Here is a 72,089-nt window from a genome sequence, read left to right as displayed (position 1 = left end):
GTGCGTATCCATGTAAGAACAATGGTAGAGTCACACCAAGCATACATCGAGTCAATCTTAATGTGGGACGAAAGAAGATTTGAACAGTATTGCAGGAGCTTTCCAAGTAGGTGAGCACCGCACAGTTCGAGACGAGGCAGAGATACTCTTTTTAGTGGGGCGACTTTAGATTTGGCCATTATCAGATTAATTTTAACATCATTCGATAAGTTGATCACACGGAGGTAGACTACTGCAGCATATCCTTTCTCCGAAGCATCGCTGAAACCATGAAGTTCTGCAAGCTTATGAGTTGAGGTAAAGATGTAACGTGGGATCCTTAGGTTTTGGATCACGGGTAGTTCTTCTAAAAAGGAAATCCATTTTGTTCTTATCTCATCTTGAATTGGATCATCCCATTTTAGACCTGTGGTCCAAAGATATTGAATGAGTGTTTTAGCCCAAAATATTACAGGTGTGAGAAATCCTGGGAGATCATAGAGTTTAGCGATTGTTGAGAGAATCATTCTCTTGGTTAGCAAGTGGCCTACTTCAACATTCTTTACTTTGTATGAGAGCATGTCTGTCTCTGGGGTCCATCTTAAACCCAATACACTGTAGAAGGCCTCACTACCATCAGTCAACTCCACTGGTGATTCTTTGTGTTCGACTGGAATCTGATCCAAGAGTTGGGGTGCATTACTGATCCACTTACGGAGTTCAAAACCGCCTTTAGACAGCAATGTTTTCAGTTCATTTTGAGCTGACATAGCTTTATCAAGATCTTCAGCTCCAGCTATAATATCATCATAGAAGATAGACTTGGTCAAGATATCAGAAGCTTGTGGGTATGGTTGACCTTCGTCCAAAACTAGCTGGTGCAAGGTTTTGATTGCAATAAAAGGGGAACAATTAAGCCCATATGTAACTGTATTGAGTTTGTACGTTTGGAGTGGATCATCTGGACTAGCACGCCAGTATATCATTTGATAACTTTTGTCCTTATCAGAAACCAAGATCTGACGATACATTTGACGTATGTCACAGGTGAATACAATTTTATGACATCTAAAATACAATAAAACATCACTGATATCATTTTGAAGTTTGGGACCAGGCATGAGAATGTCGTTCAATGATATGCCATTAGTAGTTTTAGCGCTGCCGTCAAAAACAACACGTATTTTTGAATTCGGGGGATTCTCCTTGAAGACACCGTGGTGAGGCAAATAATAGTATTCAGAGGTGGGAGGTTCTTTACAAATAGTCATATGACCTGATTCAATGTAGTCATCCATAAATTCAGAATAGAGCCTTTGTAACTCGGGTTGATTAGAGAATTTCCTTTCCATCGAGCTAAGTCTCAATTGTGCTTTGGTACAAGATTCACCAAGAGGGGAATGATTTGGTTTCTTGGGCAGCTCGATTATGTAACGACCTGAGTCATCACGTCTATGGGTGTTTTCAAAATGTTGTAAACAGAGGGTATCTTCCTCAGTCTGAGCCTTGATCCGTATTGGGGGTTCTTCTAGCGTCCAGAATTTTTGAAGTGAATTATGAAGGTCCAAATCATGAGTTGTCAAGAGTGAGATGGGAAATGTGTTTGATGAGTTTCCTGCTACAGAGGCTACAGGAGCGAGGCCCATCACAACAAAACCAAAAATGGTTCCAAGAGCTTGAGGTAAATTTTGTCCTAATCTATGCTGTTCGCCTGTGAGGGTTAGGGCAAATAAGTCTGCACCGATAAGTAAATCTATCTCTCCAGGCTGATCGAAACAGGGATCGGCTAGGATAAAATGTTTCAAAGATTCCTTAACCTGGTGTGAAACTGGTATCTGAGGCAGGGGTGATGTGATACTACTCAAAACCATACAAGGATGGTTTTTAGCCAAAGGATTTCCATTGATCGCAGACATGTTGACATGTACGATACCTCTAGAATTAATAACTGCACCAGAGATTCCTTTTATTTCATCATGGAGTCGAGTACGTGGGGCGTTGATGAGTTGAATAGCTTTCTCTGATATAAGGGTAAGTTGGGCAGCGGAGTCGAGCACAGCACGGAGTACAGTATGTTGACCATGTTGTGAAGAGACATGAACTAAACATGTACCAAGAAGGATTGTGGTTTTAGTTGGATTGAGTTGACTAGACAATCCTACAAAAGCGTTAACGTTTGTAGAAGCAGTAGGATTAATAGTTGTTGTATTCTTTGAAGATGAATTAGGTGTGTAGGTCTTATTTTGAGGAGACAGCTTAGTTTGATAGCTTGACTGTGCCTGAAGTGAACTACGTGTGGGCTCATGCAATAGAGTATGGTGATGTTTGGAGCAAATCTGACACACTTTACTTGAGGGGCAGTTGAAAGTGTTATGAAGATAACCGAGGCAGTTTGTACAAATCCTATTCTTGCGAATAAACTCAGATCTTTCACTCACACTTCTAGCTAGGAAATTTTGACACTTGTATATGTTGTGATCTGCAGCTTGACAAAATCTACAAGAGTTGGTTGTGGCGACAAGAGCAGTTTTTGTATGGTTGGTGAAATGTGGCTTACTTTCACGTGTAAACTTATTAGGCCTAGTTATGTTTGTAGGACACTTTTGGCCAGTGGAATACTTTGAGGTAGATGGTGAACTGAGACAAATACTAGCACCTTCTAAACGTTTGGATTCCATTTCAAGAAAGGTCATTAAATCATTAACAAGAGGGATCTCGTTGTTTAAGGCGCGAGAGTCTTCAAAAGATTTTCTAATATCAGCTGGGATCTTCTTTAAAAGTGTTAAGACTAACAGGGTGTTTTCAGTTGTAATGTCATGATTTAAGTTTTTCAAGGCTTGAGTATTTTCCTTATATACAGTGAGAAATGATTGTAAGCTCTTAAGCGAACCACTAGTAATAGGCGACAAATCCAGAATTTTTGTAACAAGCTGAGTGACAATACGTCTCTTGTTTTCATAGCGATCCTTGAGAAGTCGAAGGGCTACCACATAGTTTTCAGGAGTAATATTAAGACTCTTAACCAAGTCTAAGGGCTCACCACTCAGGGCACTAAGCAAATACTGAAACTTATTCACTGGGGAGACAGAATTATTCGCATTGACAGAGGCTTCAAAAATATTATAGAAACTAACCCACTCTTCATAGTTACCACTAAATTTAGGCAACTCAAATTTAGGCAGGCGCAGAGAAGCTGGAGGTGGAGTAGGTGTTACAACAGGTTCAACTGGCAAAAGAACTTTAATGTCACTTATAAGGGCTACATACAAGTCAGAAAGTTCATCATGCATTGAAAATGATTCCTCCTCATCACAATCAGAAGCAGGGTCATCAGTCACAACTCTATTAAATAAAGTTTTAAAGTCAGTAAATAGATCTCTGACCTCCTCATTATAATTGTGTAAACGCTGTATATTAGCAGGAGTCAATTCTTGACCTTCAGTTCGAGGAAGTTGGTTTGACAAATATTTATTTATTTTCTGAAACCTGTTTTTAACAAGTTTTGCTTTTCTTTGTAGGGTAGTGAATCTCATCATGAACAAACAAATTAAATAACACACAACAAGAATAGATGGGTTTTCATAAAATAGCCCAAAATCTTAAATTAATAATGATCTCATAAATCTAGGCCTACTGAAGTGCATAAATCAATTTGCAATTCAACTTCAATAGTAAAGTGAAGTCAATTATCAATTTGTTATTATCACCAATAATCTCTGTTGACAATAATATTTACAATAATGAATAAAGAGAGTATAGCAATAACAATAATTACCAGTTTTCTCCAGTTCAGGACCCTTATCAATTAGTATTTGATTAAATAAATAATGTCTTCATTTTTCAACAACATAAACAAACTTGCAGGTTATGTTGATATGTTTCAATTCAATATCGGGTTATATTTAAACAAACAGCTGATGTAGATGAACAGAGTTTTGATGAGTTGAGTTTTCAGTTTAATAGCAGACAGGTGATTGGTTCGTCCTCAGTTCCACCGTTTCACTAATCTTGTAGGTTATTGGTTGCCATGTAGCGCAGAGCGATCTGTTGGCGAAGTTGAGAACTACCAACTACCAAGGTGTATCGCAAAGGACAGAACGTTGTTGCAAAATGGCGGACAATGGGATAGAATATTTCAGGGAAATAACTACTAACTTTGCAGTTTTATTTATACACCCAAATAATAAGGCTGAATTGATTGTGAGACCTTATTATTTAAAAGGATTTTATGGATGAGATGTGAATAAATATTCAATCCTGAAAAATGTTCTAAGCTTGATTTATTTCAAGACAAACTAGGTAGGCCTAACTTGACGTGATTTAGGTGGCAGTGACAAAATTGAACATGAAAATAATTGTCTGGTATGAAACAGGAATGGACATTAAAATTGTTCGTAATAATGTTTCACAAGACAAAATATTACCAGTTAGGGATGTGACACTGATCATAAACATTCATTTGAGAAATAAATTATTGTACTGTATCAATTATATTTTAATTGGCAAATGTAGTCCGGCTCGACAGGACCAGCGAATGGGGGGTAAACTTCGATATGGTGGACTGTATAAAAAATGAGGGATGTGAGATATATTATGTTAAGATCAGCTTTAGAGACACACTGTGAGCACAAAATAATAAACTTTTAAATAGGAAGAAATGTGATTTGGTACCTTCCTTTTTACTGAAGTGATGTCTAGTAGACCGTTGACGCACTTGATGTTTGCTGGCCAGCTTTCGCGTACGCGACCGGTAGTTGCACCAAGAACAGTTTGAATACAGTTTTTAACTATTCAGTTCACTTTTTTGTTAGGTGTGTCACAAATAAATACATAAGATAAACATACGATAATATAAGTTCAATTTATATGCCACAAATAGAGTAGGGGAATATTATAATACAAAACTAGGGAAAATGGCGAGAACATGATGCCGGGTTGAAGAGTACATGAGGAATGGGGGGAATTGCCAGACATCACGTGACAGGGCAAGGGTCAGAACAAAATATGAATGAAGTCTGGATTCACCTAGGTTGCGTAGATGCTTGAATACGGAACAACTAGAAATCTATTGCAAATCTATTTAATACTAAATTTGTAAAAATAATTAGTAGTAAAAATGTTATAAACAAAATGCAAATCTTTGCCATAGAAATAGTATTTAATTTCACCTAGTTTCTTGTCCAAGTCTTTAAATTGTAAAAATATAGGATTAAGTTTTAGGCACATTAACCGCTTATTTTTGAAAACAATATTGAAAATTAATTTATAAGGCAAGGTGTAGGCTAAGAATGTGATTTCTTAGACATGTGAGTATTTTAAAAGAAAATCATGCCCTTTTTCCATCATTATTTTAATTTCCAATTTGTAGTCATAAATAATCCCATCAAAATGGCCTTTAGTAGTCCATTAAAATCACTTAAAACACACCCTAAGAACGTAAGTGAGACTTTTTACAACCTTCTAAATAACGTTTATGAGAAGCTGTAACAAAAAAATTTACAAATCAGATTACATTGTCATATATCATATGTTTAAACAGGTTGACATCTGATAAACAGCCTAAATAATAATGATTTAATATCACATTTTTATAACATAATGGGGTTTGTATAAAATAGTTTATAGTGCGAACGAAGACTTCGGTAAAGTAAATTTATACTGACAGTATTTTTCGTTGTTACTCCTTTCTATAAGATTTTCTCACATTGCAAGTTACGATAAATAGTTGAATATGCCAAAACTTTTATAAAAAAACAATATTTCTATTTAATTAAAATGTATCAAAATATCTTTGATGATTAAACTTAACTTTTTAACTAAACAGACTAAAAAATATTATTAAAATAATACTATAGTTAACAGTGCAAATTCAGTATATTCATTTATCTTCGCTTAAACAGCTGATTAGTAGTTAACCATAGTATGAATTAACTATAGATTAGAGATAAATGGTGAAAATAAATATACATTAGGTTGAAAGGAGTATTGATTTTGCATTAAGGCTGAAGGAAGGATTCTTGAAACTAAAGTTGCAAGTGCATGTACAGTGATGGAGGGATTTTAGTCGATTTGTATTATAAGACTATACTAAAAACTATAAAATAGTGTTCCTAAACATTTTTTCAGTCATTTAAAAATATATTTAGTATATAAATATAGTTTCAATAGCATCAACTTATACAAAAATATTGTGACTTATGTTCAAATTTACGTAAGCCATTATTCCATTTGACTACGTCAACCAAATATATACGGAGTGCTTTAATAAGACATTTGTAATTTCCGTTCTGCTAAGGAGAGAAGACAGATTATTCTAACGTATCTCTATTATTGTAAATCTTAGACAAACATTGAATAGTTGCCTATCTCTGTTGATAAAAGTACCTAATCCCGCAAAACAGCTTAAATACAATTTTCTTATTGATCGTGTTATTGTTTTTATAAATTATTTGACTGGTGACGATGACATAATTACAGCTTACTACGATATCATCAATTGTTTACCTAATAATTACAACAGTTTTGTTTAGGTAACCGGCTCGATCTTGTAAAGAGTCAAAGTATTAAAATTTGAAAGTGGACCCAGCTTTTCTTGATCGTTAGGCTTTTAATAAATGATTATGACTAATGAATGACATTTTCTTAGTAAGTAATAAAAAGCTGTATTCTCAAATATATATTCCTCATTATCCACTTAAATATTGTTTTATATATGTTTTTATGTTTGAATCAAAGGAATATCTCTACAAGTATTGGAAAACACACGTTTGGGTAGATTCGTTATTGCATAAAATAAACGAAGATGTGAAATGTTAAATTTAATATATTAGTGAAATAAAGGTCTTCTAAAGCTATATAATTTAACACCTTTAAAAATTTATTAATAAGCGATGGTCAAAATTTGTGACATAAAAGTAATAAAGTGTGATCAAAATATATCACATACAATAGGCTGCTTGTGCACTTTTAATGGCTCACATAGCGATAGAATCCAAGGCATTGTTAGATAATGAAATTACAAGGTAGGTTATGCTTTAGAAGGCTGTCATTTATTTATGTAAACTTTGTTGGGATGAAAATTAATGGCATGCAACCTTTCTCGGTTTTCAAAACATTGACGCCCTCTTATAAGTATTATTTTAAAATGCTTGTTTAAATGAAAAATATAATTTTTTTTCTTTAAATTCATTAATTGCATTTACAGAATATTTTTGCTGAACTTGCTTAAAGAATGCTACAATATAATATTGGAAATGTCACAAACATGTTTTTGTCGTATTTAGAAAACTATTTCGTTCCTCAAATATATTCTTTGTGAAGCATTTCAATAGTGTTTCCATCAATTACAATTTTAGTTCCGTATATTTTTGTACCTCTGAGTATTTTAGATTTTACAAAGAAAATTGAAATTGATACATATTTGAAACTTTAAAAGAGAGTTTTTACAATGGATACTGCGACAGAGTCATAAATTTAATTTGTTATTGTGTGTTTAAAGGTTTTAGAATTGCACTGTTCTCCGGTATTAAGGTAGTAAAATATGCTAAAAGGGTCTTAGTTCCTATAAAGTATATACATTTTATATTTTTATAATTTTCAAGTGCTTGAAATTGCAAACGTCATGACGATTATCCTCATTGTAAATCGACCATCGTGATGTGTAAAACACTCATACAGTTTAGAAGAATAAAAAAAAAACATCTCGGTGGACATTTATTTACTGTAGCTGATACTATCGTTAGTAATTCCTTCTAGAGCTAGTCAATCTTTCATCAGCGATTGAGAAAAATAAGAACAGGACTTGTTGAATAACACCTTAATTTCAGTCGACGGACGATGGCATTGGATTTTATAGTAACGAGCACAGTGATTGCTTGATCAGCTGATCATCAGCTGCAAAATTATGTAACTTGGAAACAATTAGGTAAACTTATTACCTGTGTACCCATTGTAGTATTTTCTGGAACTCCAAGTTTGAGATTTATCTTATTCTTTTTGATAGATTAGCCGATTTTTTACATCAATATTTAAGAGTTTTAGTGATTTTTCTATATTTATTTAAGATGTTAAGGATACAAAAAATTTCTCGAAAATATACTTAGAACCCGTTTAGAAATTCCTTTTTTAGCCATCCTGCATCGATTGAAAAACAATTTCAAATGTATCAACATTTAGTAAACTAAACAAAAGTGAGATTTAAGAAACAAATCAACTTTTTTGTGCTTGTCTTGGTTTGTGAGAAGTGTTGACTCTTGTAATCTTGGACAACTGTGGTATCTTCCAGGTTAGCCTACTCTTTATAAGGTAAGCGAAGGAGTTGAACAATTTACCATAATTAGGTCTGGGTACTGTAGAATGGCCAGTAGTGGTTCTAAATACAATTCAATTACATTAAAAGGTTCCAACCTAGGTTTTTTTTACTTCAATCTAATATTTCTGATGTAAACTCAAATCACAATGTTTGCGTGATTTTGTAACACGTAGGCGAAGTTTCCGTCTAGGTTTAAGTGATTAGGTTGCCAAGACCACGTCTTACGTTAGTTATGATTACTGGGAGGATGCAGAACTTACTATAGGTATGTGAAGTTTTTGGAATATTTATATAAACATTTCCTTATTAGTTTTTTTTTGTTTTTACCCTAGATAAATTTATCCTTGTAATTTTGAAAATTAATTAAAGTCAATATGAAAACCTTTTTTATATTTTGTCAAACATAATACGTTTTTTTAAAACCTCATATCTTAAGAGTAAACAAAATCTATTTTACTTGAAAGTCAGAAAGTAATATAGGGCTGTATCAAAGAAAATTATAACTCCCACACTGTTTCAATGATGGAATGTTTTTTTCTTATGGTAGATTGACGGATCAACTCTTACGTTGTGTGTTCTCAAATATAATTGATGACCATATTTTTGACAATGGCAAGCATCAACCTAGTAGTTTTAATACTTCTCTATTTGGTTGAGTAACAACTAATAAATGTGTTATTTTATACTTATTACATTCTCATATATTTTAATGAAATAAATATAAATATTACTAACAATATCCTGACGTAAAAAGTGAAACAAGAAAATGTTTTTTTTTTTACATCTTCTCTTTTAATGTTTTTTGTTAGTTTGTTCATTTATGTGAAAAAAATTATCGCTTGAAAAGTAATTCGACTGATATCAATAGTTTTATGTAAGTTAATCATTAATAGTTTAAATAATAATAAAATCTTTTCTACCATAATAATAACAGTAACAAAATGTTTTATAACATTACAGCGATCGGAAAACTTTTAGGTTGAACTATCAAAAAAATGTAACCCAGAAATAAAGTACACAACGTATTTTACTTAGTATTTACTATGTATTTAAACCCGAAATTTAGCTTGTAAATATACGGAACATTTCATATAAAAAAACTCGCTGTAAAACTTATTTATGACTTACAACTCACAAGAGAATACATCTCACTGTCAGGTAATGAAGTTAGCAAGTGAAGCTATGCGTTGGAAGGCTGTCATTATTCATGTAACTTCGTTGTCATGACATGTAATGCCAAGTTATCTTACTCCGTTGAAAAAGTCTATCACATAAATTATTTTCAAGTTGCAAAATGCATTTAATAATCATTAGAACAACATTAAGATTGAAGATATATTACACGCCTAAATTATTTATAAAATTTATATTGTTATTTATTTGATCATGTAAAAAGATTAGTTATACACAACTACTTTCTATACATGTTGTACTATTGAAAATGCACTGATTTGTGATACAACTCCATAAGAATAAATTTTTATAAAGGTCAATCTCAAAGATAGTAATCTACAAAGAGTAATTTTGTCCAATAAAAATATTCATTTGTCATTTAAAGTATAATTATTTATTTTATAAAACCTATTAATATCTAATATTTAAACCACACCTAAAACACGTTTAGACTAAAACATTTTGCGTGTGTAGTTGACTTTTGTGAATGAAAATGATTCTGCTTGTCATACGAATTTATTACAATCCTCCTATCCTGTACAGCTTTTATTAAGTGAATGTATAGATTATTTTCTATTACATAAAAACCATACAAAGATACATAAAATAATTTCATCATCCCCCATTTGGTGTTTAAATAGTAAAAGTAACCAACACTGTAGCCTTATTTCCCTACAATTTAATGGTGTAAATGGTGCCATAACTTATTAACGTAACTAAAATGAAACTTATAACTAAAATACTTATTGTGTTACGTGCAAAAACAGAAGCTTAAGACTAAAAGCAAGATCTGTCCTTTAGTAGCACTAAAGTAATTTTGTCTTTGTTTTAAATTTATTGGATGTATTCAATTTAGGCAACAGATTTTTTCTTAGAGACTACAATTTGTTTAAAAGCAAAATTTGGAAAGTATAATGACGGCACAAAATACATTAAACATGCCATGAAATAACTAAAACATTTGTTAAAATAATACGAAGTTTAATTATATATATTAAATTCTGTTTAAAATAAACCCTGCTTAAATGAGACTAAATACCTTTAATAATGTTCAAATGCACATGATATTCTCTCAAATCGTTGAGATTTTTTAGTAAAATCCACTGATGTAATCTTGAACTCAATTCGAAGAGAAAACTTATGTATTCAAAATTTGTCTTTTTAATTGACACCTTACATTTTTTTAATGTGTTTTTGGCCTCCCCATAACGAAATAGTCCAGTGGATGGCGGTTTTTACAAGGAATTTAGCTTGGTAACTAAGCCGAATCTAAAAAAAAATGTAATAAAAGTAACAGCACCTTCAATCTGGGCTTTCACTAATCTTAGAAACTGTTCCTTCTTGACAACTTTCTTAATTTACATAGTAATGAACATATTACTTGCTAATGAAACTTTACTGTCGCAAAAAAAGCTTAAATCACAATTTAAATTCTTTTTCTATGCAAAGTTTATGCTGTATTTTCTTGAATGCATTACAATTTATAGATCCTATTTTATAAATTATTCTTATTTAGTTGCTATAAAATTCAATAATTAAATGGCTATACTTGCAAGAATTCTTTTAAAGTCAAATTCTCTGTACATTTTTGATGAAAATGAAGAGATTCTAAAGATTACAAAACATATAGTAAATGTTAATTTTCCTAAATAATGAAATGAAAGATAAACGGAAATAAAATAGAAACATTTTAGATTGTCCTTTCATTGATATTTTTAATACATTTTGTTTACTTATGAAATTTAATATATAAATCCAATTACAATGTACAATTACAAATGTACTGTCAACATTTTTTCATGTCTTGTTTTGAAATGTTGCACACGACTACTTGTTCCATTTTTAAGGTAATCAATCTCCGATGGTTTCATGATTAACTATTAACGTTATGTTGAAAATAACATATATACGAATACGTATTAAGATCGGTAGCAGACTGCTATAATTATTAATACACCAAATTACATTTTTCGTAATTACACAAAATATATCAAACAAATGCAGCAAAACCTTATGGTTTTGGTCACATATTTACAAAAACACGCAAGTATCCTTTTTGTTTAGTAAATACTAATCAAACATCTATGAGGTCATAACGTAGCGCATTTCTTGTTGTTACTAGTTTTAGTAGTTTATTCTTTGATGTTGGTAAGACTTTGTGTTTTCAAGTTACAAAGAAGTCGTTAGAGACGTTCTGTGTAAGGTCACTTCTTTGTACAGCTAAAATTAAATTACTTCTCTTGTAGAAGCTTTCTTAAGGGTGTCCAGAGTCACTCTTTCCAGATTTTCTTGTTGCTGAAAGTCCTTAGAAGAAAATAAAATGATATTCTTTAAAAACCAATTATATGTCAAGTCAATACGTTTGGGATGGTTACAAAATTTGAAATCAAATTCGATTGTCGTTAATTTTTAATATTTAAAATTGCTAAACTAGCTTGTAAAAAGCATTTACTTAATCTGTTTGATGTTTATAACTGTAATATTTTTCTTTGAAGAGGAGTTCTTTAATTTATCCATAAAATATGATTTGATATGTCTACAATTTCAATTAAAAATACATGTCTCACATTTAATTTTACTTTGTCATATTTATTAAGCTAATAATATTGTCATCATGAATGTTGATGAAAGAAGTATTGCATTCTTGTTATAAGTAAATGATAGCTAATGGCACAAGATACAGCTTGCTAAGTTTATTTGCAAGTGAAATGAAGCATTAGTACTTAGCAATATATACTCATGTTTATATGCATTGTACAAGTAAATGCATAATGCATTTCAAGGTACATGAAATAAGACTTTAGTGTAACATTTACAGGTTGAAAATGTTATATGTAATAATTATTGTAAATTAGCAAAACACATAATATTAACAAATGTTTTGAATGAATTCTTATCACTTTCTTATCAATAAAACTTTTATTAACTATAAAAATTAGTCTTACATATTTCCTATTTTACGGTTTATGAATGGGAACGTGTATAATCCCATACATAATTTAAAAGAAAATGTAAATAAGTAGTTTTTATAATCGTAAAATATAAGGTTCCAAATTCTCTCTGCACAACACTTTTTACGAATATCCAACATAATCCCGGTTAGAATTTTAAAATGCATGTATAGTATCACATAATATGCATTATTTTATAAGAGAACTGGGTTTAAGGTTTTGTCAAAGACTATATTTGCTGATTGTAAAAATTCAATATGTAGTTCTAGTTGTTTATGTATTGAGCATGAACATGATAATATGTATTTGGTTAATTTGAAATAAACAACGTTATGCATTGCATAAACGTACTAAACTAGGATTGCTTATATGCACTTAATCTAAGTTGTACTCATTTCAATAGGTTTTCTTTAAACTAGTTGACTGAAAGCAAAAAATACTTCTACTAACACTCGTAATAATATATTTACACTAATACTGTTTACTCATAAGAAGGTAAATACATATTCTAAGTTGACTACATATAAAAGATAGCAAGGAGTGATCGATTTCGATTGAACACTCCAATCATCATCTGACCCAATAGGCGTTTCGAATATTTAACCATCTCACCTATTATTTAGTTGGGCGATTCGACATTCGCCTATTGGGTCTGATGATGATTGGAGTGTCCAATCGAAATCGATCACCACTTACCATCTTTTATATTTTTAGCCCGTTTTTTGAGTAAACAGTAAAAGTGTAAATATATTATTACAAGTGTAATTGACGTATTTTTGTGCTTTCAGGTAATTTAATAACAAGTACGATGCTGATCGGGAATTTATTTAAACTAGTATAGAAAAACAAATATAACAACGAAATAAATGTGAACATATAATGTATTACCTTGGTTTACAGAATCAGAAAAAAAATTAGTAAATCATTAACTTTTATTTAATATACTTTTCTAAACTAAGAACCAAACTGTATTCAAAGATTACTATATTCATGAATAACTCTGTACAAAAGAGTTTTTGCACAGTTTCTTTTACAGCTATCACTAAGAAATAGTAGCTACAAATTCAAGCTTTGTAACTTTAAATCTAAAAGTTAAAGTTTTGACGAATATTTTTAAATTTCACCGTACAATAACGGAATAGTGTTACGATACAACTTGTAGATTTATTTAGAATTTCATGATAGAATTCAACTGTGTATAGAAATAATACTAAATTTAATGTCGAGATAAAAAAATGTGGAATATATCGATTGTTTATTCTTATAGATATGTGATTGAATCAGCAAACATTTTAGTATCGAAAAGATCTAAGCTTTCAATAAGGATATTAATTTGTGAAAATTATAATTAATACATGCAGTGTACTCATAGCTCCTCGCAAGTATTTCCCCAGCGGGATGTAACACTCACTACCGCTAACAACATGGTTTACAGCTAATTGTTACTTAAAAACTTAACGCCCACTACAAAAGTAATTTTTGAAAACCGTTTTGAAATGTCGTATTTGTAAGCTTATCCAGTTGTATTAACAACTATTGTATTATGGCAAATTTTAAACAAAACTTTATATACAGGGTGTGCCAGAATTCTCTATAAATTTGTGGTTTCTATCTATAATAGATCTTGAGTTGTTAAATGATTTATCAAACACAAACATACCGTCAGACGGAAAACTGACTGTGTAATATGTTTAAGGAACATAAATGTTATATAAAATATTCCAGAGAGTTCCGGAACACCCTGTATTCCTGTATCCGGAACCCCCCCCCCCCCCGAAACAGGGGGGGGGTGTAGGGAAATATGGGATGGAATATTGGGCGAAATGGGGGTAAGGGGGAAACAGGGGTGTATATTAATAGGAATTTTAGAATATATTATGTGAAATGAGTTGTTAATTGTACTCATATCAATTGATAAAATATTCTAAAAACATTTGACTAAGAGTTAAAGAATACAACAGACAATGCAATTGACAAATAGATACTTGGTTCTTGAACTAGTAAATTCTAAACGTGCGGCCCTGAGCTACAAATCAATATAAATAATTCACACTAAGTATCCAGAAAACCTACCTTCTCCCATTCATCACCCATGTTGATTTTAAATTTTAAACTGTTCGACTACTAAATGACACAAACTCTCACGTTCCAGGCAAAAAACAATCTGCTTCAAAAATGTGATTATATTTTTATTATATTGACAGATTAAATATTACTCAAGAAATTATGCTGTACGAATAGGAGAAAATCTATATAAACAATCTTAATAGCTTGAATTATGAACTGGCTACTATATTTTTATATCGCTATCGAAAGCATGATTCCACAGCCTAATTAGTCTCGTAATTATTTACACGTATCTGCAATTACTAGTTTTGAAATACTAGTAGGTACCACTGATATTTTCAAAGCGATAATAAATTTATAATAATTAAGTTATAGTTCGGGACACGTTTTGCAATTTAAAAGAACAAGCGTTCAAAGTTTATTTGCTCATGTCATCAAGATAAATTCATGTAAATGAACATGATATCTTAAAGAACATTGAATTATCTCTGTTTAATTATCTCATTAGGTTACATTGAAAGCAATAGAAGACGCTGCACCACTGATCGTAGTCGTAGTATCTTGAAGTGTTGCCAACCTATTTCGAAGCGTACACGGATTACGTGCATAATAAAAGCACGCTGTTTTGTGTTGTGGTTGGAATACTGGTGTGCGACAAAGTAGTGTGACAAAGAAAAAGGTGTGCGGCAAAGTAAGGAAATTAACAGATTTCTGTACTATATAATCAGTGCAAGGAAGGCCACTTAGTCGGGTGACTGTAGAAAAAATATATTTGATATATTAGTCGGGTAAATATAGGATATGACCTTAAAAAAATTGCAAGAAAACGTTTTATGGTTTTATTTTGTAGAGTTGGGTTTGCAGAATGACATACTAAAAGTTGCCAAAAATCGGTGCACGAGAAAACCACTAAAATCACAATTTAAAATGGCGGCTTTTTTCAACATTGGACAAATTAAAAAAACATATTTCACATGTATTTGTTATGCACATTTTTCGAGATATTGACTTGGGACCACCGCCTGTATTTATTGAGTGGTTAGTACTTCATTTTGATAGGGAACATGTTTTTGGCCGCCATCTTGGATCCGCCATATTGGACTTAGATAATTTTTTTTCAATGTAATGATAGTGTTGTGACACATCATTACCAACTACATTTTTACACTGATTTCAATGCCGAAATCCGTTTTTAAATATATTTATTCATTTAGAAGATATATACAAAAGAAAACTCTGCACCATACATTTCTTATGGACGTTTCGTAGTTTGATATTTTTTTTAAAATTATTTTTCTTATATCTCCAGTTCTTATTAACGCGTGTAGTTCGTTCTAGGCTTAAAATATTCAGTAATGTAAGGGCTTTCATTTGAGCTCTTGATCATTAAAATCAGACGAGTTAAAGACCAGCTACAAACCTCAGAACAATATTAAATTTAACTTTTTATAAATATATTTTTATTAAAAGATTTATAACTTGGGTTGTTAATACGTCACCGAGTTCTTTCTGGTCTCAAATTACTCAGTAAATGTTTGGCTTTAATTTTATTGATCATTAAACAAAATCTGACAATTTTAAAATGAGTTATAGACCATAATTTAACATTAAAATGTGTTTATATTGAAATTTGTCTTTAGTTAAAGACGCATATCCCCAATTCTAAATAGCTCCCAAAACTCTTTATAGTCCTAAATAATTCGCCAAATTATTGACTTTTATTTTAGCTATGGATTACTTTCCGGAAGTTATGAGGGTTTGGGATGTGAGCTATTAATGTCCTTAACTAAAGACAAATTTCAATATAAATACATTTTAATGTTAAATTAAGAACCATGACTCATTTTAAAATTGTCAGATTTTGTTTAGCGATTAATAAAATCAAAGCTAAACATTCACTGAGTAATTTGAGACCAGAAAGAACTCGGTGACGTATTAACAACCCGAGTTATAAATCTTTTAATAAAAATATATTTATAAAAAGTTAAATTTAATATTGTTCTGAGGTTTGTAGCTGGTCTTTAACTCGTCTGATTTTAATGATCAAGAGCTCAAATGAAAGCCCTTACATTACTGAATATTTTAAGCCTAGAACGAACTACACGCGTTAATAAGAACTGGAGATATAAGAAAAATAATTTAAAAAAAAATATCAAACTACGAAACGTCCATAAGAAATGTATGGTGCAGAGTTTTCTTTTGTATATATCTTCTAAATGAATAAATATATTTAAAAACGGATTTCGGCATTGAAATCAGTGTAAAAATGTAGTTGGTAATGATGTGTCACAACACTATCATTACATTGAAAAAAAATTATCTATGTCCAATATGGCGGATCCAAGATGGCGGCCAAAAACATGTTCCCTATCAAAATGAAGTACTAACCACTCAATAAATACAGGCGGTGGTCCCAAGTCAATATCTCGAAAAATGTGCATAACAAATGCATGTGAAATATGTTTTTTTAATTTGTCCAATGTTGAAAAAAGCCGCCATTTTAAATTGTGATTTTAGTGGTTTTCTCGTGCACCGATTTTTGGCAACTTTTAGTATGTCATTCTGCAAACCCAACTCTACAAAATAAAACCATAAAATGTTTTCTTGCAATTTTTTTAACGGTCCCTATGTAAGTTTGTTTAGTTTGCCTGGACTATATGTCCCAGGTTTAGTTTCACCAAATACCTTTTAGATATAACCTTTTGGAAATACATTACCTGCCCACCTTAACGGTAGAATAAACTGTCTGGAAAAATTATTGAAGTTTTAACCAAACGAGTTTTGTTCAAGGCAGCTGATCAATGATTTTAAAATGTAATATACAGAGTGTCCACCAAAGATTAGTACAATTTGATAGTTAAGCCATGTTGTTATTTTTTAACGTACAAAGCTCTATTTGTGTACATCATCATAATAATAAGTACCACTAATCAAAACGAAATTTCTTGTCCCAACACTATTTTGCATAACACTATTTGCTTCTATTAAAGTCAAGGGAACTTTAACCCCTTATGTTGAAATGTAATGAAATATGATCTATTACAGTAATTACTGATCAAACAAACCTTTTAATCAGGCATTGACTTGACTTAGTTAATGACCCAACTTAAAGGCGTCCACGGATCATTAAGTAAGATTCTAAAGAACCCTTTATATTTTTGGGATTGATGGTTTCTAATTTTAAAGTTTCTTGTATAATTGAGTTGTGTTGAAAACCTCATTTGATCCCTCTAATTACACAGGTTAGTACCAGAATTTGTTAGTGTTCCATATTGCAGTTTATTTTAGATAAAATATCTTGATTAGTGTGTATTATTAGTTTTAACTAATGCAATATACGAATAATACGAATAAAGGTCGATCGTAATTTTTATCGTGTCCTGTAAATAGATTGGATAAAACCGTTTGGAATATTAATCGAGAATAATATTTTTACTGTTTTCAAGCGATTTTAAGACTTGTGTTGTTATTTTATCCAACATAATAGTTTGAAAGAATTGTGAGCATTTTTCTATGTGGAAATAAAAAGGTATTCAACGCAAAAAATTATTTTACAAATTGAGGATGATAATGTTTCTTGTTATCAAGTATTAGATGCAAAAACATGCAATTAGGCCTTTGACATTTTGAGTATTTCAATTAGAGCAAAGTATTGCATTTAAAGCAATCTACAGCAGTTCTTTGCAACAGTAAAAGATTTTCAAACGCTAAATATAACGTTGCATTACTTTGAAGTATAATTGTATCTCAAACACTATTTATTCAAGTTGTTATTTTAAAGTTACGCTTTTAAAATGCATTTAATAAGTACTTAGTGTGATGATTCTTATAACTACTTACCTTTGGTATTAGGACTTCTTTAACGACGTTTATAAATCCACATTAAACAATTTTAGCTTTGGAGAAATGGGCTACAGAGAAAAATAAAATTATATTTATTTAGTTTGTTAAAAATTGTAAATAAGTTGTAACTCAAGATAAAACTTACATGGTCAACAAAGTTAAACCTTTATATTATTTTTTTATACAACAGAAAAAATACATGTGATTTTTTTATTTCAAGAAACTATTGAGATAATACATGAATAAATAAATTCAAACCAATGCATAACTTTGTTTGCAGTTGCATACTCTTTTAAATGACTCTTCAATAATGTTTCTACTTTTTATAGTTGCAAAGCGTTAGTGATTCTTGTGAAAACTTGCAAATTACGTAAAAAGGTGGCGGGGGGAGGATAGGTGATCCACAAGTGGTCAAAAACAGTTACATTGTTTCAGGTATAGTTAATATAGATAATACAAATTAAAACTTCTCAAAATAATACATAACTAAGAATTTAGATTTTTCAGTGGGACCTCCCCACAAGGAAAGACCTATTTAATTGTTAATGACATATAAATCAATGTAAATAAATGTTAGTAGTTTTAGAAAAAAAACTACTAAACTAAATATATTTAGTCTATGTTTGATTGTAAGTGCTTTAACTAAGTGCTTTAAATAAGGGCTTATACCTGCAAGGCCCTATATTTTCCTTTGCATATAATATAAGCGGTATTTTTATGTTTGTATTTTTTATAAGTATAAATTGATTATTTTGATTAGTTTGGTGAGCTTTTTTGGACATCGTACTTAAAATAACATTATACGTTTGTTATTTTGCAAATAGAAAATAAAATGAAATTCCTGTGCGTAAATAAGTACCAGATTTACAATGTATAATCTTGTTAGTGCAAGTGATTTAATCAATATTAATTCCTTCATTCTTTCATTTTTGAAATCAAAATACATATAAAATATGCAACAACTCCAACAATAATAAGTGTAACGCACGGTAAAAATTGGTTACATTAAAAGGCCGATTGTTATCAGTAAAACAAATTGTATCAGGGAGTTTGACACAACAGAGCGGGTCTTGCTTGCAACTGACGTCCAATAATAAATGGACATCATTCCATCATTAGTCAGCTGTCAGCAAATGTTTTGTGATAGACTGAATATTTTTAATTTTTCAGGCAAATGAATAATACAGATTGTGTTATAAAATATGATGTAACCATAAAAACATTCCATTTGGTCTATTATTTATTAAAATCATACCTTAGTACATACAATATGTATAGTTTACTATTATTAGATTTTTCCATCTAATGAAAGTTTGTAAAATATTTGTTAGTAATTATTTTTAGAGATACTCTTTTTTTACAGTTCCCATTTTGCTGGTTAAATTTATTTGTGGTGAGATTCTTTGTCAAGCAATTTAATGATATATATCATCATGTCTTTTATAAGGTAAAACCTTGTGATTTTATAAACTGATTTATTATCTAACTTATAAAGTGATTGTGATGTTGTTGTACATTACTTTGTTCCTTGATTGCTTATAGGTATTTGTTTTCAACGTTATTTTCAATAGCTATTTTCAAGGTTAAGTAAATTATTGATCTTCAAAATAACAATGAACAAGACGCAAACTTCTTATTTTTAATATAGTAACAAAACAGTCAATCTCCACAGGCAAGTAAACTTTGTACGTCAATATGTTTAAAATATATTACTAAAAATCACCATGAGTAAATATTTACCTCAAATAATAATCAAATAGTTTATTCACCAGATATTTACTACTGCCTTAAATTGTATTACTAACTTTTAATTCTTAAAATTACATAAAATTTAGTAGCAAACCGTTTTGGATGGAAACTGAATGTGTAAGAATCCTGAGAACTAGGTTAATCCACTATTTAGTTATGAACATAAGCAACACGCTATGCAAACAAAAACTAAAATAAACGTGCTCCGAAGTGGAAATAACAGCTTTTAAATCCTGTGAAAACTTGTTATTCTATGGGTAATGTTTAGTTAGCAGGTTGCTCGACGCTGCCTTGCGATAAAAACATAAATCTGAGGATTTCGGGATGAACTGTAATCGTTGAACAAAATAAATGATTTATTCTAAATTTGAATATAAATGATTGACTACCACGTGAATTTAACTTAGATGCCTTAAATGCCTTGCAGCATAAATTAACTTGGGAAAGTATTTATAATATGATTTAATTACATGATATAATCTTAAAACATGTATCAGGTCATTATTAGGCCTGCTTATTATGTTATGTATTAACATTATCAGGTGTGATTGGCCTGAAAGAGTATAAACTAGTCACAAACCCGTTATACCTTCTTGGATTAAAGTACTTTTATTATTTTTTTGTGAATTCAAGCGGCTTGTGACCATTGTTCTTCTTATAATTTTAATATAGTTAAAAAATTTATAATTTGTAACTAATATTTTTAAAACAACTAATAAATAATGTAGTAAAATCATAATCTATGTCAGCATGTAATATATTTTTAAGCGGATTACATCTCCCCCTTGAGAATTTGTATCATACTAGCTTTTTCTACCTCATTACTAGTTTCCAAGAGATGTTAATACAAAAATAATCGGCATCGAGTTACTTTACAGCAAAGACAACGAGAGGACCTTGTTGTTGTCAATGTTATATGTATTCGGGTCACCTCACTGACCTGTACAAGTGTACAGTGTTACAACAGTCGTGTACCAAACCTGTGTAGGACTGGTTTAGAGGGTTAGCATAAACAATTGATACAACACAACACAACACAAACTGACAACACACCCACACACACTGACACCATTCTAAAATAGACATTACATTTACATCAGGCAGTACCTTTTTAGTAAATTTATCTATGGATAAGCAGGTATTACTGTTGAAAGTGTTATACCAAGCCTCATACAAAAATAAATCATTTGAACGTGGTGAGCCTAAAAAATTAACAAGCAATAATTTTGTAGCTAAGCTCACACATAAAGACAATAACGTTATTATCACGGAAATTCTCAAAGGCACAGAAATAAAGTCTATATTTACCACACACAAACGGCCATTTGGAATATAAGAATGGATTTTATCAAAACTATATACACATGATAATACTGTTAGGAGCCTGAAACAACACCTGAAATGTTAGTTTCTAAAATAAGAGGAAAAATAGAGGTATAGTTAACAGAGTAAAGTATTTGATCTCACTTCCAATTTCGTTTGAACATCAAACTTAGACGTGTGGTCGTTGTGAGTTTCGCCGTTTAGTTATAATAACCTCTTTCTTGTTATTGACAGGTCTAACCTTAACAAACTGGTTTTGTAGTAAAACACGTGTCAGAGGAGACATAACATTAATTAATGTTTGTTTAATTATCAATCTGGGTAGAGGAAATTAAACAAATGCAATTATCAATGCAATGATTATTTTTCATAAGGTTTCTCGTTTACGTTTTTATACTGTAACTTGTTTTTCGTTCCGGCTGGCTTGGCTTGCTTTCTGGTCTCCATCCTTTTGTCCCCAGATAGGTTTTTCAATTTTGTCATCTCAGTTCATTTTTGCAGCAAACAAAGGTTAGGGCTCATACAGGCATGTCTGATTTCCAGGGTCTGTTCCACCATCTTACAAATTACCCACATAGCTAGTATCAGCACCTAACTCCATACATACACTACAATACTCTACATAAGCTCTAAACCTATACACACGCCATATATCCCTACAGAATAAGAAATAATTATATGTCATTATTTTTAGCATTAGAATTGATGAGATATTTTTCAAGGTGAACAAAAACTACATTCTTTTCCACTCACTGTACATATTTTGATACATTTAGTAGCAATACACAGAGTTTAAACATTAGTAACGAAATAAGGAAACGCAGTAAAAAATCTATCTAATATAACTTTTTACCATACAAGGTGATTAGAAGGTAGACAGTTTGTATTTAATTTAACAAACAGTTTGTTCATTTCATTTGTAATCATCCTTACCGTCTTACTATGCCAATATCTTACTAATTTATTATACAACACATAGACATAAAGTGAAATCAGTTAAAATCTCAACAGATTTTCCAATTTAAAAAAAATTGTGGATAAGATGAGTAAGATTTTAAGAAATACGTGCTTTTCTCTTATTCCCTCGCCTCGTTTGTAAAACATGAGGCAAGCAACTAACTAGTACTCATCAAAGATCCTCCCCACAGTGCCACAAACCACTCTAAGGATAAAGATCGTCTTTGTTGGTGTCTTGTCTTTGCTAGTGACGTCTTTGAATTCCTATAGAATTGACCAGGTAACCTTTCCACAGGGTGTTACTGGACCGTTAACACTGCATTCCTGAACATGTTAACAACTGCTTGGTTGACTGTACTACTGTGGTACTGTGGTGCTGTGGTGCTGTGGTACTGTAGTACCGTAATATATAATAAATATAATATTTATAATAATAAATAAACACTTAAACATATCGTTCTCCAACTAAAGGTCACGGCAAGACAAACTTGGCAACGTCGCAGCCCAGGCCTACCGAACAGCTGTTGCACTGAATGGAGTGTCTGCACAATTTTTATGCACTCAACACTTAAAATTCAGTCATATTTGGGTTAAAATACGCAACTAGGTAGCATAGCTATCTCAATAAATTGATAATTGACCATTGATATGTTTAGACGTTTGCTGTTTAGTTTTTCTGGCATGGCAATAGGCCACTAGTGCGACCTTGCCACACACCAACGTTATTTATCTTTCTACCGTGGCTTTGAATAAAAGGAGGCTATGGTACTATTGATGATTTATAATAATTAGGGTTGTCTTATTGATTGTAATGTATTTCTACGTTACCTATATCTGAATTTGTTGTAGTCTTTTATTTCCCATCTTAAATAGGAGGTATACTCAAACAGTTTTCTCTTATGTACTACAGTATAGGCCTACACATCATATTACTGATCTTAGATTGACCAACCCTGACTGGGTAGAAATATGGTTTATCCGCCCTAAATCTTGTAAAATATTACTAAAACCATTTCAGGAAAATGTTTTAACCATTTAAGGACATCCATTCCAATTTACTGCAATAACATGATATCAGATCCCAAAAGTTTTAGCCTTGTTATAAGCCATACGGTAAATGAAAACCCCAACTTAAGATGTACAATTGCTTATATAGACCAATCCTAGACTTGGATACTCGACCTAGGCTTGATCCCATGAGCATCATTTAGGATATTGTACTGTAGTTAGCAAAGTGTTGATCTTGTTCTTACTTATATCAACTTTATAATTGAGTTCAACAAACCACACAATATTAACTTTTATTTCCACCCTTACAAGTTTGTTTTGGATGATGGAGTGTTCTAGTGATGACACGTTTGACGGATTACTTCTTTAACTGTTTGTTAATTCAGTTACCTACGTGTAGAATAACATTAATGGCTATAACTTCAACAATAACAGCAATCTATCAAATCTTGCTTATCTAAGGTGTGGCTGTTTGAACTTCTATATAAGAAGTAAAACACTTGAATATAACAATACTCTTACAAAAAATATTTTTAGTTTATCATAACTACAATATCAAATTAAAAACTGAATTTAAAACAAAATACAAAAAGGATGTCTTCATTATTATGTTTTTGCACATAAATACTTGTTGATGATTGTATAATATGCCAAATATAATTGTATGTTTTAAAAGGAGTTTAAAACTTAAATCAGTTGGACTCATGAACGTAGTTTATATTCTAAAAAATGTATTTCCTCGTTAAAATAAAAGTATTCTACTTAAAATCTAGAAATCAATACAAGGAACGAAATAACATACATATTCGAATATTGTTAAAGGATATAGAATTAAGTACAGCACACAAACAACCTCTGCTATTAATGTTTGAATTAATTGTTTCATAACAAAATACCTTAGAAGTAAAATTTATCTTTTTTTTCTTTTTGTAGTTGACACATTTAAAAAAGTCAAATTATTCAAATCAATGTATAAAACTAACATAAAATAAGCTCTACCACCTGCTAAGTAATATGGTAGATTTACTTTAGACACCAAAAATCATCCGTAAAGCTAAACAACTTAAAAAAGTCGTTCCTTGATTGTATTTTAGTACGATGATTAAAAACATTTTGTTGTGCAATTACAATTATAGTATTTGACAATCACATAAAATGTTTTAATTACGTTTCAGAAAACATGAAGTCATGGTAATAAATATAGCATATTTTAGATACTAATTATCACAACATCTGGTGAAAGGGAATATGAGAATGTTGGTGAGGTGCAATAAAACAGTTCAGTTAACAATATATTCATATATTTTATTAGTCTTTATATACAAAAGTAGATAATTGTAATTTATTATAATAACATGTCATTAAGTCAAACAGGTTATGATACACAATAATTTTAATTTTAAGATACATGTACTTAAAACTTAAAAAGTACTATTTTCTACAAAGATATTGTAATAATTAGATTGTTTTTACCATTGTAATAATTCATATATTAAATAAATTTAAAAGATTTGTTTAGTCAAGAACGTATACGAGTTATATGAACTTAATCATACTAAACATTCAATACAAATGTGCCAAATCCGTTTTCATTTTAGTTTATTACAATTAATATGTAAGTTTTGGATAGGCTTAGCAATATGTAAAAAATTAAGTTTAGTATCAGGGCCAATGTATGGGTAATATAGATAATTTATTATTGTGAGGTGGTATAAAGAAAGATGGGGTTTTTTTATTGTTTTTAATTATACTTTTGACTTGCTATCTTATATTTCAAAGGTGCATTTTTTTCATTATGTGTACGTACAGATAATGACCGTAATTGATTATAAATACACCATGGTCAGCATACAACAACTTTAGCTCCAATTGGTTATGTTTTCCCAGTACGCATGTTGTATTTGTCAACTCTTATGTGTAAAACGATTATGACTACATACATGTGTTTTAACTATAGTCAACTCAAATAGAACTGGTGGTTATATAACACCAGCTGGCCTATTTCAGAACTTTACTTTGACCCACCAGCTCTATTTGCTTGACTTTTAAAGCAAGACTTCACAACATCATTGAAGTTTACATAATTGTTTGACTATTGCATACATTTCCCATTACTAAAATTAATATAAATTGTTCAAAAATGAAAATAAAACTATTATAAATTTGACAGATTTTTTAGTTATATACATAAAAAAACATTGGTATGTACTAAAATAGAAGAGGTCCTACTTATTCAACATTGGTATAAGAAATGTGACAAACAATATTTCAAAACGTTAACATATTAACAGTACAGCCTATTTAAAACATCCCTTTAATTTGTTATTCTTGTCTTAAGAGAGTTAAGCGTTGGATTTTAAATCCACACTGGGTATTTAAATATATTTTGGATTCCAATAAGAAGTCCATTGTCTTTCATGTACCATGAAGAACTCCACAGACTTTTGTTTGTACTTAGCTTGTTTAAGCTTCCACACACCTTAAGATTTTCATTAATTAGGCACCTTAAGGTTCAAGGTCACTCTGTAGTTTTACAGATGGTGAGGAGAATGTGTCGTCAGCTGAGTTAGCATAGTAGATCTGTCTCTCTCCTTAAACCTTATGGAAGTCGCTCGACTCTGGGAAACAGACAGTTGACGCCGTGGAGGTCCACGACACCAACGACAAAGAGTCTTCTGGAAACTCTCCCTGAAGTGCTTTGACATGAAGCCGTACACCAGCGGGTTGACGCAACTAAAACAGAAACATTATTTTTAGTTGAGATGGAGGTCAGCTAGGAGCTTATTTTATCCCAAATATGAGTGAAGGATGAGTGTAGAATGGTGTGAAATGTGTGTAGCTCTGTTACTGAGATCAGCTGTTTTATCAGTCAGGATCATTTATTACTTCCCAATGACCAGGAACAGTTGGGTTTCGAACAATCACAATTCTCCTGACTTTTCTCATGATCGAACCGGTGAACTTTTGATTGTTAGGCGAGCTCTTTAATCACTCATATAACCAAACAATTAGTTTAGAAATACAAAATAATAAAAACATGTACCTGATGTAGTACTAGTGAACATATCTTGTAATTAAAGTAATTAAGTTTATATGGTTTTGATCTAGAAGGACACATTGTCAATACATGTCAAATCAAATAGTAATCGGTCCAGATAAAATCTGAAACTTGAATGGCTTAAGGATATGCTCCAGCCCGGAACCGTTTTCACATTACTTTAGGTTAGACCTAGAGGGCCACTATCACTTTGGTAAAATTTATTGTTGATTGAAGGGATTTGAACCCAAGTCCTCGGAGACCGAACTCCTGCGCTCTGACAATAGACCAGCTTGCTCCTTCCCCTCATCTGATAGACACTTTTGCAATATCTTTCTCATACTTGTTCTTAAATAACAGTCAGATGAAAATTAAGTATTTTACCTGAACTTTGGAAAGTACCTCTACTGTAAATATATATTAATGATGAATAAATATTAATACAAATTTCTCATGTATTCTATTTGTAAGGCTCTTTGCATTGCAAAACCTCATATGAAATATTAAATAGATATTTTAAACCATTTTATTGGTTCCACCCTACAAGCTCTCTCACCTGTTGAAGTACGCCATGAGATGGAACACCGTCCTCACATGTTTTGTGGTGCCCGCGGCGTGTTCTGGGACCACGTGGTAGGCCGTCAGCAGATCTAGGACTATGATGGGGCCCCAGCACACCACAAACATCACCACAATCAACACCAGCATCTTGATGACCTGGAACGTCTAGACCACGTTAGAGCTCGTATTAAAATCATTAGTGTGATCTATAATCTTACAATAGTGGTAACTTTGGTTATCTTAGGCTAGATTGGAATATTTTTTGGTAATAGAGGATTAAACTTGTCAGAAATATTTCAGTTACAAAACGTTTATTTCGTAAAATTAAAATTAAAAAAAAAAACTATAAAAATCTACCTAAAAAATTACTAAACACTTGAGCGTCCCTATAATATAAGTATTTGAAAGTTGTATCTACAAAATGATTGATTGGTTTGTTCTATCTAAAAGCGATAAATTCATAAGGCAACCAAACTTCTAAAGTTGAAAATTGGGACTTTTTAATTATATGCGAGTCTGTAAAGTCTGCGAGTTAATAAACCCTTCAGGTTTATTACTTTAGTATTTGCTATATTGTTAGATGATCATAACTATAGATACATTCTTCGCTGAGCAAAGAGTGTTATAATACACTGCAGCAAAAATTTGTTCTGTTATAATTTTATTAGTTAGTTTTTTGTTTGATATTCATCATGAAAAAGAGTTATTTAGTGTGAAGTTTTTAGATTGAGTAGTAACAATCTTTTTGTGTAAAAGTGTTAAATTGTGTGATAAAAAGCCATCGACAATTGCTGAACTCAGCATATTAAGAAGTGTAAAACCTCTTGAATCAGATAAATAAGAATGTTAGATGTCCCAATGCTTTATTTACAGCTTGGCAAATTTAGCTTGAATAAAAACTTAAATATATTGAAAATTTTTAACTGAGGATTTCTTGGTATTATTTATACACCAGAAATATATTGTATACTTATAAAAACGATTGAATACATAAGATATCGCCTGGAACCCTTGTTGATTCCAGTGGCTAAACTAGAAACTTGTCAACAAAGTCAAGTTTTGACATGCAAACAAATATGGTAAAACCACGGGTGAAACTTGTAAAATAGTTTGGCCAAGAACGCAGCTAACCATAATCCCAACAAGACATGTTATTACATTATTACATTGTTACAACAATTCAAAGTAAGTTTTAAGAATTGATTTTTGAGCATTTCGTTTAAAAAAAAAAGTGTATTCAGTTGAGATTTAATTATTTCCGTTCTGCTAGGAAATCTTGTAAGAAATATACATTCACATGCAGTAGTCTCAAAGCTTTTTGACGAATATTTATGGGATTTATATGTACATATTTTATCAATGTATCGAAATTTCAATTCAAATCCATAGGGTGTTCATAAAAGGTGGGAATCTAAATTGCTTAGTGATTCCTTGGGTCAAAATTAGAAAACAATTTGATAAACATATGTCCTATCTAGTTTAGTTTAACGTCTTTCTACATGTATTTTTTACAAAACCATTTAAAACTACCGATTTTAAATACAGCCTTGAGATTCCAAGATTTATTTTTGTAAAATGAGAACTAAAACACTGAACCGTTCAAAGTGGCGGCTATTTTAAATATATGTTATGTCAAATTTCACAAAAAAAAAACATATAAAATTACATAGTTAAATTAAAATTTCTATAGCAATAACTAAACTTGACGTGTCTTGAAACTGTTAAATAAAATTTAAGATTTTTCGAGGAATTTGGCATAAAACATTTTAAATATCTGAAATTTTAAAAACATTTTGAAGTTTTTTATTTGTAATTTTGCAATGTTTGTGTAACTTCAACGCTGTAGCTTAAACTGTTATGAAATTTGGCATAAAATATTTAAAACCGCCGCTATTTTTAAAAGGTTCAAGAGTTTCAATTTTAATCATCCACAAAGATAGCTTGGAATGTCAACGCTGTCTCAAAACATTAAGGTTAGAAAAAAAAACACAAGCGAAACTAAACGTTATATGAGAGTTGTGTATACACTTTTTGCCTATTTTAACCCAAGAAATCACAACGGAAATTATGTCACAACCTTTTGTAAACACCCTGTACATACAAAAGTGCAACACAGTAACAAAACTTTGCAAATCTATATTTTACAGAGCTAAACACATTTTCTACCAGTTTTTTGCACATGAGTTGCATTTAGACATTTCCTCTTTAGCTTACCCACACCTGAATTCTGCTCTTGGGAACGTGTCCGAACATTGAAGAAATTGCAGAAACTGTTTCGACTCCCTGTTGAACAATGTGTTGGTTTCAAATGTCCAGTAATAGTTTATTTAACTTTAAAAGTGTGTTTTGTGATGTGTTAATTATTTGTTTATGTGTAGCCTTGAAAATTGAAATAAATTAATGTTTGAAATTTTCAACTAATAGTTCAATAGTTGAAATGTTCAAGGATTCAACTAATAATTAAACTCAATATCTTAACAGCAAAGAAAGATTAACGTTTATAGTTTGCAGTTAAAACGTAAAACGATTCCTCCCAATATATAAATGCAAATTTTAACGATTTAACTTTTAATGAGTCCTAAAACAGACATTTTGATTTAGTGGCAATAACGAATTGATAGCAAGAAAAAAAAGCAAAAATACAATTTTAAAAGTACGTTGTTTGTGTAAAACAACTGTCGATTGGGTAAATTTAGTTTTACTTGTTTAAATCGTGCCATAGTGCGTGGAATGTTTCTTAAAAATTTCCTTACAGCCTATTTAAAAAAACATAAATATGTTTAAATAGGATAAAGATAAAGTGTGCAAACTTATATAAATTCATAACAAGCACTGAGAATAGAAAGATGATACATTTCACAAAAAGAATAGGAGTTACTTATAAAGCAGATAGAAGATATGGAAGTAAATAGTTGTGAAATAGCTAAAGAGAATTGTAAATCTGTGTGGAATAGAAGTTGACCAATTCAACAATGGACTCACTTGTCTAACATTGTTGCTGCGGTCGTCGCTTGCAATGTTCTCGTTTTTGAACCCTCCACTCTCTCTCTTGGTAAGTGGTATACTCTCGAACATGTGAGTTCTAAAAAAATAGGAATGAGTTGAGAATATACAGTTGAGAATATAAAGTTTGTACTCTTACTGCTGAGAATGTGAGAATGTAAACAGTGTGCAGAGCATGTGAACTCTAATAAAGAATGAATAAAAATTACAAACATATAGTAAGCTAGGTTATAGACCTGGTCATACACTTGCCGAGGCGGTAGCTTAGTAGCTAATCTATGACAGAAATAATGTGATTTTGAGATCCAGTCTGACACTAATATTTATCATAAAACTTAATTATTGTACTGCACCAGCTCACAGATTGAGGCCAATATGGACGACATTGTCAATGACAAAAAGTTGTATCAGCAATCTGACAAATACTTTCTCCCGTTAGTCAACGACATTTATAATCGGTAAGTAATTTGAGAAACTAGAAAATTTATAGGTAAAATCACATAGAGCAATAACTTTTGGACTGTATTTTAACTAGTATTGATTCCTGTACCATTTTGTTTAAAGTTGAATGACCTTTAGCAAAATATTATATTTGTATACTAAACACCCTTGAAGCCGTCTAATATCCGTAAAAAAACATATTTCTCCGTCCTTTTATGGGTTAAGTAATAAATTGACATTACAATCTAAACACACACACATGAATCATTTGGAAAATCTCTTTTTTTTTGTTCAGGGGGACCTAAGACTCAGACTTAAAACTCCCGACAAATAAATTTCTTTCTCCATATATTGTGTATGTTGGGAGAAAGTAAACATATGCAATGAATGCTTTGCAATTGATGATCTAGGTAGCAGTACAAAAAATAGAACGTCAATTTGACAGGTGACATTATAATACAGATGTTATGTTGCAATTCATAATTAAACTGACCCAACTACGATGACCAGATTATATTATAACAAAGTCACGTTATATTTATGTCACATTACGTTTATATGTTACATAACTAATATATGTAACATACTTTACATGAATGTAATGTATGTGTTGTTAATTAGTTTTCAAACTATTCTGAATTAAAAAATGTCGCAAATAATTATTATTATAGCATTACACTATAGGAACTAATTATGTTTGAGTTTAAAACATTGTCCTTGCTTCAAAATAAAGATAAAAAGTTAATTATTTATGTAGTTAAAAATATTCATTACTTTATAGCATGACCACCATATTTTATCCTTTGATTATATGATAAAATATGTATAATGTTGTTGAACGTTTTACCGCACTAATTAGTTATCCTCCACTGTTTGATAATCCATTCCCTTTATACAACCGAAGCTCCTAATAACTTATAATAAAGCCACAAAACATCTTAAGTACCAACTTAGTTTACTCGTATAAGTGGTTTAGGGATATTAAGTTTTTGACTTTGATGCCCAACTTAAGTCATCCTGATTCCGAATATTCGCTTTGTTGTCATATTATATACCAACAAGTTATACAAATGTACGTTTTACACTATGAATTTAGTACGTTTGGGTGTTTGTTTTTATGTTTTATAAAAACTGTAAACCTATGTGGTTTGTGCCAACAATATAATCTAAACCCAAAATGTTTTCACAGTTTCTTTGAAAAAAGTCAACTTTTTAATCAGTGTCCAATTATTGATTTAACTTTCTTATTGTAATTCAATGTTAAATGTATTTAATGTTCCCTTCTAAAATGGTAGAACGTAAGCTAGAAGACGAGACGATATTTCAATATAATATAGAGCACCCTTGGTAGTAAATTCCATTGTAGCTAAACACAGCACATAAATAGTTCATGTTATTCCCTACACAGAACAAATGTTTACTTTTAGCCAGCTTTTAAAATGGGGAGACAACTTGAGAAGCTTGTAAAATGATATTTTAGAGATATATTGTACTTCAACAACTAGTTGCAATCCCAAAAGTAAGTTGTGTACTTAGTTAATTGTATCTGGTTTAAATGTTGACCAGATCACAACAACTTTTTTGAAAAAAGCAAGTTTACTGCGCACCATCTTTAAAAGCATAACACTTTTTTTATTACAATCTAAAATGGTTGGATAAAGTTAAGCAATTTAGCTAACAATTTAAAAAATAACACAAAAATAATGGAAATAATAATAAATAAATAATTCTCATGTAGAAATATTAGATGTATGATTAAATGGTTCTAAAACAATGTGTTTCGTCTAAAGGTATTTGTAGGTGTAGTTATATATAACTCAGGGATAATTCTTTTTCATTTCATTTAAAAACAACCACAAAGAAATAAGGTGCAGAGGAAAATTGCTTATGGGATGACCGTGTGTGTTCTACTCTATTATATTGTGCCGGAAATACTTGTTACGAGCAAGGAAGAACCCGAGTGGCAAGCACTGTGCAGAAATGCTTATCACAGAGGACACAGGGTCCTTCTTCACTGTGATAGTTGTAGTACATGATAATGAGAGGGTGGTGATGGACTTTGGCCTAGACACCAGCGGCTTTTGCTAGACACCAAGAATGTTTCCTCTGTATTTTACTTCTCTGTGACAACGTCAAAGGCAAAAGAATGGAATACTAAGCTGCAAAATATTATTAAAAAATTAAAAATATATATTTTGGCAGGAGAAGTACGAACATACAGTTAGAAAAATCAGAAGTACGAACTTAGAGTTAGAAAAATGTCAATATTTAAGTTTAAAGAAGTTATCAATCTACTTTATCGACACTTACGCTCTGCCTGTCACCATGCGATGCCTTTCCTTCATGACTTGCCAAATCTCCCAGCAGATAGCACTGTAGGTCACTACCATGACGCTGGTAGGTACTACCAGTATCAGGCCCAGCATGTACAGCTGGTACAGCTTCAGCAAGGGTCGGTTGTCGTAGTCCAATGTACAGTAAAAAAGGTTGAAACGGGGTCCAACTGCCATGTGCACCTGGAAATTACTAGGAGTTTACTATAGTTCGTTTTTAAGATAATCTGTTTAATTCTTAAACATATTCAAACAATATTTAAACTATTGTTAACAATATTTAAAATATTATCATGGTATGCATGTTAGTTGTCTTCTGGTTGGGACCGTTTCATCAAATTGTGTTTTTCAATTACGAAACATAGTTTAGAAGACACTGGATGTCAATGGATTACAATGGATACCGGGAAGACTACAATCTTCACTAAAATTATTATCGTGCTAGTAATACTATAGACGAAGCAACACAAGTAGACTCTTCATCCCATTGTAAATTTTGAAGCTTGTTTTTCGTGTCTAGTTCATGTACGTCCCCATTGATCGCTGGGATAGACAAAATTTTGTTTATACTATTTTAGGGTTATTTTCATGGTTTGTGCTCTACTAATTGGTTATATAACTAGGAGACCAGTTATTGTTTATGATTATATCGTTTTATATTATTTATCTATGGTAATACATAAAGTGCATTAAAAAGTTGCATTGGATAAATGCAAAAAATCGTATTTGTTAATGCTTAATATTCCTTTACAGAATCATTTATATTACCTCTCTGAGAGGTTTGTAATTATTGTTGTTAGGGCGATGTATAAAACCAGGTCACATACTAAACATAAATGATAGGCAAATTAATGGTAAAGATCTGGATATATGTCTCTTTAAGTAGTGTATATGTCTGTCCTTTATACCTTAAAAGGACTCGTGATTTTGAAAACATTTAATATATGTCACAGAACATAACGCAGTTTCCACTCTTGACCAAATACTTGATTCCTTATAAGTTTAAAGAGACTCGCCTTTTTAATTTTTTTTTTGAAATTTTTAAAGGTTATAAATTATGAAACAATTTGGTGGTCTACCAATAAATTATCAAGACAAAAATACAAATATTTATTGTACACGTATCAGCTATCTGTGATACAGTACTTAGTGTATAACGGTTCTATAATACGTCCAATTATAAATACATTATATTCTATCAATCCATTTATTTCTGTTTATTTGTAGAGTTTAATTAGTCAATACATGGGATTGCCACTTTACTAATTAAGTTAATACTTTGTGCACATAAATTTATATAATTGTATTTAAAACTTTATTTTAGTGTCCATGTATGGCCATAATTTTGCTTACTGTTTACCTATTGACACTGTTATTAAAACCTAAAACAAAACAAGAAAAACGCTGAAAAATTATTTATTAAATTATATACATACAGTATACTATAAATGTATTATTTACCTGAATAGCAAGGTTAGGCAAAGCGAGCAAAATAGACGCCAACCATGTTGCTAGAATAATCTTCTTGGCCTGACTTATGGTGCAAATATATTTTGCTTTCATTGGATGGACTATTGCGTAGTACCTGTAACATATTTCCACCTACTTTGTAAAACGTGGCTAATTTTCTTTATAAGTGAGCTTTTATTTTTTTACTAAAATAGCTAAACTTTTAAAATTGCCTTTTCTAAGAAAATGTTTCTTTCTGGAAAAAGATTAATAATGGATCATGCATTATGAGTATGATAGGGAAGTATAATGTCAACATACAATAAAATTAATAAAATTTGAGTATAAAATTATTAGTTAACGTAAGTCAAATTAACCATTTACTAGAGCTATCAGCGTCATTGGAATGGAGAAATAGTATCACATGCTGTAAGATATTTACTCTACGATCATTATACTTGATTTCTGGATAGTAAATTAGTTTTTAGGAATATATTTTTACAAAACTTTACTTCCAATTACATATGTATATGAGAAAGCTCATAAATATTATCAGTAGAACAATCACTGATCATCACTATTCGTTACATAACTACCTAAATTACTACAAATAAAGAGGTTTGTAACTAATATATTAATTTATGCGCAACCCCTAAACATTACAAATATTATTGCTCTCATGAATTTTATGTGTTCATTAACTTGTGTTAAAAGCTTTAACTTTCTTTTTGAATATTTTAGACATATTTACGAACCTTTCAACACTAATAGCAGTGAGGGTAAGCACTGAGCAAATAGCGGACACGTTCTGCATGTAATGGACTACTTTGCAAAGCAGGATCCCCATTGTCCACGTGTAGGAGAATAACTTTGCCACCTAAAATAACAATAACGGTCATAACAGGAGTGAAATAAACAAATAGCAACAGTAACAATACAAGTGAAATTAAACAAACAACAATGGTGACAGCAGGAGTACAATAAAACAACAACACTATCGGCAAAATGAAAACTAACGAATTACAACAAGAGTAGAATCAAAAACCAAACAACACTAACAATGGGATTGAAATCAAACAAACAAATAGTGACAACATGAGTAAAATAAAACAAACAACAACAGTAACAACAGAAGCAGAGTCAAACAATAACAACATTAACAATGGTAGTGAAATCAAACAAACAGCAACAGTAACAATATGAGTGAGAACAGACAAATAGCAACAGTAACAATAGGAGTGAAATAAAAAAAAACAACAGTAACGGCAGGAGTTAACTCAAACAAACAACCATAGTAACATCATGATTAAAATAAAACAACAACCACAGTAACAACATGATTGTAATCAAACAACATCAGCAACAACAGGAGTGAAATCAAACAAATAAACCAGACGATACCAAACGATTAACGCAGAATAAGCTAACAGGCCATTAACTGTTGTCTTTTTTTTATTAAAAGGTGCGAAAACATCCAACACTTTAACTACTGATTAAAAGTCTCAGTAAACTACTAAAACAATTTAATATAATGTTAAGTGTTGGTTTTAAATATCGTTAAACAGAGGAATGTCATAGGATCGTAGGAGAAAACTAACGTTTACTTAGAGTTGAATAAATTAATTAGATAAAGTCGAACGACAAAATAAATATAGCATAGTTTAAATTAGTCAAAGGAATCGACGTCTTCAAAGGGTAGGCTATAACTAGCTTTGTGTAAACAGATAAAAAAATAATAACTATCGAAAATTTTAAACTTCATTTAACAAAGTTTCGTACTAATAAATATCATACAATATTGTGGCTGTATTATTTTTATGTAATTTTTCATATTAAATATAAAAATAGTTAGGCTTTTCGTGTGGCATACTTTTGTCTGCATACTAATCAACATTGAAAAACCTTAATTACATTTAGAAAAAAATTTAAAATTTTAAGCATTTTATATATTAAATTATACCGGTACATTTCAGTATATCCAAAAAACAAACCCATAAATAATTCATAAAAGAAATTGTTTAATTAGAATATATAGAACAAATACGAAACATTAAATTATAATCAACACTTTGAATTAACATTTATATTGCTCATAATGTTTTCATTATCATTAGTTTTAACTTTATTTTCTACAATTTAAAACGTACTCAATTAGTGCTTGATTTATTATGTCAGTAATACAACAAACTGAGCTTAGATTTTTCCAATCAGTTGTAAATAATATTAACATCTGGTTTTATCTTTAGGTTATTAAGGTTAGTTCGATTAGATGGCAATAGAAAATAATATTTCCTAATAGTTTTTTTAATTATTAACTATTATTTACAAGCAATCCTGTATGAACTAGCTAAATGTTATATTTCACCTACGCTATTAAAAAACAACATACGCACATGAACTACGTAACTCTATATAAAATTACTATTGACTACAAAATGTCATTTTCTTCACTGTCTTGGTAAAGTTTAAGAAAAAGCTGTTCATCTCAAGTTAAACTACCATCAAAGGAGGTTTTTCGTCACAAACAATGCCAGGGAAGAAAATTAAACTTGGTCAACCGTAAAGTTAATTTGATTACTCTTCTTGCGGTCATGAACCAAGGAATTACTCAACCACAAGTCAGTTTTGCACCTGTTTAACACGTTGTAACAGGTTATCAATGTGATAAAGTTTATTTGTTATCAGTCTATGTTTATTTGATCTATAGGGAGTTTACATATTGTGCTAGCATGTAACGATTCCCTGTTTCTTTTATGATAAGATTTAGCATCACTTGATTTTTAAATTAGAGATTCTAATGGGTGGAGCTAAGACTTAGATTTTTAAATAGGCCACAGCTAAATAGGTAAAGCTCCAATCGAACAAATTACAATTTGCTTAGTCTGCAGATATGCTGAGGCTGGGTATTTTGATTCACTACAGTGTACTATTAGTGTACGCTCCTTTTTCACCTCTTGTCTAGATATGTTTCAACTAAATAAACGTAAGCGTACTTTTTAAAAATGCATCACATAGGTACAGTATTTTCGTACATGTATCAGGGCCTTATATAGTTTGTACTAAGTAGCCTTATAAGTTAGTCAAGCTTTAAGGGAAGGTTATTTAATCAAACCAAAGGTCCAATTGAATTTAGTTCTGAAACCAAAGGCGGATGTGTAGCCTAACAATTTTATACAAGATATAAAGGAGAAGTTTTTCTCTTCAGAGTGCTCTACTTTGCAAAGAACGGGTACAGCAGCCTGTTTAGTATACAAATTAAAAGTAAAAACAATTATTCTTACAAAACGAAATTCCAAAATAAAACATTGCAGTAAAAATAAATACTGAGGATTCAAAGACAGAGTTTCGATACGGAGATTACTGTCAACAATCATTATAGTTGCAATTTGTTACGGAAAAGCAATACAAGAATCAAGCAAAAATATAATCCCATTCAATTTTATCTCTTTCCCATATATTTTCAAGATTATTATAATAAATATTTTGCACAACAAAGTAAATATACGTTAGCAAAAAGGAAACTCTACTCTGTTGTCGTTCCTCATATTTTCCTGTTTTATTACTTGTTGACGTGGCTCACTGTGACTAGCCTGATATTCTTCATTTTGGAGTATTTGGCTTCGTAATTATTTATTCTGTTGAACAACCTTTATGGGTGAATCGTTACAATATTCACTTTTCTAGTAACAGAGGACCAACATTTAAAATTTCCAAACAAGGAGGTGTTGACATTTTAAGGGTTAGTTTAGGTAAAACCCGGTTCCGAATGTCTAAACGTGATAACTCATGTATATTTATTAACAATTTATTTATTTTGCAGACAACATGGTTAACTTGAGGTTTTAATTTAGCTATGTTTATTATGTACAGTAATGGATTCTAAATAGCTTAAACAAGTATAAGTGAAATAAAACCAGAATTATCTTAAATGTTTCGCTTACTAACTCTCCCATATCTTATTAAGCCTGAATATTAAATATATATATATTAATATTATAAATTGTATAATCTCATTTACACTTAGGAAGGTGTTGGTTACAATAATAAACGTTACATTTTAGAGACGGTAGAACACAAAGTAAAAGGGAAATTCAAAGTGTCTTGGGCCACAATTACCATTTAAATTACCAAGATAAACTATCATGAATGAATAATTAATTTTTATTGTTTCATAATTTTAAGATGTATCGACATTTAATGTTAGTTTTATAATATAATACCGATAGTTTCAGTTGAATCGAAACCATTAGGCCTAATCTTTACAACAAAATGTATGACGATAGTTAAATTAACTTGGAAAATATTTTTTTAAGCACTAGTTGTATTTGCCTTGGAAATGAAATTGTTTTTAAAAAACAACCACATGAAACATGAACTACATGAACTACATGAAAAAGAATCCTACAAAATATTGGTTAAGATTCATACTACAGCATTAACTAATGAGGATCCCTACTATTTACTACGTCAAAATATAGATTCTGCTAGGGCTGATTATAATTTAAATCCCACACACGATGTTGTGGGGGAGAAATATGTTTTCCTAGTAGTTAGGATGGTGTTTGTGGATCATTTTTAACTCACACATTGTTAATGTTTTCACGGAATTAATTGCACATGTCCAAGATTCCCTATATTTCATAATAAATGGATAACTGTGTAACTATAACACCACACAAATGTTTTGAAACATCCACACTATGAAGCCATATACAAATTTTGAAACATGTATATTTGGACGATCGATAAAAAACAATAACACAGGGTAAGAGAGGCGCCATTTGAGGCAGTTTGTGATATTACCTACTCGTGCTTTTGTCCAATGTTTGCTCATGGATCTCACAGTGCTACAATATTAAAATATTTTGGCTTTACTAACTTTTTCGAGGAACGGAACCATATAAGTGGCATTTAAGAGGGAATAAGTTATTACTATCATTATTATGATCTGTGGAGAAATGTATTCTGTTAAGTTGGGTTATTATCTTGAGGCTTATGTGGTATCAAGTTTTGAAATAATATTTCTAATTTTACAAATGTTACTATTCGTTGTTGATTACTTATTTGATTTTTTTTTATCTGACTTTCAAAATGAAATACCTTGAATAAACTATGTAAAATATATTCAAGGTGATATTGGGACGTTCCATGATAAAGCATTTTCAATAAAACTCGAGTAGTTGTAGATAGTTGAGAACGTCGGGTGTTTCCAATTGGTTTAGCTATACCAATATTGGCTGTCCCATTCCTACCTAGCTGGCGAATCATAGAGCCTTATATTTACAGTTAAATTTAATTTTAATTTCTTTTTCTTGGTTTTTATTTAAGTACGATTGAACACTATATTACGTGTAAACAATATGTGCAGTAAAATTAAGACAGGTTTTCTTTTCATAATTGGAGATGTGTTTGTTTAGTATTTGTAATTAATTCATGAAGTTTATCTATTGACATTGATTTGAAATTAATAATAATATAATACATTCATGAATATCAACTCTACATTGTTATTAATTGTCGTTTTATTATTATGGATTGTCATTCAAACATTTAAATTATTGTTTAAATGACAATAATTTAAGCTCTAAAGCAAAATTAAAGTAACTTTTTGCAATAAGATATGTGTACAAATCTTAGTACATGTAGAAATCTGAAAAATATATTGTCTAAGTACAACTATTTATCACAAAAATATAATTAATCTTACAGAAAAAAACTTGAGAAAACATTGCAGTAGAAGAAACTCTAGAGATTCGAAGACAGCGTTCCGATACGACAGATTACTGTTAACAATCATTATAGTTCCAACTTGTCAAAGCAAACCACTATAAGAATCCCGAACTTTACTTAATGGGCATTAAAATTGGTTCTTTTGTGTTCTTCATAATATGTTTGTTTTTGCCTAAATAAATGCATTATTTAAATTCTTTATTTCATGTCAACATATCTGTTAATTGACTACACCAAAACGTTTTGACAGCTCAAATATTGCTATATCTCATTGTGTTTTTATTATGCTATAGCATAATTAAAATGGGAGTAGAATGGTAAATGGGCACAGAGTATTTGTATTGTCTGTTGAAAAGAGGACAATGAATGAATGACAAACAGCAAAGTTGAAATTATGTGTATGTTTTCAAGGTAAAAAATAGGAAAACGTAACTTTGACCCCATTAAACCCCGAATACCTCCCGTTCCCACACTTTGAACATGCAGGGTTGCAACGTACGAATAAACGTAGGTTTACCGAATTTCATCAAAATCGGACTAAAATTACTCGAATAATCGTACTAACAGTAAATGAATTTGAAAAGATATGGGAATCTTAGCCTCTAGCGACCACAACACGGAAAATATCCTGTCTCGGGTCTAGATCTTACCTCGAGACCTCAAACAACAGCCTACTCTTTATAGCTCGCTAAAACCAATGATCGTCTCTAACATACGGTGTAGCATGTTAGTCCGAACCCAGCCAGTATAGATAAACTTGTTGAATAAACAAACAAAAATACTGTACCTTGACAGGTATACAGATGAGTAACAGAAGGAGGTCGGCCGAGGCTAGGCTAGCTAGGAACACGTTTGTTGTACTCTTCATTCTTCGATACCTACAGATGGTAAAAACTATGAGCGTGTTGCCTACGACTCCTAGAAGAAACGTCGTACCGTAGACTACCTGGGGAATTCAGAACTATTAGTAATCCACCACAATTTGTTTTACATGTTTGATTATTAAAACTTCAATAATTTAGTCATAGTTGTGTTTAGTACATCAAGTAATTAACTAACAGTAAAAACAGTACTTAGCCAAGGCCCTACTATAAAAAAGGCCATGCTGCAGCGCAGGCAGTGCAACACTACGTCACAGTGGTGATTAGTTGTACTAAAGTTGGTAGATGTAAACGGTCAGCTTATTGCCTTAGCATACGGTATGTGGCAGTGAATCTATCCACAAGTGAGACATCATGGATCCTGCAGCATGGCCTTGAGTTAGCACAGATGAAATTAATTTGTTTGTAAATTATCAATTGAAGTGGGGACGACCTAGGTGCTATTTTAACACTGTGAGTGTAGAATGGAGTGAGATGATCTGTATGGCTTTGTTACCCACTAAAATCAGCTATTTAAAACCCAATGACCAAAAACAGATGGGTCGAGCTTCAAACAGTCAAAAACATAACGAATTTTCGCAGGCTCGAATCAGTAAACTATGAATTATTAGGCGAGCACTTTAACCACTCAGAAACCCAGCCATTAATATAATATTGCCTTAAAGATGAGTAGATATCCCATTTATATGGACCATCTATAGACAAATACTATATACTCAAATATAACATTTGACTAAGCTAATTGTTAATTGCGGCGTCAATTATAAACACTTTACTTCTGTCTTATTTTGTTATACCATAGCTTATTTGCATTAAAGATTCAACGCTATTTTTTGTTGACTCAATTAGTTGGCCATTGAGTTTGGTTAAAAGTTAAAAAGTTGGTGCAAACAACGAAACTCAGTAATTGGTAAAATTACTCTCTACCACAGGCTCAATTGGACTTGGAAAAATTGTATTTTAAAACTAGCTACAACTTTAACAGGGGAAAATAATCTATATTTTCTATCCATAATATAATATTCTAATCAACATATAAGAATATATTATGAGTCGTATTTTACACATCATACTCGTTAAAACATTAGGTGTCTTTAATTGTGATGTTTTAAGTTACCATTTACAGTAATGTCAATAAATGGTGTGAATAAAAGTGTTGTCCCAATGCTACTAAATAAATATTAGCAAACACTTACCAGAGTAGGTATGAGTTCATCCCAATAGAAACAGTTCCATGTCCTAGGCTGTGCGTTGTCTTCATAATCACTATTATTGTAGCTGTAAAAACAGTCATCGTCTATCTCGTAGTCATAGTAGCTGTAGTCAGATACATTGTGTACCTCAGGCCCCATCTGTAAATGACCAAACTTGTTTAATTATCTCATAGAAACATTGTATCTGTAGTCAGTAACATTGTGTACCTCAGGCCCCATCTGTAAAGTAGCAAACTTGTATAATTATCTCATAGAAACACTGTATCTGTAGTCAGTAACATTGTGTACCTCAGGCCCCATCTGTAAAGGACCAAACTTGTTTAATTATCTCATAGAAACATTGTATCTGTAGTCAGTAACATTGTGTACCTCAGGCCCCATCTGTAAAGTACCAAACTTGCATATTTATCTCATAGAAACATTGTATCTGTAGTAATAATGTACAATACAGGTCCAAATCTATAAAGTACTAAACTTATAGTTTTATTTAATAGAATCTTGTCCACACCAGAGACCCTTTCCATGAAACAACATTGTAAATTTATGTAATAGAAACTCGCCATCCTTCTTCAGTAACGTTGTTCACGTCAGGTTCCATCCGTAAAACAACAAGGTTTTACTTATCTTATTCACGTATGTTGTATATGGTTATGTAAAAATATGGTTTGTTCATGTATTACTTTACATTGTGTACAACATATGTGGAAGGAATATTTACGTCATCCTTGTTTATGTTTTAGTATTTCACCATAAGGATAAGGTATTCATAAAAATATTGTAATAAAATTATTGACAACGAATTATTAGTTTAAAATGTAAAAACTAATAGTACTCTAACCTAGAGTTCCTTAACGCCAAATATTGCGGTGTTAGTTACAATATTTACTAATATTAGCCGCTATATAACAAATTGTATTTATAAACGCAATAAAACCGTAGACATTTTATCTAGTTAGTTCGCAAAAATCTTATAAAAAATTCAATAAGATTCAAACGTGAAGACCAACTGTGGGGATTGTGATCTACTTTAGATTCAGTTTAGACTTCTCCTACAAAGGTAATGAAAGTGCCTCCTGCGGCACCGAACTCGTCTTATATTTTATGTAATCCCCCGCTTGACAACACAGTGGGTGTCAGCTGTATTACATTTGTATGTCTCGATACGCGAATAGTATCTAATGCCACAATATTGATTCAGGTCTTATTAGAGTGGATACTTTAATTCTTACGATCTACGCACACGTAAGTTTATGGGTACAGATTTAAGAACGACAACTTTTGAGGGTGAGAAATTTTTGTCATTACCACGAATAATGATATAGGCCTATACTTTGAGTTAGAAATAAAAATGTCTTTTCCATAGTTAGAAATCTATTCAAGCTAGTGAATTGCAGAATTAGTTTAAGAATACTGTAAAAAAAAGTCGTAAAGGAAGTATCAATACACCAGCAGGGAGGTCATTTTTTTTTTTCGTAAATTTTTTTTCGTAAATTCAATATTTTATAGTTACATTTCTCTGTCAAAATCCCTTTGCAAACTAAATACTTAAGTTTTCCCCACTTATTGCTTTAATTTAATAAGTATTGTATTTTATATGTAATTGGATATGTACGTTGTATTTTTAAAATAAGTTGAAACAAAATAGATCCCAAAAGTTTTCCGTCTATTCGTTGTTTGTTGGGTTCTTCTCATGTAAACCCCATTTATGGTTAGCCTATATTTTTCTGATAAATCCATATTCTCAGCCTTGTTAAAAAAATACTACGTGAATTGGCTGACATATGCCCTTTGGTACCAATACGAAGAAAGATTAAGAACCTAATTTCAAATTATTTTGAAACATCAATTGTACATTCAATAACCGTTTCCAATAAGAAAGAGATTATTGTATCCAATATAAATGAACTCTGAAGGTTTCAAAGTATAACTTTGATTGGTTGTGCAATTTTAAATTAGAATATAATAAATCAAATACGTCATCTAACACTATCCAACATCGTATTGTGTTTGGATACGTATTTCATTTAAATACATGAGTATATAATAGTGCACCACATAAAATGCTAATAAAGAAGTTATTTTAAGGTTAGAACTGTCCAAATTCAAAAATCTACAGAGCTCAATCAGTAATTTACCAAGTGTTTATTTTATTCAACCTCTCTCTCAGTTTCCACTTCAACAGGATATTGGTTCGGTGTTGAAGGATTAGAAGATTAACGCTCAATCTGAAGTTCACTTCGACCTTCGTAGTCCTTGATAGTTGCAGTAGAAAATATGTGATTTCTTCGTGTACGTTTAAGATATTTCAGTTTTATGGAGGGCATTAAAAGAAATAAAATAATTTCTATGATGAATGTAAGAAAATAAAAGATAAGATTTTACATTAGCCTTGTATTTATTTATTTTTTTACTAAGGTTGTTTAATGATTTTTTTTTACTTGTTTAATGAAAAGTGTAAAATGTTAAGCTTTCCATCGGTAGGAAGCCAGAATATATGTTATTAGGTAGTAGCATTGACTTTTGGATACTGAAGTAGACGTCCCATCTATATGGACCAGATGTAGCAAATTTTTTGTTAAAAAAGAACGTAGTTGTGTGAGCCAGTCACACAATGCGCTAGCGACTAAAACTCTATTTTCTACCTTATTTTTTGTTGCTGGCCAAGTTGATGGGTCATAACAGTTGTTATAGTTCACAATAAGTCATTCCGTTAGTTTGAATTGGTAAAAAAGATCAGCACAATCTGTCGGTGGCTCACATCAACTAATACGATTTTGGTTTTAAAAAACTGGCTACAAATTTAACATGGGGATGGAATATCTAAGATAGTAGCAATACACGTTTATTATCCATTTAAAATAAAAAATATTTTACACCCATCACTAGGCACCTTAGGTAATGTTAATTTTCAGATTTACCTTTCCAACAATAATGTATGCCATTAAGGCTTAACTATTTCAAGGTGGAATGTCCCTAAACAGTTTAGTAAATTTTGTTACTTACACATTTTTTTAACTAATTCGAAGTATCTCTTAGTAGTTGTGATCTTTAAATTATTTTGAGAACATTTTACCCTTATGTAAAGATATAATGATGGTGTTATTAAATTGTATACACTTGTAAACTTCTCTTATAATGCTCACAAATTATTAAAACCCTTTGTTTGGAAAAAATTACATGTAATGAGTGAAAAAGATCCCGATAGTGAGCAATGACCTCTGGAATTACTATTTTTGCAAATTATATTTCTCATAAGTGTTTTTGTTAGCTTGAAAAGGGAGACTTGGAAGCAGCCTAACGTTTGGGTCCCTCCAAACGACATTCACTTCATTTTAATGTTCCCACCAGATGGACCTAATGTTGAATGATGTAGGGAAGGTGAATTGTCATAGAGCGTAACCCTAACATGTTATATCGATTATGATATACCACCAATTACTACGTAGGAAACAAAACATAGTTAAATCTAAATAATAATTCAGTGCCATTACCTAAATGTTTACTAGTATGAAACAGTTTGAGGTACAGCTAACCCATTTCTCTACAGCATGCCATAAAAATAACTCATTTGTATTAATTAATTGTATTTGTAATCTGTACAATGTCATAGGTACGGTAGTTAAAATGTGCTATTTTATATTTCACATAATCTAAACAGTGGTTCTTAGGACTTAAGCTGAGCTCATTTAAATTTTTTCAGTATGTAAAACGGAGACTAAGTGTCATTACCGTACACACATGAGTCTTTCTTGTAAACTGAAAATCTAATTTCACAATAAAGTGATTGTAGGATTCACGTGAGACAAGCAACTAATTCATTGTTTATATACTTCTGTTGATAAATAAGGAAGAACAGAACACAACATTGTATATGTAAACGACCGACCCTTCAACCATTGGGTCGAAAAGGTTCACACTGAAAGGGAATCGTCCTGAATATTAGATGTACCTTCTTTCAACTGACCCACAATAGTATTCAAATTATTCTTGAAGCTGCATATACCAAGAGATTTAAGACTAAAATCACCATTATTTAATGTAATTATAATAAAGTTAAGCGATATAAATCTAGCTTGATCTAATACGAATAATTGTCCATCATAATAAAGAAATTGTGAAAGTATTACCATTATCCCCTATTAGGGGAAAGTTGAACAAATCTGGGGACTTAATTGTTTTTCATATCTTATAAAACACTATTAACGGATGTTTAACGTTAGCATATTATTTCATCAGTCGTTACACTACTTATGTTATGTTTGGACCAATGCCCAAAAAATAAACTTGACATGACATAAGTGGACTGTATTGGGAATTCAGTGACTTGAGGGTTTGACATAAAGAATCGATATGTGGTCAATACATTTATTTTACTCTACATTTTAACATTATGGTACATTTACATAATTATTCTTTCTTTAATAAACTATTTTAAATTCATGGTACTTAATATCTGGCCAGATTAGTATAATGATTTTACCAATTAATTTAGTAATCCTTATCGGGCCTTTGCCCTTTTCGGCCCTTGGCCCTTTTTGGCCCTTAGCCCTTTTCGGCCCTTGGCCCTTTTCGGCCCTTTGCCCTTTACCCATTTTTGACCTTGGCCCTTTTTGGCCCTTGGCCCTTTTTCCCCCTTAGACCTTTTCGGCCTTTGGCCCTTTTTGGCCCTTGGCCTTTTTTAGCCCTTGGCCCTTTTTGGCTCTTGGCCTTTTTTGGCCCTCGGCCCTTTAAAGCCCTTGGCCTTTTTTGGCCCTTTGCCCTTTACTCATTTTAGCCCTTGGCCCTTTTTGGACCTTGGCCCTTTTTTGTCCTTTACCTACTTTGGCCCTTGGCCCTTTTTGGCCCTTTGCCCTTTACCCATTTTTGCCCTTGGCCCTTTTCGGTCCTTGGCCCTTTTTTAGCCCTTGGCCCTTTTTGGCCCTTTGCCCTTTTTGCCCTTTACCCTTTTCTGGCCCTTTGCCCTTTTTGCCCTTTACCCTTTCAGGCCCTTGGCCCTTTTTGGCCCTTTGCCCATTTTCCCCCTCGGCCCTTTTTCCCCCTTAGGCCTTTTCGGCCCTTAGCCCTTTTTGGCCCTTGCCCCTTTTTTGACTCACAACCCTTTTTGGCTCTTGGCCCTTTTTTGGCCTTTGGACCTTTTTTAGCCCTTGGCCCATTTTGGCCCTTAGCCCTTTTTGACCCGTAGCCCTTTTTAGCCCGTGGCACTTTTTGCCCTTGGCCCTATTTGGCCCTTTGCCCTTTTTGGCTCTTGGCCCAATTTGGCCCTTTACCCATTTTTGGCCTTGGCCCTTTTTTGGCCCTTAGGCCCTTTTTCTGGCTCACAACCCTTTTTGGCCCTTGGCCCTTTTCAGCCCTTGGTATTTTTTGGCCCTTTGCCCTTTTTGCCCTTTACCCATTTTTGCCCTTTGCCTTTTTTGGCTCTTGGTTCTTTTTGGCCCTTCGCCCTTTTTAGCCCTTCGCCCTTTTTAGCCCTTGGCCCTTTTTTGGCCCTTAGGCCCTTTTGCTGGCTCACAACCTTTTTGGCCCTTGGCCCTTTTTAGGCCTTGGCCTTTTTTGGCCCTTTGCCCTTTTTGTCCTTTACCCATTTTTGCCCTTGGCCCTTTTTGGCTCTTGGCCCTTTTTGGCCCTTGGCCCTTTTTGCCCTTTACCCATTTTTGCCTTTGGCAGTTTTTGGCCCTTAGCCCTTTTTAGCCCTTGGCCCTTAGCCCTTTTTGTCCTTTAATCATTTTCACCCTTGGCCCTTTTTTGGCCCTTGGCCCTTTTTCTGGCTCACACCCCTTTTTAGCCCTTGGCCCTTTTTGGCCCTTGGCCCTTTTAACCCTTGGCCCTTAGTCCTTTTTGCCCTTTACACATTTTCGCCCTTGGCCCTTTTTGGCTCTTGGCCCTTTTTGGCCCTTGGCCCTTTTTTGGCCCTTGGTCCTTTTTCTGGCTCACACCCCTTTTTGGCCCTTGGCCCTTTTTGGCCCTTGGTCCTTTTTCTGGCTCAAAACCCATTTTGGCCCTTGGCCCTTTTTAGCCCTTTGCCTTTTTGCCCTTTACCCATTTTTGCCCTTGGCCCATTTTCACGGCCCTTTTGGCCCTTAGCCCTTTTTAGCCCTTGGCCCTTTTTGGCTTTTGGCCCTTGGCCCTTTTGGCCCTTGGCCCTTATTGGCCCTTGGCCCTTTTTGGCCCTTTGCCCTTTGCTCATTTTTGCCCTTAGCCCTTTTTTGGCCCTTGGCCCTTTTTCTGGCTCACAACCCTTTTTGGCCCTTGGCCCTTTTTAGCCCTTTGCCTTTTTGCCCTTTACCCATTTTTGCCCTTGGCCCATTTTCACGGCCCTTTTGGCCCTTAGCCCTTTTTAGCCCTTGGCCCTTTTTGGCTTTTGGCCCTTGGCCCTTTTGGCCTTTGGCCCTTTTTGGCCGTTTGCCCTTTTTGCCCTTTACCCATTTTTGCCCTTTACCCATTTTTGCCCTTGGCCCTTTTTTGGCCCGCGGCCTTTTTGGCCCTTGGCCCTTTTTTTGCCCACAACCTTTTTTGGCCCTTGGCCCTTTTTCTGGCCTACAACCATTTTCGGCCTTGGCCCATTTTGGCCCTTAGCCCTTTTTGGCTCTTGGCCCTTTTTGGCTCTTGGCCCTTTTTGGCTCTTGGCCCTTTTTGGCCCTTGGCCCTTTTCGCCCCTTAGCCCTTTTTGGTCCTTGGTCATTTTCGCCCCTTAGCCCTTTTTGATCCTTGGCCATTTTTGGACCTTAGCCCTTTTGGCCCACAACCCTTTTTGGCCATTTGCCCTTTTTGCCCTTAACCCTTTTTGGCCCTTGGCCCTTTTTGGCCCTTTGCCCTTTTTCCCCCATGGCCCTTTTTTGCCCACAACCCTTTTTGGCTCTTGGCCCTTTTTTTGCCTTTGGACCTTTTTTAGCCCTTGGCCCTATTTGGCCATAAGCCCTTTTTGATCCGTAGCCCTTTTTGGCCCTTGGCCCTTTTTTGGCCCACAACCTATTTTTGCCCTTGGTCCTTTTTGGCTCATGGCCTTTTTGGCCTTTGGCCCTTTTTTTGGCCCACAACCCATTTTGGCCCTTGGCCCTTTTTTGGCCCTTGGCCCTTTTTGCCCTTTACCGAGTTTTGGCCCTTGGCCCTTTTCGGCCCTTTACTCATTTTCGCCCTTGGCCCCTTTTGGCCCTTAGCTTTTTTGGCCTTTGGCCCTTTTCCACCCTTTTTCTGGCTCAGAACCCTTTTTGGCCCTTGGCCCTTTTTGGCCCTTAGCCCTTTTTGCCCTTTACCCATTTTTGTCCTTGGCCCTTTTTTGGCCCACGGCCCTTTTGGACCTTAGCCCTTTTTGGCCCTTGGCCCGTTGTAGCCTTTGGCCCTTTTTGGATTTTGGCCCTTAGCCCTTTTTGCCCTTTTTGCCCTTTACCCATTTTTGCCCTTGGCCCTTTTTGGCTTTTAGCTCTTTTTGGCCCTTGGCCCTTTATGGCTTTTAGCCCTTTTTAGCTCTTGGCCCTTAGCCCTTTTTGCCCTTTACTCATTTTCGCCCTTTGGCCCTTTTTCTGGCTCAGAACCCTTTTTGGCCCTTGGCCCTTATCCCTTTTTGCCCTCTACCCATTTTTGTCCTTGGCCCTTTTTTTGGCCCACGGCCCTTTTGGCCCCTAGCCCTTTTTGGCTTTGGCCCGTTGTAGCCTTTGGCCCTTTTTGGCTTTTGGCCCTTAACCCTTTTTCGCCCTTGGCCCTTTTTTGGCCCTTGGCCCTTTTTTGCCCACAACCCTTTTTGGCTCTTGGCCCTTTTTTTGCCTTTGGACCTTTTTTAGCCCTTGGCCCTATTTGGCCCTAAGCCCTTTTTGATCCGCAGCCCTTTTTGGCCCTTGGCCCTTTTTTGGCCCACAACCTATTTTTGCCCTTGGTCCTTTTTGGCTCATGGCCTTTTTGGCCTTTGGCCCTTTTTTTGGCCCACAACCCATTTTGGCCCTTGGCCCTTTTTGGCTCTTGGCCCTTTTTTTGGCCTTTTGGTCCTTTTTCTGGCTTACAACCCCTTTTGGCCCTTGGCCCTTTTTAGCCCTTGGCCTTTTTTGGGTCTTGGCCCTTTTTTGGCCCTTAGCCCTTTTTGGCCCTTGGCCCTTTTTTGGCTCTCGGCCCTTTTTTGCCCTTGGCCCTTTTTCTGGCCCACAACCCTTTTTGCCCTTGGCCCTATTTGGTCCTTTGCCCTTTTTGCCCTTTACCCATTTTTGCCCCTGGCCCATTCCCCATTTAGGCCCTTGGCCATTTTTGGATCTTGGCCCTTTTCAGGCCTTGCCCATTTTTGGCCCTTGGCCCTTTCCCTTGGCTCTTTTCAGCCATTCGCCCTTTTTGGTCCTCTACCCTTTTTCAGTCTTCCTACTTTTTGGACCTTTGCCTTTTTTTTAGCCCTTAGCCCTTTTTGGCCCTTAGTCCTTTTTGACCCTTACTTCTTTTTGCCCTTTAGCTCTTTTTGGCCCTTCGCCCTTTTGGGCCCTTTACCATTTTTCGCCCTTGGCCCTTTTTGGCACTTGGCCCTTTTTAGCCCTTAGCCCTTTTTGGCCCTTTGCCCTTTTTGGCCCTTAGCCTTTTTTTGCCCTTGCCATTTATGGCCCTTAGCCCTTTTTGGCCCTTAGCCCTTTTTTAGCCCTTTGCCCTTTTTACCCCTTTAATCTGGAATTTATAATCTGGAATTATAGCTTTAATTATAAATCCCAAATTGCGACAAAGAAACCATGCATTAACTAGTTAGTAACCATAGAACTTTAAATATACAAGTTGAAATAAAACTATACGAAATATAACTTTTTTGTGTTAATACATTTCCTGATACAGGAGGAGATGCATTAAATTCCTGGAGTACACAAACTACAACACGCGCCCAACCAGAAATGTCTATTATATAAAGGAAGTTTGCGGGACAACGGGTTCTATTGTCTCCATAATTGTGTAGCGTCACATAATTTATCACCTCTACCTTCTGAAATAATTTTCATAATCCTAACTCAGGCTTCTGTTGTTTTTAATTCGAATTGTAAAACATTTTGTTTGTGAACTTTATTTTATAAGCCGAAACATTAGGTATTGGTTACGTTGTAAATATGAACTAAAGGACATGCAATGACCCACCTTTTGACGGCTATTATTATTATTATTACCTTATTACCATCTTCTTGGCCGTTGACCCATCGTATAATGGGAATAGGCTGTGTCTGCGTAAAAACTACTTATTTTAATACTACACCATGCGCCCACCTTTAAATATTGCAATTTGACCATTTTCTTTTTTTTTTTTTTTTTTGTAAGCCAATGTTTTCGTGTAAATGTCATGTGTATATAATGTGACGGTTCTTCACAGGGGATCAACAGGATTTGTATAACTACGTGGTTACCTAGCCCTTAGGTTAGAAATCTTTGTCACTGGTCAAAATTCTTGATCTTTGACAGTACGACAGGCATTTTATAACCTTTTTATTAGTAAAATAAAACCAACCGCAATGATAGTTGGTGTACTATAAAGATGGATTGAATTAGCGTTTCAAGTTTAAATCAACCGAACATAATTTGACTTCGGTCGAAATGGTTTTGACAGTTTTAAAATGAATCAATTTTTGTTCAATTCAGCTCATTGTTCCAGCAATTTGGATATTTCCATTATGTTGACCTAACAAAGCATGTAAATTGGATTTTTCAAATCGTTCAGATTGTTTTTAAATTATAAATAAAATTGTTTATATGTTTTCAGAAACTGTCAGAACCACAACACCTTTGGATTTTTCTATCAAAAACTACGATAAAAAATAATGTTAGATAACGTTTAATGTGACGTACAGAAATTTATTTTAGGCCTAAAACTAATGCATTAAAGCCTAAGTATAATGCACGGCCTAAGTATTGGAAATTTTAAATTAAAATATTATAAAGCTAAAACACGCTGAAAGATGACGCCGTACACAATGTCACATCATTAACCTTGATAATTTAAAATTTTGCTGCGTAAAATTATACTTTTTTTATTTTATGTAGTTCAATAAGGTTATTTGTAAAAGTTTTCTTTTGAAAAGGCAAATCTTTCTCAACTGGATGGTTCTTTTAGGACACAAAAGGTCCAGGAAAGGTATTAGATAATTGAAACTGTTACAGATAACGCTACTAAAAATTATACACAAGAAACGTAGCTTAAAAACAACTTTCTAAGTAATACAAATTGTTATCATACCAACTATAACAGAGGAGTATGATCCTCTAGAAAAATCTTAACGAAGATCAAAGGTCTAATACTCATTAAATGAAATCCCTATTAAGTTACACTAAATTAGATCTCTTCCTGAAATACGTGTTGCTGCAAACCCAAATTCAAAAAGTTCGGCTTAACAAAAATAGCGGCAGTTTAAAACCATAAACCTAAGCTTGTAGAATTTGGTGTCAATTTTTGCTGTTCACTGACTTTTTGTGACCTTGTTCAGTACCAAGACAATTCAGATCAAAATAATAGTACTTTTGGGCCGGTAAAGAAAGGTGGACGATCCATATAATATATTTCAGACCGATTCCCACTCTGTCGTGAACCTTTTCGTCCTATATGTTAAAGGGTTGGTCGTTTACATATACAAACTTGCTATCTGCCCCTTACTATGTATTAACACTAGGGTAAAAATAAGTTTGTCCATAAAATACACTAGAATTTACAAAAGTATTTGGTTCAGTTAGTAAAAGAGACTTTCGTAGTAAGAACTAGTACACGACTTTGTTGTGAATCTTTAAGAAATAAAATACAGTTTGTTGTTTTTGCTCAACTGTTGTAACACGAAACATTTTGTTCATCATTTTACCAAACTTACCATTATAACACAGTAAAATAATATTACGAAGGGTAAATTGAATATTTAATATGTTTTAAATCATATTAAATTCATATTAATCATATAAATCATATTAATCATATCTTTAAAAATAAACATTAACTTTCATTAAACTTATAGATAGAATAAAATTTTTAGTTTTTCAAACTATTAATATTTATTGAAGTAAGATACTTAAACAAATATTTTGTTATGAAATTAATGTTCAACAATAATTATTGCATGCGTTATAGTATGAACTACCGTGTTTATGTTCTAGATTATTACAAAATCTACAATAAAAGTAAAGCTTGGACCGATTCCCCCTCATATTGTTGGATTAATCGGTTCTATGCAAGAGTATCACTATACCATTGGTATTGTATTAATTGGTATATTAATTATAGGGTGTGTAAATATGAATTTTTATGGTTTTAATAAGTTTTTTTTTGTTGAGTGTTAATTCATTTCTTAATTGTTGAACAATAATTGGCTATAATTGAAAAAAAAATAAAAAAAACTACATGTAATTTCTAGTATTGTGCGTAAAGTACATGCAAACAATATGGTACACACACACACCCACATCAATTTCCAAAAAAAATGTTCATACATAAATAATTTGTTTACATTATATTTAGCCTCCTCTTTAAAGAGACCATAAAGAAGTTAGTTATTCAAACAAAATATTTACGAATCGTTGTACATATAAAGCATAACAAGTTAAAACTTATAATGTAATCAGATCATGCATGGTTGATTGCTGAACCAATTTTGAAATGTGTAAAAAAAAGACTTTAAATAGCTTTAGTCGTCTTAGGATCTACAGTCCTGCGTGCTAAGCCACAACTTAGGCTAAGTTCTTCAGTAGAGTTCTGGTCTACTTATAAAACGTGGTTATTATAGTTTGCACTGATTTCTTTTTTTTATGCGTAAAATATTTGTCTTTTACAGGTTAGTAATTATTTAATACGAATTCAATACAAGGCAACCTATTATACATGATGAGATATGTATATGTCTGTATTTAAGCTTTAACTTTTACCCTCCCTTTATTGTTCAACATTAGGTTCATCTGGTTGGAACATTAGAATAAAGTGGATGCCATTTGGAGGGACCCAAACGTTAAGTTTCTACAGGCTCCCTTTGCATGCTAGATCTAAAATGTCAAATAACAAACGTGTAATTTAAAGTGTAAACACTCCCATATATTACGTTTTCTTTTACTTTATTTTTTTATACCTCAAGTATTATTTGAACAGTAGTTAAATTTGTTTATAAAACTAACTAGTCTTTTCCTTTTTTTTGTTTTTAGTAAATGCTTGTTATACTATAAGTAGCATAACTTATAGCATAACCTTATCTTGCTAAAATGTAATTTTCAATGCCCAAATGATTATTATTTGAATTTGAAGAACAAAATAGATTTTCGTTCAGTAGATTGGAGGCATAAAGGGTTCGTGAAAAGGAAAGAGGTGCGTTTAGTATGATTACACAAATAAAAATAAAACAGTGAGATGGATCAATCCAGCAAGCTCGCTTTTGAAATCAAGCAAGGTTTGGTATAAGATTTTAGGGCATACCTTGGTTTTCACATTTTATTTTATGCTCATACACACCAAAAAATAGTTCCTATGATTGATAATACTAAGTGTCGTGTGTATAAAATCAACGGATAAAGTTTTCTTTTGGAGCAGATGACAAATTTAACGGTTTGTTTGCGGTTTGTACTGCCATTACCCCCTTCAAAATATTGGAATTTAAGTAATTTTATTGCACAATTTATTACTAAAGTAGAATTTTACTAATTAATGCTGCTAAGATCTATTACTCCAAAAGTTATTCCAAAGTAAATCACATATATTAAATTACTTTAACTTTCAATGAGAAGTTTCGAGCTGTAAACCTCATAAGGGTTGTCAGTCTTCAAATAATTCAACGTGGAACCAATATCCGTTACCAATGGAAACTGAGAGATAGTGTTTGGATAAACACCAGTCTTAGTTAGTTACTCTACCTATTAACGTTTTGGATTAGATAGTAGATAAGGTAGTAGAGTGACTGCTTATATTTAAGACATGTTTTTGTTAACAAAGGTGCGGCAAAAAAACAGTCTATTTTCTGCAGCGAACTGTTCAGCAGCATAATCGATGCCATTTTCTGTAGTCATAGAGCAGTGGTCACCTGAGCAACGCGTGTTTGTTTAAAAAAAGTAATGATTCAGGCATTACAACTCAGCGGCATTTCCATGCATTCTTTAAATTAGGTCAGCATGGAGAGGTTCCGTCACGACTAGGTTCCTTATGGATAATCAACAAAACTAAACAGATAAATACAAATTAATCTGAAGGGATAGGAATTAAGATCGAACCTCAAAATTGTGTATCCGAGCGTTCAGACATGTTCAAAGCAGATGTTTGTTTTCGGGCGGACCTACGAGGATTGTTTTCCACAGCAGCACGAACTCTATCGAATGTTAGTTGTCTGGCGTCTAATTATTTGGACAGCTTGTCAGCTTATTGTTAACGCAAAACTTGTTGTTCCCAAGTTGGTAACCCACCACATGATTGTCCTACTTGACGGAATCCACGTCGCCCTAATTTAAAGAATACATTGAACTGACGTTTGAATGCTTACTAGGAATTAATACGTTTTTAATTCAACTCGATAACAAACGCACGTTGCTCAGAGGATCTCTGTTCTACTACTACAGATACTAGATCGTGTATGCTTTCCAACTACTCTAACCCCACCACTATCAGACTACCTATTATTGCTGAACAGGTCGATGCATAAAATAGATAGTTTTTTTCCGCATCCTTTATTTCGTATTTTCCACGTAATGGTAAGGTGTTCAAAACTTGTTTGTTTATCTTGTTAAATAAGCATAATGTTTCCTAATTCATGTTAGCTAAATTGTGAATGGCTTAATACAGAATTAGCCAACACTGTCAATTCAATATTGTACAATACCTTTTAAACTACCATGATCGTATAAAATAAAAATACCAGTTTAAGTTAATAATAATAAAGTTATTATTAACTTTATTAGTCAACTACTAACTTTATTATTAAATAGTCAACTATTTTGAAATCCCTGTGCGTGAAATTGACACAGCAAGTGGCCCTTTTGTGAAATAACAGACGGAAAACATATCAATCGGTTTAACATTTAAATTGTCTTGAGTAAATCAATAAAAAAGGCTCGTTGTGCCCTTAAAATTAATGAAGGAAATTTACTCCTTTTATGGTATTAATATACAACGGTGTTGCAATTCCCAATAATATTGAAAAGTGTTTGTTTTTTAAGTGTTTATTTATTAAAAAAATAAACTTTGAAAATTATCCATAAGTTATTTCCAGTAGTTGTTGTCACTTACTAATAAATTGGAGTACGTCCATCTAGAACAGACCCAACCCACCCAGGGAATGGGATGGTCCACATCACCCGAATAAAATTTAAGCTGATTGAATAAGTCTTCTTAGCAATTTAGTGCAAGGCAGTATAATGATTTATATTGTTTAGTCTTTTTATAAAATGGCCGTCTAAATAATTCTAAGATGTCTTGATGCACAGGGTTTTCATAGTATTTTTTTTGCAAAACAATAATATATAATATTCATTTCCACAATGAAAGAGATTTGAATGAGTTTAATGTGTGTGGTATGACATTTCCACTATGAAAGATATTTGAATGAGTATAATGAGTATGACGTCATAACATTTCGTTTTACTGAACTGTGGAATTGAGTGTTTTCTACGTCTTCTGAATCCCCTGGCGTTGCTTGTTAAAAGAAAATACTCCGATTTCAGAATAACTGGTGGAAAATATGAACGCATCTTACTTATATCCCTACAGGTTACACATTACACTTACACATTAAATCGTTCATATAATTCAATTAGTTCGAATGTTTTGTTGTTTTAACCTTGATAACAAACAACACCCGACAGAGTAAATAATGAAATTCATTGTACAATGAATTTATGGTAGAAATAACAGGCTAGTCTGAATCGTGCACCTTAAAATCGATGATAGTTTCTGTAAAAGTGTTGATATTAGAGATTTTTAACAGATATTCAAAATATTTAACAGTAGGGCCTATTTAATTGGTGTATTTGCTTGAAATTTAACACCATTGGTTTTACACATGCCAAGTGATCTTAGCTCACGAACGTCGCTGCACCTCTTATAATATAGACAACTACCATGTATTTTCACCACGAAGTAAATCTAAATTGTTGCTTAAATTATAACATTGGCTATTGGATTTGGTTTGCATTCTACCTGTAAGAAAGGTCGGTGAAAATCATAAGTGAATGATACATGTATGTTTCAAATATTACCAACTATTTGTTTTTATTTGGTGGTGAATCTCCTAAGAGTGTTGAAGAATATACTACCCTGTTAATATTAGCAATGTAATTACCATTTTTTGTTACTTTATTATTGCCTATCAATAACCGAGTGCTTAAAAGATCCCTGAAACAAAAATAACTTGCAGGTTGACCAGAAAGTCCCAACAGACGGATGTCTTAGAAACATAAATATCTTTATAATTTCCATAATTGTGTCAAGCAGTTGAATCCTGTAACAACTTCTATACAAGCATGACGAATGATGGCTTTGATCACATTTTAATGAAAAATGTTAGAATACATTAAACTAAACAATAACTTGATGGTATCAAACTAATGATTTAATACGATCAATATCATACTTTACCAACGTCACAATTTTCAAAAAGCTATTTTTCAGGTAATTCAATAAAACTAATTAACATGTTTTGTGTTTTAATTATCTTGATATTATTACTTAAGTTTCTTTTTAATCCGGAAGCAACTCAATAACTGGCATTAAACCACCAAAGGGACTAGCAGTGTCATCAATAGAGGGTTCTGAAAAGTGATCTGTTCTTGAATTGATCCTGTTAACACCATAATCGTTAAACCTGTCTACTTCCTCTCCGGTGGATTTCGGTTGCGGCCGTTTTTGAAGCTGATTCGTTCTCGTTTCTTGCAATGTGCTGTAACCATCTCCTTGAGGTTGACAGTTTGTAGGGTAACATAGGATCGGTTGGGCCGGGTACGGTTGACAAGTCGGTTGGTTGGATAACGGTTGGCAATTTATCGGTTGCGAGTTACCAACTAACGGCTGACATATTACCGGTAATTTAGGGTTACATGTTGGTTGTCCAGGTCGGACTGCCCATGGTTGGCAAGCTATCGGTTGGCACTTTAGTTCATTATCAGTAGGATTTTGAACCGATATCGGTTTGCCGGTAACACCTCTATTAAGGTCTGGTCTTGGTGTTTGCCATGGTTGACCGATCGGTTGTGGTTGGTTTATCGGTTGTTTTTGTTGTAAGAGCTTATTGTAAAACCACATAATGGTATCTCTTAAAAATCGCGGCTCTATTCCTCTGTCGTCAGAATCTTCTGTGTTTTCTGTGCCGTTAAGTATTGGGTGTGTACCATTAATTACGTCGATCGTTGAGTTTACATCTTTGTTGTGAATGTTTACCTGAAAAGGTATTTATTTAATTATTCATTATCTATAGTTGCAAAAAATTTAGTTTCGAATTTATTTTGGATCAATATTAGGTTAAGAAAAAAATATTAGTGCTACAAAATAGTGATTTAAGTAATATATTGAGTTGCAGTAATTAATTATTTAATTTTCCACAAAACCTGTCAATAGCATATTTCAATATTTCATTCGACCTTTTAGAAAACCTTGTTTTCATTTTATTTGTTTACTTATAATGTTACCAAATTTAATTCTCACGCACTAACAGTCCTATTGTAATGTGAGAAATAATGATCATGGATTGATTGAACTTGAAAAGCTACTTTTTTATCTACTTCCAACTACCAATCCAACGAGGAATCGTAAAATGTATGGTTTAAAATACGTACAAAGTGATTTTATCTTGGCAAATAGAAGTAAAGATTGCAAATATAGCATTAAACTATTTTGTGATACATTTTACCTTGTCATCGACGTATTCTGCATCTGTATACAGTACGATAATACATATAATATGAAATATCTTGTATTCCATAACATCCAGTAAAACCCTAAAACAAATAGTTTGTTTGTTAATTGTTCATCAAACATTTTTTTACAATAGACTTAGTAGCTAAATGTCTCTCGCTCTGATTTCTAAATCCGAAGGTCAACTAAATTCAAAAACAAATTTAGATAATCTTTTACAGAAAATTTAAGAGTAACTGTTAAATTTCAAATATTTATCAAAATTTTATAAAATTTATCAAAAAGAAGTAAAATTACACTATTAAAAAGGTTTGAGATGAAATTGCTATGAAATGTAAAGTAAACGACATATTTCTTCTGTCAAATCGTATTTAACTTGCTTACTTATGAGTAGTAATTGAACTATATAACTGTCCGTAATTATATATGACTCTCCGAATATTCCATCCCCAGCTTTTAAAAAAAATTAGCTTAACTGATTCAATTTTAATTTTGACTATTTTAACCCTTACAACTTTTTGATCGGCTGTTGTTTCCAGCTGAATTCACGTTATTTCGTCCAAAATGTTGATTAATTCAAAAATAACTTTTGTAACATAAAATCTGCTCTTTTAAAGCAGTAAAAACATCTTTCTAAAAAATCATAAGGTGTATTTTTATATTATAGACGTCTAAACATTGTGTAAATTAAGTCTTGAAACAAATATTTTTAAACCGAAATAGAAAAAAATATTCAGTTTGTAGCATTGATTGTTAACGAATGTCCCGCAATTTTTTACATCAAAAATATTTTTTAACCCCCCTAACAGGGTAGAGGGTAGGGGGTGACTTTTTTTTCAAATAGCAAACACTCATGCAAACCCGAGGTGGATATCTCACCCCTAGGCAAAATGGCAGGTATTCCAATATTTGATTTACTGTATGTGTAGACGCACCAATTTCACAAATATGGAAACAAATCTGTTTTTTTTGAAACCGAAATAGATAAAAAACATTCTGTTTGTGGAAATGATTGTTAACATGGGTTCCGCAATTTTTTACATCAACAATATTTTTTAACCCAAGATGGGGGAGACTTATTAAAAAAAAAAATAACAACCCCTATTGAGTGACCCCTTATTTTGAAGGGTTTGTCAAAATAAAAACAATGACGCAAATCCGAGTTATATATTTCACCCCTAGCCTAAATGGTGGGTATTCCAAAATTTGATTTATGTGAAAAAGCACCCATTTTGGAATACCCGCCATTTTGGCTAGGGGTGAGATGTTCACCTCGGATTTGCGTCATAGTGTTTCATTTGACAAACCCTTCAAAATGAGGGGTCACTCAATAGGGGTAGCTATTTGAAAAAAATAAGTCACCCCTACCCTGTTATGAGGAGTTCAGAAATATTGTTGATGTAAAAATTGTGGAACCTTTGTTAACAATTATTGCTACAAACAGAATATTTCTATCTATTTCGGTTTTAAAAATACAGATTTGTTTCAAGACCTAATTTACACACTGTATATAATTATCTTGAATTAAAAAAAAATTATAACCGATTTCTGTCAATATTAAACTAGAAAAAACATGCGAGGTAGCTGAAAAATGTTACGCCAGCTGAATCTAAACAATAAGTAGCCTAATTGTTTATTTCATTAAATCTTTTTATTCATCGATAAGGAAGATTTGAATATAGTATAAACTTACCTGAAAAGTAAATTTGTGAATGTGGCTTGAAAATTATTAATTCCTAGCCATGAATTGTGTACTGTTAAACAGAAGTAATACAAACACAGTGAAACAAGTTTTTAGTGTTTTCTCATTTTTCACGCCACTGGTTAAGAACAATACTGTGATTCAAGAAACCATAACTCTGATAATTTAGTCTAGCTTATATTGCAAGTTGTTATCACTGGCAATCTGTGTTTAATATTTTAAACACAAACAACGTACTCGCTTACTCTTTAATAATAATCTGTGGTTCCATTTTATTGTTACAAATAGTTGTTGAGTTGCGTAAAATATTACTTTCATTGGTGGATTTAAATGTTTTATTTAAGTGATTAATAGGACACTGTGTCATCTAGACGCTATTCGACTCCTAGAAAAATTACTAGTAAGGATGGTTCATTGAACACACTTGATGTTGAAAATGGAGTTCAGGAATAAGGTTCTAAACGTGTCATTAAAACACACTATATTTGGATATTTATCGTGTTACCTTTCTTTCTTGGAAGATGGCCAATACGTATTCATTACCATACACACACACTTCTAGATGGAAAGTAGCTGCTCTTGAAAAAGGGAATTGAATTTCCCGAAATTTTCCACGGCCAAATTCACAAAATTAAAATATTCGTCCTAATATCCTCTAAAAAAAACTAAAATAACCCACCCACATGCGTAAGGTGAATACAAACGTTTTTTTCATGAAAAATTATATATTTATTATTTTTTTAGAAGTATTTTTTAAGGTGACTAGTTAATAACCATAATTGACCATTTAAATTGTAATAGTTCAACCAGGCGTTTTGTTATAAGACGGAAAACAATCTAAAAATCGACAAATTGACCGGATATTAAGTGCTGGACAGGAAACTATAATGACCACTCTAATCGATCACTTCTACCATATGAACCGTTCTCATTAATCATTACTTTAAAACAGATGGATAGCTCTATTTATTTAATTATTTCAACACCAAGCAGCCAATTGGACAAAGAAAACTCAAACTGTTCAAGATGGAGATCAGTAAATTAAATAAATTGATTATTTACTTAATAGATTTGAAAATAATATCTTACAATTAATTACTTACAAAAACATATGACCTTTTTCGTTGGTCATTACTTTTTTAAATGTACTGTTCCTTTTAATTAATTAATCTATTTACTAACGGTGTTAACAGGTTTTAATATTTATTAGCACTGCCAATGACTATTGAAAGTGGTAAATTGCAAATACATACAATTATCATTAAAATATACAATCACCATAAACAACACACCCAATCCATTCATATCTCATTGATGAAACAACAAAACAACTAAGTAGCAATGGATAGCATAATTTAAAAAAAAACCACAAGTAAAGACAAAACAATAACTCGATACAATCACATTTTGATTTAATTTAGTTTAATCTGGTAAAAAGGTAGTGTTATGATAAATAAAGTTACGAATAACAAAGGATTGAACTTTTAAATAGCTAATCTTTATTTTATATAGTCAAGAAATTAGTTTGATGAAGAAATAAAACCGAGTTTAAATAACTTCAACAAAAAATAAAAATAAACTTAAAGAAATACATTTAACAATTAAAGAGCTTTATTAAACCCCATTTTGTGCATCATTTTAAACGCTTTAATCGTTTCCGTTTACAAGTATAATTATTCTTTGGAAAATGATAAACATAAATTATTCAATGTGATTCCACACAGGTAACACGGAATGCCATTTGTTAGCTGCTGTGATGCTGTCTGTTGTCGTATGTCGGAATCATGGAATCTACCCACCGCTCACCACAAGCATGTAGATTCCTCACATTCGGTATTTACGTCGAATGCAATGTGAATGTAGACCTTTCACTCAAATTGTCATTCCAACATTTCATGTCGCTCACCAGGCATTGTGAATGATTTAGATTGTTCCCTTTACATTACTATAGGTAACTTTGTTTTAATTCGTAAAATATTAATTATGTTCTTTATTCTTTAATGTGGAGACAATGTGATAAGAATAAATGGTATTTTGGTATTATACTGACCACACCTAATAATTATAATCAAACCTAACCTAAGCTAACCTAACCTAACCTAAGGGCGGACTATGTTTTAGGTTGGGTTACTTGGATATTTAAACTAATTAAAATCTTGTTTGTCGGTATAATACCAATGTACCGAATCAATAGGGGAAAGTTATAAGGAGAATTATTTTCCGCCAGATTAGACGTAGAAAATCTTTTCTTTTATTTACGTACTATATATACCATATTAGTTTGAGTATATTTTTTTTTTTTTTGGCGTTTGTGAGTTATATTTAAATGTAATTTTACATTCAGTTTAAAAAGAATAAACTTATCTATGTAGGAATATGGTAGCAATTATTATTCTAAAGCAAATATGAATGTGACCTATACATTATTTTGTTATTGAAAGCAGGTTTTAAAACTACAGTACATCAATGAGTCCCATAATAAATAATTAATTAAATAATTACAGTCGACTAGGTTCATTTACGTAATTTAGTTGCGAAACTCAAATCATTTTGCTAATATGAAATACTGTAGGCTCAAGAACACATCGTGCATGGCCATTTAAACTTTGGTGTGATAACTCCTTAAAACAGCACTCTTGGGCATCGTTAGGGAGTATGATTGTATCACATGTTTATCACTTAGTGCTGAGTTTTACAAAGTAAAAACTGAATTATTACACTTATAAACGGCAATGCTTATTTGGTAAATAACAAAGACGATTACGAGTACAGTATTGGCCAAAATAAACAGGACTGAAACTTAATCAGCTGTAGTTGCCTTCTCGATCAGCTGACTAGACAATTGTTGCCACGGCTTCGTGTTTATTACTTCTTTCTTATTTTGCTAACATGTTGCTAACAACGGTAGAGGAAACCTTTTTCAGTGAGCATTATTTTTGCTCTTACGGAATTAGACATGTTTGTGGAGCAAGCTTGCACTGTATTACGTTTTAATGAAGATATTCACAAAGACCCCCATTTTAATTCTATGATTCTTAGTTTAGTTAAGATTTTGAAGATAAGGTAGTGTTTTGACTTAACATAATGGTTTTGTCAGGTCCTCCAACACTGTATGTAAAATGAAAACCACTGAAGGAAAATAACCATGTGTATTAGGAGGATAAAACAACCCCTATACGAGTAAGAGTGTTACCTCAAACTGAATGTGGGTCACATTGAACAGATTTTACTTCCTTTCACTTGTATGATAGAATGTATATATTATGTATACTATGATAAAATATTACAATTTTAGTACTGTTTGTTTTGACTAATACTATATTTCAAGAAATCTGTTTATTATAATCGTTATACATTTGTATTTAGAAATAAAGCAGCCCGAAGCTGTTGTTGTAGGAAGCCCATATATTCTCTGGAATATCTGGCTCGATCACTTCTTCGGTCAAATCATAGTAGTCTTCTTTGTTGCCACCCCAAGCTTTCAGTAAGATACCTCCATGTTGGACCGAGCTGTCCTATAAATAATTTTCTTTAGGTGCATTTTCTTTAGATCCAAGTTTAATGATATATATTGGTCAATTTTTATCTCTAAAAGGTAAATAGAGCCCCATGATTCACAACAGTGTAAAAATATATACTGAAACAGCAATATTACAAGTTTAGATTATTCTGAAAGGAAATTAAATTCAATTATATTATCTAGTCATTATGTTCTGATGTTACTTGTTTTCAACTCTTAAATCAACCAATGGTTTACGGTTATGTTTTGCGGAAGTAATTTTGTTTAATGCTTTAACACAAAAAGTAACCGAACTATAATATTAGAGTGAACTATTTCAGTTCGATAACCTTAATCTATAAGAAACATGATTCTGATGCATATTACCTGATCAGCCCCTGAAATGATAACCAACAAGACGCTGGCGAAGAATAAAGTCAAGAGAAAACTGAATATAATGTAGCTGAAACAAATTATGTACTGAGTTTAAATACATTCTATATGTTAATAAAGTTTACTTAAATTACGTTTATATAATAACTGACATATTTATTTAATGAAATTTTTCCCAATAATTGATATGTGACAGGTTTCTGGACCATAATTATGTAAGGAGGTGACGTTTTATTTTGTTATGATTACAAAATGATTTTTAATGTTAAGCACAATATTTGTGAATAATAATTTTGAAGGAAAACTGAGAACAGTTTGCAAATAAATCACAAACACCGAATCACAATTGTTTTATTTACAGATAATGTAGCAATATCATATTATATAATAATAGGCCTAATGCACAGTTGGTTAAAATTTGTAATCCACCTCATTCTAATTTAATATAATTATAAAAATAGTTTTACACCAAAGAAATCTGTTTTGTTTTTAAAAAACCTTATTACTTTCAGATTAAATATATTGACCAAATTGCTTATGAAAAGCATGTCCGTATTAGGAAATGATTAAAACACGAAATACTGCCTAATCGAAACTTAATTCATTATCACTGGAACTTAAACCTTTTAAAACATCATTCCTGTTAAAAAAATTAATATTTATTGTCTTTTATTAATTTATTTAAATTCACCCTTAAAATAAAATAATATGAATAATAATTTTATCATCAAAGGGTTATGAGAAACCTTTATGATAAAAAATAAACAAATAAGAACAAAAATCGAATTTATTTTTATTAAAATACAAGGGTGAAATTAAACCAATGCCTTATAACAGCTGGTTATAGTTAGAATATGATTCTTAAGCTTAAAAACAGAATAAAATAAAAATAATGACTTACACAACGTTTATGTACCTCGTTTATGTACCTAATACTCGGTGTAAAAAAAGGTTGTAATATCCTATAATGAGTCGTAACTAATGCTTTAACATTGAATAAAATAATAAAAACTAGTATATTGTAATTAGGCTACTTCAATGTTCAATTAGGCTACTTCAAATGCGCAATACATAATTGCATGGAAAAAACTATGAACATAAAATATGTTACATACTAGAAAGAATATTACAAAAACGAACCCCATTTCCTACCAGAATGTGCTGTTGACTGATCTCCACGCTCATGGTGCTTCGCTCCATTTACATCTGTAATGGAGAGAATCCTATCTCAACAGCAATCACTTCTTCAGAGCGAGAATCAAAAACTGTTTCTTGAACGAATCGTCTGCAATGTGCTACTTTTGCGTGACATTATGTCACATTGAATCTTAAACTTGTGTGCTAAATGTAAAACTACCTCCAAGCAAAGCAAGTTTTTTTTAATTTTATCAACATTTAAATAAACTAGAATGTAGGCGTAAATTATATCTGTTTTTCTATCAGTTTCACAAACTTACTTATTTTTTTAAACACTTTATTAGCTCCAATACAGTCTATGCAGTATGTTAGTAAACTGTAAATTTTACCAGAACAATTTTACATTTGATGCGTATTCAAGAACTGTTTAAGGGTGATCCTATAAGTTTTTTTTTTCACAGACGATGTTTTAATTTAATACCTTTATTTTTCTCTAGTTATATTGCAAACTAAGAATCGAAACAAACCAATCTAATTCTGCATTTCGTAACTGATTTAATTGGATTACTCTAGTTCATACGACTGGACGATTATTATTGTAATCCCTATAAATCCCATGCTTTTAAAATGTAATATGTCACAACTATATTTTCCCTCAAATATTTCCTTCTGGTCTAATTATAATGATTAGTTGAAATGTATAAACTATGTTAATGTAGGTAGAGATACTACGACGCCGACTTTTAATGCCAAATCACTAAATAACGGTTGCATGGATTATAAATTTCCTTACACAAAAACCTTCCCCTGGCACTAAAAAAAATCATCAAATTCGGTGCACTCGTTCTCGAGTTATGGAATACCATAAAAAGGGGATTCATTTTTATTTATATAGATTTTAATCTCATAAGGACTAAGAGTCTGAAATTGCTTTGTAAAAGGCACAGTTATCAGTAAATACATACCCCCACCAAATAACAACTGCAGACTAAGTGAATTTCCATTTGCATGATCAGATTTTCAATCAAATATTTCCTTACTTGTAAGATGTATTAGGTTTAATGAATAATCTATTCCTAGCCACTGCAAGGAAAGCTATAAAGTGTGTTACTAACAAAATGATAATAGTTTGGTACAAAATAACGAAATTTCCAAATGTTTTAAAAATAAATCCACAAACGAGCAAACTACAACGGTTTACTCATTTCCCATAGGAATAACATGGGAGTTATTTTTTCAATTGTTTGTATCAAATACTTGGTATCATCGTTTTCTGCATTTTGATTAATTATACCTTCTTGTTTGTTTGGTGTAAATCAATATAAACTGTTACCATGGTTATAATATTCTAATGATATGTAGGAATACAACTGTTGTTCAGCTGGATTCCAACCCAGTATTAAAGCTCTTCAAAACTTGTATATAACGCCAAAGTGCACAGAATTGGAACAGTGGAGTGTTCGTTGTTTTCCCGCGGGACATTTTGGAGCAAATAATACGTAAGCGTCATATTTACAGCCGGTTTTAATGATAATACCCAATGATCAGAGGATTAAAATATTTACCTGCAAGCACAACTGTTTATTTGAGCTTCACTCTAATCATATATTTTATAAATTTAACATGTTATATTTCTCTCGCTACAGTATTATGAAGATACTTAATTGCGGCCAACTCAAACACATACTTGCGTGTTAATATTCAAGACAATGATGATTATTCAAATAATTTTTTACGATAAGGAAATGAATTGCGTAGGGTTGTGTTATAAGGGAAACTGTAATTAATATTTTATTTTCCTAAATGGGTAAATGGGTGTTACATCCACTATGTAAAACTGTTACAAACATTTTCAGTTTAAGACAGTAAGAGATATAACGAACACTTAGAACTGATAGTTATGAAAATACTATGGTTTGGCGTAATGGTAGAGTAAATTATGTCTCCATTGGCAGGTGTAAATTTTACAAGTGATTAAAAAATAGGGAGAAGAATTTTATGAAAGGGTATTTTCCCTGTAATGTTTTAGTCCCTACCTTAGGGGACATAGTAAGAACAATGTCAATGCCTTCGGATTTTTCCTTTGTCGTACTGTGTATATATATATATTTAGGTTCATGCAGAAATGTATATAAATTAAATTTCTGTGTACATAGTGCCTGTTTCAAATGGGGCTAATAATAAAAGTCATTTGGAGGAGAAATGACGTAAGATACCTTTTGAGGTCCTAAAACTATACAGTACTTTTCATATAATAAAAATATAGTAAAGTAAACAAAACTTCGTTTAGGACAAATCGTGTTTTTGTACGACTCATATAAAGTAATGTGCAAAACTGCAAAGCCAAAATAAAATCAACAGAACCTCTTGAAATGTAAGAAGGATGTGGTAATTCTCGAACTGAAAGATTGATCGATTCTGAGATAGGATTCACTCTATTAAAAATGCAAATGGAGCGAAAATTTGTAGTTGTTTAGCTCAGGGTACTGCTCTTGATAATGGAGTTTATGGTGCAACATTATTCAATACTATTTGCATGCCATTTTTACTATGCATGTTATTGTTAAAGATATTTTCTTTGATAACGATCTAAATAACATTTTAATAGACTAGAAAGAATACAGTGACTCCGGAAGCTTCGTTATATTTTTATTTTTCATAAGAGCTGCATTTTTATACACAGGACATCAACAAGAAATACTAAAATATTTAAGCCGTTTTACACTAATTTAATTTTTTTTTTTTTTGCTAGGCTCCAGACTTTTAAGTTGAAATTGAAGCATTTAACTCTGTTCAACCTTTTTTTAATTGCTAGTTTTAATCCAACTCTTTAAAAACCTAAACATGCACATTAAGTTTCTGAAAGGGGTTTTTACGTTTGTATAGTGTATAAGTCAATTCAAAAGTCGTCACAATTTATATAAAGGACAAGACACACATATGTTATGCAAATATGCAATATATACATGTAATGAACATGAAGAGATAAAAGTGTAGTAGTAATTATGTACCATGACATACACGAATTTGTTGATTGTTGATTTATTGAACATTTGTTGATTTGGTGATAGGATGGGTACCACGTCCAACAAAAGGTAGGTCTTTTTCAGGGTTCATTGTAGTGTCCTTTATTGTGATCAGCAAGTACACTGACTTTAAAACTACTGAAATAAAAGGAACTAACGGTTTTAATCTTTTAAATTGTAATAAATGTATACGAAATCCAGTTATAGAGTTAAATTTCTTTGACTACAGAAATGTTTAATTTTTAACTATAGAAATATAGTTTTACAATTTCAGCTTAACCAAGAAGTTACGTATTTGATCATTTTGATAATTCTTCTGAAAATTAAATATAAAAATCTCTATGATAACGTAAACACAAACGTTCCTCTTGAATCTCTCCAACTACTTGCATTTTCTACTTGAAAACATTGAAGTGGGTTTGTTGGATTAGTGGGTTAGTGGGGTTCCTATTATCTCCCTGGCTCCATTGCAAAAAATTACTCATAGCTTTACAATTTCTTTCGTTTTGTCAGTTTGCTTTGAAGAATTCACATTTGTTAAAAAGGCGTACATCCAGTAACTTCTAATTTTAAACTTAAAATTGCTCTTTGGATTACCTTTTAAACATTTTTCCATTAACATGTACTTACTACTTAGTTGTATTTTTACATGATATAGCAACGATTTTCTCAAAGCCTTGTTTAAAAGAAACAAATTTTTACATAATACGTACCAAGAAATATCTGAAGCCTCTCTAATATAGAGTTATAATATTACTTAACAGAGTTTAAAGGTCCATATAAGCTCGCCATGAACGTATTTTCTTTGGTCCTATGACGAGCCTGGGATTGTTTTTTTTTATTATTTCGGGCTAGACCTAGTGGTTGCGGCATTATCACTTAGATAAAATCCATTTGTTATTATGCAGGATTTGAACCCGGGACCTAAGGGACTGAAGTCCCTCGCTCTAACCACTACACCAGCTGGCTTCCACGTTAGGTATAGTAGAGTAGAACTTTTATAGAGAGTGTAACAGTTAGTATCCAAACATTAATTAAATATAGCCGCAAAGTAATGATTCGCACAATACGTAAGTAATCATCTGTATCTTTATCAGAGCAAACAGTCTATTCGACACAGTCTATTGGTATATTCGAGTTTTGTTTTGTTTTAAAATATTCATCAGCAGATTTTGTTAATTTTACAAACCAAGATTTTTGTAGCTCAATTTATAAATTCTTGTTGTAGCTATACTAAACGGGCCAGAAAAGTATATACTTCGTTTTAGCCCCTGTCACTCGGGAATGTGAGAACATATTGGAGTAGTTATATGTTTTGACTTGGTACAGAACTAGATTCAGACAATTTTTTTAACTTCAGCCCGAACTGCCTAAACCTCAAGCAAAAATAGTAATTTGTTTAACTTATATGCAATCCGATATTTTCCTGCATTTGAGAACAAGGCTTTGCACGTGTGGTCTAATACGAGTAAAAAGCTTTTAGAGCTCAGCGATAATATTACACACGAGTTCAACATTCAACTTCTCTGATAAAACATTTTATAAGTTAACTTTTTTATTTACACTCCAAGAAGTTCATTATTTAAACTATTTTATCGGGTATACAAAATAAGCATTCACTATATCGCATCCACTTTTTAGCCTGAATAGTAATTAATTCATTCAGAATTTAAACATGATATTCACTTTAAAGAAAGTAATTTCCCTTTTAACTTATTTTCCATGACGTGTTATTAGAATAATTATTATCTTATGATTTTAAAATTTCAATATAATTTCAGTTATCAAAGTTTAATAATTAGCTAGATGAAATCCCTAAGGCAATTCATAAGGTATTAAAATCATAGAAACTTATTCTTAGACTAATTTTTTTATACTGATATGGGAAGTCATTAAAAATTATATTCAATCCGAATTGTATGCGTCTCAAACTACTCATTTGAACATTTTGACCATAGACTATCGACTTTCCTAGCTTGTCTATGCATTAACTTCTTATTAGACTATGTTGACTATAGGCTGTTATAGAGGATCTTAACCTTAACAATGCTATATTACGCCATGTAAGGTAAATCATTGGTTTCATTGGTGTTACACAAGGAACCAATTACCTATTTGCAGAGTGTAGGAGTGGAAGTTAATCTGGCAGAGGACTGTTTGAGAACTTTGATGTCTGATTGTCTAACAACCAATAGAATCGTAATGAAGTCGTTAATTGGTTTTGGCTATCGTGAATTGATTTGTCAAAAAGAAAGTTGAAAGAAGTCGGTCAATTTTGGCTTCAAAGGAATTTCAGTTGAGAGGTTTTTTAAGTTTTGTAGTAGGCCTACTTTAATTACATGCCTGTTTTCAAGCCTTCGAATAATTTGTTTCTAACCATTTCTTATCACAATTAATTTATATTTTCGCCTTATTAAATAGTTCTAGATTTGTTTAAGATATCAAAGACACAATTTATTTCTATTGGTAATGTATAAAATGGAATTTTTACGAATATTTAATTGATATTCGTATATAATTTAAACCTGAATTCTGATGACTGATTCGTCACACTCGTATATTAAACGTGGTGGTTCAACGCTCAAAGTGTAAACGCTGAACCGTTCAATGATTCCCCCGTGATATCTGCAGAGGTAGGTTGGTTTATCTTTAAACATACAATAAATACAACGATTGTAGATTTGTGTATACATTAATTTGAATGTACATAAAATTTTGTGATTATAAATTATATTAATTACTCGTTACCGTAGTAGTTGTTTTTTTAAGGTCTTAATACGGGGAGTTATTGTTATTTGAACTATGGTAATACAGGAAATTAGAGATTAGAATTTTCAAGGATGGTAATCATGTGTGGAAACTGATAAAGTAGTCATTATGCTTGAACGAACATTAATTTGAGAATGTTATTTTTGCCTCCCAAATGTTTTAAAGTGGATATATTTCTTAACAGAATTAGTTTTTCCCCCTTAATTTCATAAATCATAATATGGTCAAACATTTAATTTGAAAATGTATTTTTTCCCTCCCAAATGTTCCAAACGTTTTATATTTTTCCTAACCGAGTTTTTGTCCTTGTGTTCATAAAACATAATGCCTTCTTAATTATATTATTATGTTTGTTTGGCCATATTCAACTAAATATACTTCGCAAGACTTAATTTTTAAGTTGTTAAATATGGTTTTAACTTTGTTATGAATTAAATAAAAAAGACTTCATTCTAAAAGGAAACTAGGCTTGTGTAAATTAGGGCAAGGTATTATGATTAAATAATAACTTAATGGAGTTATAGCTGTCAAATTCACAAAAAGTTCGAACGTTTATGTTTGTCAAGCTATGTCTAGGTGTATGCTCATTGTGAAGTAATGAACCTAGACAAAATAAGTCAACTCCCTGTGCACAAAATCAACACAAAAGAGAAATGTGTCATATAGTTTCTAAAATATTGATTTATAACAATCTCATGAAATTATTCCAAAAACATTTTTGGGCATCCTTTAGAAACCTTTAGAAACTTTAGGGC

At 32.0% G+C, this 72,089-nt stretch overlaps 2 protein-coding genes across 2 annotated transcripts; both read right to left on the bottom strand.

The window, feature by feature from the left end:
• Positions 1 to 25,663: 25,663 nt before the first annotated feature.
• Positions 25,664 to 48,689, bottom strand: LOC129003441 (QRFP-like peptide receptor). The gene is made up of 9 exons (XM_054431736.1): positions 48,549 to 48,689; positions 41,993 to 42,148; positions 40,703 to 40,861; positions 34,941 to 35,062; positions 34,198 to 34,321; positions 32,714 to 32,919; positions 29,942 to 30,041; positions 26,955 to 27,124; positions 25,664 to 26,094 (listed from the first exon to the last, which is right to left on the bottom strand). Exons 1-9 carry the CDS (start codon positions 48,687 to 48,689, stop codon positions 25,893 to 25,895), a joined length of 1,380 nt encoding a protein of 459 aa, XP_054287711.1. The 3' UTR covers positions 25,664 to 25,892.
• Positions 48,690 to 57,587: 8,898 nt separating this feature from the next.
• Positions 57,588 to 60,574, bottom strand: LOC129004283 (uncharacterized). The gene is made up of 3 exons (XM_054432806.1): positions 60,502 to 60,574; positions 58,804 to 58,891; positions 57,588 to 58,334 (listed from the first exon to the last, which is right to left on the bottom strand). The coding sequence occupies exons 2-3, from the start codon at positions 58,873 to 58,875 to the stop codon at positions 57,639 to 57,641; spliced, it is 768 nt and encodes a 255-aa protein (XP_054288781.1). The 5' UTR covers positions 58,876 to 58,891; positions 60,502 to 60,574; the 3' UTR covers positions 57,588 to 57,638.
• Positions 60,575 to 72,089: the final 11,515 nt, after the last annotated feature.

Source organism: Macrosteles quadrilineatus, unplaced genomic scaffold (assembly GCF_028750875.1).
Source record: "Macrosteles quadrilineatus isolate MER2022 unplaced genomic scaffold, UCM_ALF_1.0 Scaffold_9__3_contigs__length_116548681, whole genome shotgun sequence".
In the NCBI taxonomy this organism is placed as follows: domain Eukaryota; kingdom Metazoa; phylum Arthropoda; class Insecta; order Hemiptera; family Cicadellidae; genus Macrosteles; species Macrosteles quadrilineatus.
The sequence above is the reverse complement of the archived record's forward strand: the minus strand, read 5'-3'. Positions and strand labels throughout refer to the sequence as shown.

Bases quoted from the DNA above. Each gene is read 5' to 3' on its own strand.
- LOC129004283 (XM_054432806.1), bottom strand. From the start codon at position 58,875: ATGGAATACAAGATATTTCATATTATATGTATTATCGTACTGTATACA. The intron at 58,335-58,803 runs GTAAAATGTATC...ATACCTTTTCAG, and splicing joins CAGAATACGTCGATGACAAG to GTAAACATTCACAACAAAGA.
- LOC129003441 (XM_054431736.1), bottom strand. From the start codon at position 48,689: ATGACCAAGGACCAAAAAGGGCTAAGGGGCGAAAAGGGCCAAGGGCCA. The intron at 27,125-29,941 runs GTGAGTCCATTG...AACGTGGTCTAG, and splicing joins GCAGCAACAATGTTAGACAA to ACGTTCCAGGTCATCAAGAT. The intron at 26,095-26,954 runs GTGAGAGAGCTT...TTTCTGTTTTAG, and splicing joins CTCATGGCGTACTTCAACAG to TTGCGTCAACCCGCTGGTGT.